This window comes from Triticum urartu, chromosome 1A (assembly GCF_056163025.1).
Source record: "Triticum urartu cultivar PI428250 chromosome 1A, HENAU_Tu73, whole genome shotgun sequence".
Classification (NCBI taxonomy): Eukaryota; Viridiplantae; Streptophyta; class Magnoliopsida; order Poales; family Poaceae; genus Triticum; species Triticum urartu.
The window spans coordinates 503,126,860-503,198,948 of NC_141873.1; the positions used below are offsets into that span (position 1 = coordinate 503,126,860).

Genomic DNA, 72,089 nt, shown 5'->3' on the forward strand with positions numbered 1-72,089 from the left:
GTACACATTCATATTTTTCCCCGGATAGTTGGGCCCTGGAATTATCAATGTCAGGAAAATGTTCTTTCTTTGCATAATCTGTCTGGGGGGAGATTGAGTGGAAAGACAAATACGGGCCAACAACTGTATTGGGCTGCCGTCATACCAAACACACCGAACCCATCTGTGCTGATGCCGACTCGAGGATGCCTCGGATCTGCCGCTTGGTCAGCATGTAATTCATCAAACTTTTTCCACGCAACACCATCCGATGTGTGTACCATCATCAGATTCCCATCTGCATCTAGTTCGGTTCTTTTGCCTGTTTTGTGCCATGTCATCTATCTGGTCGTCTCTTCGACCATGAAAAGATGTTGAAGTCTTGGTACGATTGGCATATACCGAAGAACACTAATGGGGATTTTGGTCTGTGTCTTCTCACCCATACCGTTGTCTACCACAATATACCTGGAAGACTTGCAAATGGGACAATAGTTCAAGTCCGCATAGTCTAGCCTAAATAAGGCACATCCTTTCTCACAGGCATGTATCTTCTCATAGGGCATCTTTAGTGCACGGAGGATTTTGTCCGACTGGTACAGGTTTGCAGGCATTACATGGCCTTTGGGTAGAAAGCGTCCAAATACTGTCATAATTGCGTCATAGCATTCTCTGCCCAAGTTGAACTGAGCCTTCAGAGCCATTACTGGTGAGATGGCATCCAACTGACAAAGCTCGGTGTGCTCGTGGAGCGGACGTTTTGAAGACTCCAACATTTCATTGAAGGCCTTTGCAGATTCATCCATCTCCTCGTCCGAATCCCGAGCATCATCATAGTCTTGCACCATGTTTTCCATCCCGGTACCATGCTCGTCGGTGCGACGACGATCCACCTCAGCTCGGTCACGCTGGGCAGACTCACCATGAAATGTCCACACCGTATAATCGGGCGTAAAACCACTCTTCTGCAGGTGTTTGCCCATTTCAGCCTCTGTCTTCTTTTCCCAATTGCCGCACCGGAAACAGGGGCACCAGGTTTTATTTTGGCCATTTGCAAATGCAGCTTGCAAAAACCCCTTGGTTTTTGTGAACCATTCAGTGCTCCATTTGTTCTGACCAGTGTGACCGGTATACATCCACGCACGGTCACTCATCTTGACTTTCAGAGCTACTGGACACACAACAATTATATATGTAATTCACCATGTATATATTCATCAGTTGATCTACTTTGTCAATTTTATTACGTCCATGCAACCTACACTCTAATAGGTAATGATAGGTCCTAATCCCACCCGTGTATGTGTAGATTGGGTTCATTTTCCCATGCTATGCTCCAGATCCGACGCAAAATTTCGGCAGCACCTCCCCGCTGTTCTCCTGATACACGTCTCTGCAATAAACAGAGAGGATGTGTACCCGGAGAACAACAGGGGAGGCACTGACGAAATTTATGCGTTGGATCCGGAGCAAGGCATATGGGAAAATGAACCCAATCTACACATACTCGGGCTGTCCATGGATAGCGTTGGACAATTCGAAAGAACCAAGGTTATAAATATGCAAATGCATGCATATTTATAACTATGACGCTTTCGAATGGGAGACACATATTGGTTACGCATACTGATGATTCAAGACACATATATAGCTAGCTATCAAGTTTCATCGGAATAGATCAAATAATTAATGGGGGAGGAGGACTTGTCATTTGTGCTCACCCACGAACGAAGGGGCAGAGCTCGTCAAACGCACGACGAGGTCGTCGAACACCAAACCTCGCAGCGATGAAACAACTCCACATTTAAAACTACACAATCAACATAATTATATATGATGTTTTTCATAACAAAATCGAAAAATATATGACCTAACTAATAATTCACAAATATATGACCTCGTCGGCCTCTGGAAGGCCAAAGAACACCTTTTCGGGAGGTGTCGGGGGTCGGGGTGTCGTGTCGGTGTCGGGGTGCCGTGTCGGGGTCGGGGTGCTGTTTCGGGGTCGGGGGGTTGGGGTGTCGTGTCGATGTCGGGGTAGTGTCGTGTCGTTGTCGGGGTGCTGTTTCGGGGTTGGGGTGTGGTGTCGGGGTCAGGGTGTCGGGTTAGGCTCGGGGTCGGGGTGTCGGGTCAGGCTCGGGGTCGGGGTGTCGGGGTCGGGGTGTCGGGTCAGGCTCGGGGTCGGGGTGTCGGGGTAGGGGTCGGGGTCGGGGTGTCGAGGTCAGGGTCTCGGGGTCGGGGTCGGGGTGTCGGGGTCGGGGTCTCGGGGTCGGGGTGTCGTGTCGGGGTGCCGGGTCGGGGTCTGGGTACCGTGTCGGGTCGGGTTTTTTTTCCTTTTTCCTTTTCTTCTTCTTCCTCTTCTTCCTTTTCTTCCTTTTTTTCCTTCTTCTTCTTCTTCTTCTTCCTCCTTTCCTTTTTCCTCTTCTTCTTCTGCTCCTCTCCTCTTTCTTCTTCTTCTTCCTCTTCTTCTTTTTTCTTCTCCTCCTCCTCCTCTTCTTCTTCTCCTCTCCTCTTTTTCTCTTCTTCTTCTTTCCTAAAACTAAACTAAACCTAAACCTAAAACTAAAAAAACAGAAAAAAAGGAAAAAACTAAATCTAAACCTAAAACTAAACTAAAACTAAACCTATAAACCTAAAACTAAACGTAAAACTAAAACTAAAACTAAATCTAAACTAAACATAAACCTAAATCTAAAAAAACAGAAAAAAGGAAAAAAGAGGAGGCAGCGAGCTCACCTGGGTGGAGGGGCGGGGCGGCCTGGGACGGCGGAGGAGGGGGGCGGGGCGGCCTGGGGCGGCGGCGTCGGGCGGCAGTGGCGACGGGGCCAGGCCCGGCCGGGGCGGCGGGGCGCGGGGGTGCCGGGGCGCCGGGGCGTGGCGGCGCCCAGGCGGCAGGGCGGCGGGGGGCGACGGGGCGGGGGCGCCGGGGCGGCGGCGGGGTGGTGGGGCGACGGGGCGGGGGGCGCTGGGGTGGCGCCGGGGTGGTGGGGCGGCGTCGAGTACTGGGGAGAGAAAGAGATAGAGAGGGGCGGGGTGGGGCGCGGCCGTTAACGTTAGTGGGGCCCTTCCTCTTTGACGTCCGCCCCCCTTTGCCGTCTGCTGTTTTGCTCTTTGTCGTCCGCTAGCGGACGGCAAAGAGGGGGGGCCGTTAGGTTTTTTTTAAGCAGCTCGTCAGTGGGGCCCCCTCCCTCTTTGCCGTCTGCTAGCCGACGACAAAGAACTGGCTGATGGCAAATTAGGTCTTTGCCATCAGCCAGTTCTTTGCCGTCTGCTTTTTGGTAGCTGATGGCAAAGAGCTTCTTTGCCGTCCGCTAGCTGACGGCAAAGAGCTGGCAGATGGCAAAGTAGCTGATTCTAGTAGTGTAAGTTATTTTATTTCATCCCTGTCGGGTTTTTGTCTCCGTGTGTTTTGTCTTTTTCATGCATCTCATATCATGTCATCATGTGCATTGCATTTCCATACGTGTTTGTCTCATGCATCCGAGCATTTTCCCCGTTGTCCGTTTTGCATTCCGGCGCTCCTATGTCCTCCGGTGGTCCTTTCTACCTCTTTTCGTGTGTGGGGGTTAAACGTTTTTGGATTGGACCGAGACTTGTCATGCGGCCTTGGTTTACTACCGGTAGACCGCCTGTCAAGTTTCGTGCCATTTGGACCTCGTTTGATACTCCAACGGTTAACCGAGGGACCGAAAAGGCCTCGTGTGTGTTGCAGCACGACACCCTTCCAAACTGGCCCAAAACCCACCTAAACCTCTCCCATCATCTAGAGCGTTCGATCACGATCGCGTGGCCGCAAACCGTGCTCAATTTGGAGCCTCCTAGCTCCTCCTACCTATAAAACTAGGTCTCCCCTAAATTTTCGGATCCCTTCCCCCGAAACCCTAGCCTCCTTCGTCCTCCGCGCGCCGGACAACGTCTGCCGGCGCCGAACGTGTCCGACTGCACCGCGCCGCCGCCCTGCTCCAGTGGCACCGTGCCACGTGTCGCGCCGGGAGCTTCCCCGCCGCTGCTACGTCTTGAGCTTGCGTTGGTTTTCCCCGAAGAGGAAGGGATGTTGCAGCAGAGTAGCGTAAGTATTTCCCTCAGTTTTTGAGAACCAAGGTATGAATCCAGTAGGAGCCCACGCTCAAGTCCCTCGTACCTGCACAAAGCGATAGCTACTCGCAACCAATGCAATTAGGGGTTGTCAATCCCTTCACAGTCACTTACGAGAGTGAGATCTGATACATATAATATTTTTGGTATTTTTGGTATAAAGATGCAAAGTAAAAAGTAAAAGCAAAGTAAAAAAGCAAAGCAAGATTAAAGTGATAGAGATTGATATGATGAGAATAGACCCGGGGGCCATAGGTTTCACTAGTGGCTTCTCTCAAGAGCATAAGTATTCTACGGTGGGTGAACAAATTACTGTTGAGCAATTGACAGAATTGAGCATAGTTATGAGAATATCTAGGCATGATCATGTATATAGGCATCACGTCCGTGACAAGTAGATCGAAACGATTCTGCATCTACTACTATTACTCCACTCATCGACCGCTATCCAGCATGCATCTAGAGTATTAAGTTAAAAATAGAGTAACGCCTTAAGCAAGATGACATGATGTAGAGAGATAAATTCATGCAATATGAAGTAAACCCCATCTTGTTATCCTCGATGGCAATGATACAATACATGCCTTGCTGCCCCTTCTGTCACTGGGTAAGGCCACCACAAGATCGAACCCAAAGCTAAGCACTTCTCCCATGGCAAGAACTACCAATCTAGTTGGCCAAACCAAACAGATAATTCGAAGAGACTTGCAAAGATAACCAATCATACATTGAAGAATTCAGAGAAGATTCAAATATTATTCATAGATAGACTTGATCATAAACCCACAATTCATCGGTCTCAACAAACACACCGCAAAAAGAAGATTACATTGAATAGATCTCCATGAGAGAGGGGGAGAACTTTGTATTGAGATTCAAAGAGAGAGAACAAGCCATCTAGCTACTAACTATGGACCTGAAGGTCTGAGGTAAACTACTCACACTTCATCGGAGAGGCTATGATGATGTAGAAGCCCTCCGTGATGATGGCCCTCTTCCGACGGAGCTCCGGAACAGGCCCCAAGATGGGATCTCGTGGATACAGAAAGTTACAGCGGTGGAATTAGGTTTTTGGCTCCTGTTCTGATTGTTTGGGGGTACGTGTGTATATATAGGAGGAAGAAGTACGCCATAGGAGCAACGAGGGGCCCACGAGGCAGGGGGCGCGCCCTAGGGGGGGCGCCCCCACCCTCGTGACCGCCTCTTTTGTTCCTTGGAGCAGGGTCCAAGTCTCCTGGATCACGTTCGGTGAGAAAATCACGTTCCCGAAGATTTTATTCCGTTTGGACTCCGTTTGATATTCCGTTTCTTTGAAACACTAAAATAGGCAAAAAAACATCAATTCTGGGCTGGGCCTCCGGTTAATAGGTTAGTCCCAAAAATAATATAAAAGTGGAAAATAAAGCCCAATATAGTCCAAAACAGTAGATAATATAGCATGGAGCAATCAAAAATTATAGATATGTTGGAGACGTATCAGGCATCCCCAAGCTTAATTCTTGCTCGTCCTCGAGTATGTAAATGATAAAAAGAGAATTTTTGATGCGGAGTGCTGCTTGGCATAATTTCAATGCAAATCTTCTTAACTGTGGTATGAATATTCAGATTAGAAAGATTCAAGACAAAAGTTTATATTGACATAAAAATAATAATACTTCAAGCATACTAACAAAGCAATTATGTCTTCTCAAAATAACATGGCCAAAGAAAGTTATCCCTACAAAATCATATAGTCTGGCTATGCTCCATCTTCACCACACAAAGTATTTAAATCATGCACAACCCTGATGACAAGCCAAGCAATTTTTTCACACTCTAACTTTTTCAAAACTTTTTCAATCTTCACGCAATACATGAGCGTGAGCCATGGATATAGCACTATAGATGGAGTAGAATGGTGGTTGTGGAGAAGATAAAAAGGAGAAGATGGTCTCACATCAACTAGGCGTATCAATGGGCTATGGAGATGCCCATCAATAGATATCAATGTGAGTGAGTAGGGATTGCCATGCAACGGATGCACTAGAGCTATAAGTATATGAAAGCTCAAAAAGAAACTAAGTGGGTGTGCATCCAACTTGCTTGCTCATGAAGACCTAGGGCAATTTGAGGAAGCCCATCATTGGAATATACAAGCCAAGTTCTATAATGTAAAATTCCCACTAGTATATGAAAGTGATAACATGAGAGACTCTCTACTATGAAGATCATGGTGCCACTTTGAAGCACAAGTGTGGTAAAAGGATAGTAACATTGTCCCTTCTCTCTTTTTCTCTCATTTTTTTATTGGGACTTTTCTTTTTTTTATGGCCTCCCTCTTTTTTTGGGCTTCTTTGGCCTCTTTTTTTATTTTATTTTATTTTTCGTCCGGAGTCCCATCCCGACTTATGGGGGAATCATAGTCTCCATCATTCTTTCCTCACTGGGACTATGCTCTAATAATGATGATCATCACACTTTTATTTTTCTTATAACTCAACAATTACAACTCGATACTTAGAACAAAATATGACTCTATGTGAATGCATCCGGCGGTGTACCGGGATATGCAATATGACAATGATGGAGTGTGTCATGATAAACGGAACGGTGGAAAGTTGCATGGCAATATATCTCGGAATGGCTATGGAAATGCCATAATAGGTAGGTATGGTGGCTGTTTTGAGGAAGGTATATGGTAGGTGTATGATACCAGCGAAAGGTGCGCGGTATTAGAGAGGCTAGCAAAGGTGGAAGGGTGAGAGTGCGTATAATCCATGGACTCAACATTAGTCATAAAGGACTCATATACTTATTGCAAAAATTTAGAAGTTATCAAAGCAAAGTATTACACGCATGCTCCTAGGGGGATAGATTGGTAGGAAAAGACCATCGCTCGTCCCCGACCGCCACTCATAAGGAAGACAATCAATAAATAAATCATGCTCCGACTTCATCACATAACGGTTCACCATACGTGCATGCTACGGGAATCACAAACCTTAACACAAGTATTCTTTAAATTCACAACTACTCAACTAGCATGACTTTAATATTATCACCTCCATATCTCAAAACAATTATCATGCTTCAATCTTTTCTTAGTATTCAACACACTCAAAAGAAAGTTTCACAAATCTTGAATACCAAGCATATTATTATTAAGCAAATTACCATGCTATTAAGAGACTCTCAAAATAATTTAAGTGAAGCATGGGAGATCAACAGTTTCTTTAAAAAAATCCACCACCGTGCTCTAAAAGATCTGAGTGAAGCACACAGAGCAAAATTATAACGCTCAAAAGATATAAGTGAAGCACATAGGGCAAAACTACTACGCTCAAAAGATATAAGTGAAGCACATAGAGTATTCTATCAAATTTTAATTCATGTATGGCTCTCTCAAAAGGTGTGTACATCAAGGATGATTGTGGCATACTAAGACACAAAGACACAAATAATACAAGACGCTCCAAGCAAAACACATATCATGTTGGTGAATAAAAATATAGCTCCAAGTAAATTACCGATGGAAGTGGACGAAAGAGGGGATGCCTTCCGGGGCATCCCCAAGATTTTACTTCTTGGTGTCCTTGGATTATCTTGGGTGTGCCATGGGCATCCCCAAGCTTAGGCTCTTGCCACTCCTTGTTCCATGATCCATCAAAAGAATTCACCCAAAACTTGAAAACTTCACAACACAAAACTCAAAATAGAAAACTTGTGAGCTCTGTTAGCGAAAGAAAACAAAAGACCACTTCAAGGTACTGTAATGAACTAATTCTTTATTTATATTGGTGTTAAACCTACTGTATTCCAACTTCTCTATGGATTATAAACTATTTTACTAGCCATAGATTCATCAAAATAAGCAAACAACACACGAAAAACAGAATCTTTCAAAAACAGAACAGTCTGTAATAATCTGTAGCTAGCGCAAGATATGGAACCCCAAAAATTCTAAAATAAATTGCTGGAAGTGAGGAATTTATCTATTAATCATCTGAAAAAAGAATTAACTGAATAGCACTCTTAAAATAAAAATGACATCAGTTCTCGTGAGCGCTAAAGTTTCTATTTTTTACAGCAAGTTCAACAAGACTTTCCCCAAGTCTTCCCAACGGTTCTACTTGGCGCAAACACTAATTAAACACAAAAAAACAACCAAAACAGAGGCTAAATAATTTATTTACTAAATAATAGCAAGGATAAATATTGGGTTGTCTCCCAACAAGCGCTTTTCTTTAAAGCCTTATAGCTAGGCATAATATTTCAATGATGCTCACATGAAAGACAAGAATTGAAACACAAAGAGAGCATCATAAAACACGTGACAAACACATCTAAGTCTAACATACTTCCTATGCACAGGAATCTTATAGGCAAACAAATTATCAAGGCAAGCAAAAACTAGCATATGCAAGGAAGCGGAAACAAACAATAGCAATCTCAACATAACGAGAGGTAATTTAGTAACATGAAAATTTCTACCATCATATTTTCCTCTATCATAATAATTACATGTAGGATCATAAGCAAATTCAACAAAATAGCTATCACATAGAATACTTTCAACATGATCCACATGCATGTAAAGTTGACACTCTTTCAAAATAGTGGGATTAACATTAACTAAAGTCATGACCTTTCCAAACGCACTTTCAATATTATTGCAAACATTATAATCAATCTCATATTCATCATGGGGCTTAAATAAATTTTCAAGATCATAAGAAGAATCACCCCAATCATGATCATTGCAACAAGTATAGGACATAGCAAAACTAGCATCCCCAAGCTTAGGGATTTGCAAATATTTAGCACAATTTATATTAATAGAATTTATACTATCATCATTGCAATCATGCTTTTTATTCAAAGATCTATCGTGAATCACTTCATGAAGTACTTCATCACACTTTTCAGATTCACGGATTTCAAGCAAAACCTCATAAATATAATCTAGTGCATAAAACTCACTAGCAATTGGTTCAACATAACTGGATCTCTTAAAAATATTAGCAAGTGGATGATGATCCATAGATCTTAGGTTCTCTGTTTAGTAATAAATAAACAACTATTCCAACCATACGAGCAAACAAGAAATGGGCAAAAGAGGCAAATAGAGAAAGAGAGGGAGGATAGAGAGAGAGAGGGCGAATAAAACGGCAAGGGTGAAGTGGGGGAGAGGAAAACGAGAGGCAAATGGCAAGTAATGTAATGCGAGAGATAGGGATTGTGATGGGTACTTGGTATGTTGACTTTTTGTGTAGACTCCCCGGCAACGGCGCCAGAAATCCTTCTTGCTACGTCTTGAGCTTGTGTTGGTTTTCCCGAAGAGGAAGGGATGATGCAGCAGAGTAGCGTAAGTATTTCCCTCAGTTTTTGAGAACCAATGTATCAATCCAGTAGGAGCCCACGCTCAAGTCCCTCGTACCTGCACAAAGCGATAGCTACTCGCAACCAACGCGATTAGGGGTTGTCAATCCCTTCATGGTCACTTACGAGAGTGAGATCTGATACATATAATATTTTTGGTATTTTTGGTATAAAGATGCAAAGTAAAAAGCAAAGCAAGATTAAAGTGATAGAGATTGATATGATGAGAATAGACCCGGGGGCCATAGGTTTCACTAGTGGCTTCTCTCAAGAGCATAAGTATTCTACGGTGAGTGAAAAAATTACTGTTGAGCAATTGACAGAATTGAGCATAGTTATGAGAATATCTAGGCATGATCATGTATATAGGCATCACATCCGTTACAAGTAGATCGAAACGATTCTGCATCTACTACTATTACTCCACTCATCGACCGCTATCCGGCATGCATCTAGAGTATTAAGTTAAAAACAGAGTAACGCCTTAAGCAAGATGACATGATGTAGAGAGATAAATTCATGCAATATGAAATAAACCCCATCTTGTTATCCTCGATGGCAATGATACAATACGTGCCTTGCTGCCCCTTCTGTCACTGGGTAAGGACACCGCAAGATCGAACCCAAAGCTAAGCACTTCTCCCATGGCAAGAACTACCAATCTAGTTGGCCAAACCAATCGGATAATTCGAAGAGACTTGCAAAGATAACCAATCATACATAAAAGAATTCAGAGAAGATTCAAATATTATTCATAGATAGACTTGATCATAAACCCACAATTCATCGGTCTCAACAAACACACCGCAAAAAGAAGATTACATCGAATAGATCTCCACGAGAGAGGGGGAGATCTTTGTATTGAGATTCAAAGAGAGAGAAGAAGCCATCTAGCTACTAACTATGGACCTGAAGGTCTGAGGTAAACTACTCACACTTCGTCGGAGAGGCTATGATGATGTAGAAGCCCTCCGTGATGACGGCACTCTTCCGACGGAGCTCCGGAACAGGCCCCAAGATGGGATCTCGTGGATACAGAAAGTTGCGGCGGTGGAATTAGGTTTTTGGCTCCTGTTCTGATCGTTTGGGGGTATGTTTGTATATATAGGAGGAAGAAGTACGCCAGAGGAGCAACGAGGGGCCCACGAGGCAGGGGGCGCGCCCTAGGGGGGGCGCCCCCACCCTCGTGACCACCTCTTTTGTTCCTTGGAGCAGGGTCCAAGTCTCCTGGATCACGTTTGGTGAGAAAATCACGTTCCCAAAGATTTTATTCCGTTTGGACTCCGTTTGATATTTTGTTTCTTCGAAACACTGAAATAGGCAAAAAACAGCAATTCTGGGCTGGGCCTCAGGTTAATAGGTTAGTCCCAAAAATAATATAAAAGTGGAAAATAAAGCCCAATATAGTCCAAAACAGTAGATAATATAGCATGGAGCAATCAAAAATTATAGATATGTTGGAGACGTATCAGCCGCCGGCCCGCTCGGCCCGCCGCGGGCCTTCGAGCCCGTTCCCCCGCGCCGCCGCCCTTCGCCTCGTCTTCTTCGCCTGCCGCCGCCACCGACTTCGCCGACCGCCGCCAGCCGCCACCGACCTCGCCGGTGCCGCGGCCTCGTCGCTCCTTTCCGGCGACCGCCGACCCCGCCCGACGCCCGCGCCTCCACGCCGACCTCGGCACCCTTGCCACTCCGTCCGGATCCGGCTAGCAGAGGACCGGATCCGGCGAGCCCCTCAACTCCGGCGACGCCCTGCCCCTTCTCCGGCGAGCCCGCCGTCGACCTCGGATTCGCGCATCGCTGCTACAGTACCGCCCGGCCAGATCTAGATCCAAAAACGCGAGGGTTGACTTTTTCCTCCCAAAACCCTAATATTTTGCATTCTTTGACATGCCATAACTTTGCATCTGTAGCTCCGATTCGTGCGTATAGCATATCAAAATGTTCGTCTCGACGAGTACATCATTTCATCTCATTGCATCATTTTCTTTTGAGCTCATCTTGATGCCCGAAATACTGTTGGAAGAGGGCTATGTGTGGGAAGTTTCAGATCTGTTTCAGCAAATGGCCTTTTGTCATTTTTGCCATGATTGATGTGTGCATGCTATGATCCTGAGCTCTACATGTGTTTTGTAGAATGCCATGTTATCTTTACAGAGGTGCTTGCCATGTATTTTTGTGATCTTTGTGGTGACTAGCACAAGCATGCAAAGTGGCGTAATCATTGATGTTGATTTCAGGGACTTAGAATCTCTCTAAGTCCTTGTCCTGTTTTGTTTTTATGCCATATGTTCATGTTGTTTCCTAGTGATCCGTGCCTCTTTTGAGGATGATCAGTAAGGATGTTTTGTTAATATTGTGGTTCTCTATCCATCCATGTCTTTGTTTGCATTTATGAAACACCCTAGCTTGAGTCAATCGATCTCTACTTTTGCTATAAAATGTTCCTGGCAGATTGTTGACATGATTAGCGATTTTGCCGAGGATGTTGCTATTGATCCGTGCACGCTATGTTGTTGTTCTTACCATGTCTAGCTTCTATGTCATGTCTTCTTCATGGGTGTATGCTTAGATTGTCATGTCATGCTCTGTAGTGAGTGTATCGAGCTCGTAAACATGCCTACTCGTTAACTGTTTTGCATGCTCCAGTTTTTCACTAAGTCTGAATCTGTTTATGTTTTTGCTATGTTCACATGCTTGCAATTGTATTTTTCGATCCCTTTTGGCTCAAGGTCACTAAGGGACTTTTGTTATATGCTTAGAGTAGCTTCATGCCATGCCTTTATTTGCCATGATATATTCCTGTAGCATGTAGTTTTTATGCTTTAAAGTGTGCTTCCTGATGATAAATTCCTGATTTGTTGTTATTTCACTAAGTCTGAAACCTGTTATCATTTGCACTTTTACCATGCTTGTTTGAACCTGTTAATGAGTGAACTAGCCATAGCTCAGTGTTCATATTTTGTCAAGCATTATGAGTGGATCCCTGCAATGTATTTTGTTGCTATGTTTGAGTGATGTAGCATATTTATCTTGTTGCATTTAGTTGGTCACTTGCTGATTACCGTAGACCGGTGCCACATTTGTTTTGCTTGCCATTTCCAAACCGTGCATCCAATTCCGGTGATCTTTATATCGATTTCAACCGAAATAAACTCACCTTTTCAGTGGCACTCTTGGATTTCCAAGTTGAGGCCAGGTTCAATCATTCCTTTGCAAATCTTGCATATGCATCACATACCGCATCCCGCATATCATACCATGTTTGCATCATGTTGCTTGAGTATTGCACGTGGTTGATTGTGCTCCTTTTGCTTGTTGTTCTTGTTTGGGTAGAGCCGGGAGACGATTTATTGAACAAGGAGCCCGAGCCCGTTGAGTTTGCTTACGAGGATCAAGGCAACTCTGAGTACTTTGTAGGCAAGATGACCATACCCTCAAAATCACTTCTATCTTTGCTTGCTAGTTGCTTACTCTTTTGCTATGCCTATGCTACGATATCTACCACTTACTTATCATGCCTCCCAAATTTCCATGTAAAACCTCTAACCAACCATGTCCTAGCAAACCGTTGTTTGGCTATATTACCGCTTTGCTCAGCCCCTCTTATAGCGTTGCTAGTTGTAGGTGAAGATTGGAGATCGTTCCTTGTTGGAACATGTTTATTGTGGGGATATCACCATATTATCTTGCTTATCTTAATGCACCTATATATTTGGTAAAGGGTGGAAGGCTCGGCCTTATGCCTAGTGTTCTGTTCCACTCTTGCCGCCCTAGTTTCTGTCATATTGGTGTTATGTTCCGGATTTTGCGTTCCTTACACGGTTGGGTTATAATGGGAACCCCTTGACAGTTCGCCTTCAATAAAACTCCTCCAGCAAGGCCCGACCTTGGTTTTACCATTCGCCACCTAGCCTTTTCCTTGGGTTTCGCGGACTCAAGGGTCATCTTTATTTTAAACCCCCGGGCCAGTGCTTCTCTAAGTGTTGGTCCAATCCAGAGCACCGTGCGGGGCCGTCCCTTGGCAACTTAGGTTACATTGGCTCCCGTATGCTTAGCTTATCCGGTGTGCCCTGAGAACGAGATATGTGCAGCTCCTATGGGGATTTGTCGGCACAGCGGGTGGTCTTGCTGGACTTGTTTTACCATTGTCGAGGATTTCTTTTAACCGGGATGCCGAGTATGATCGGAATGTCTTGGGAGAAGGAATATCCTTCGTTGACCATGAAAGCTTGTGATGGGCTAAGTTGGGACTCCCCTGCAGGGATTTGAACTTTCGAAAGCCGTGCCCGCGGTTATGGGCAGATGGGAATTTGTTAATGTCCGGTTGTAGATAACATGAAACTTAACTTAATTAAAATGCATCAACCGCGTGATTAACCGTGATGGTCTCTTCTCGGCGGAGTCCGGGAAGTGAACACGGTGTTGGAGTAATGCTTGACGTAGGTTGTTCTAGGATCACTTCTTGATCATAGTTGTTCGACCGTGCTTTTGCCTTCTCTTCTCGCTCTCTTTTGCGAATATGTTAGCCACCATTTATGCTAGTCACTTGCTCCACATCATACATTGCCTTACCTATAAGCTTAAATAGTCTTGAGCGCGAGGGTGTGAGATTGTTGAGTCCCCGTGACTCACAGATTCCTTCCAAACCAGATGCAGGGACTGATGATACCGTTCCAGATGATATGACCGAGCTCAAGTGGGAGTTCGATGAAGACTCTCATCGTTACTATGTGTCTTTCCCAGATGACCAGTAGTGGTGCCCAGTTGGGGCGATCGGGGACTTTGTCGCATTTGGGGGTTGATCTTTATTTTGGTACCGTAGTCGGACCATGAGTATATTGGATGAATGTAATGACTTATTTATGTATTTATGTGACGTGGCGAGTGTAAGCCAACTATGTACCTTTCCCCTTTATTTATGTACATGGGTTGTTTGCGAAGATTACCTCATTTGTGACATTGCTTTCAATGCGGTTATGCCTCTAAGTCGTGCTTCGACACGTAGGAGATATAGCCGCATCGAGGGCGTTACACAATATGAGCATCCAGGTTCCACTATTGGTTATTAACCGGAGACATGTCTCGGTCATGTCTACATAGTTCTCGAACCCGTAGGGTCCGCACGCTTAAAGTTCGGTGACGATCGTAATTAGGGTTTTTGTGTTTTGATGTACCGAAGATCGTTCGGAGTCCCGGATGTGATCACAGACATGACGAGGAGTCTCGAAATGGTCGAGACATAAAGATTGATATATTGGAAGCCTATATTTGGATACCGGAATCGTTCCAGGTGAAATCAGGATTTTACTGGAGTACCGGAGGGTTACCGGAACCCCCGGGGGTTAACGGGCCTACATGGGCCCTAAGGGAGAAGAGGAGGGCCGGCCAGGGCAGGCCGCGCGCCCCCTCCCCCCTAGTCCGAATAGGACAAGGAAGGGGGGGGGCGCCCCCCTTTCCTCTTTCCCCCTTCCCCTTTCCTTCTCCAACAAGGCAAGAGGGGGGAGTCCTACTCCCGGTGGGAGTAGGACTCCTCCAGGCGCACCCCTAGGGGACGGACGCACCTCCCCCCTCCCTCCTTTATATACGGGGCAGGGGGCACCCCATGACACACAAGTTGATCTTCGTGATCGTTCCTTAGCCGTGTGTGGTGCCCCCTTCCACCATATTCCACCTCGGTCATATCGTAGCGGTGCTTAGGCGAAGCCCTGCGTCGGTAGAACATCATCACCATCATCACGCCGTCGTGCTGATGAAACTATCCCTCAACACTCGGCTGGATCGGAGCTCGAGGGACGTTACCGAGTTGAATGTGTGCAGAACTCGGAGGTGCCATACATTCGGTACTTGGATCGGTCGGATCGAGAAAACGTACGACTACTTCCTTTATGTTGTGTCAACGCTTCCGTTGCCGGTCTACGAGGTACGTAGACAACACTCTCCCCTATCGTTGCTATGCATCACCATGATCTTGCGTGTGCGTAGGAATTTTTTTGAAATTACTACGTTACCCAACATCACTGCCTTGTATGGATTGCTACTTCAACCGGCACCATCTTGTGAGCTTTCGGCATTCTCTGATGCAGATTGGGCTGGCAGTCCTGATGACAGGCGATCCACGGGGGGCTATGCGGTATTCTTTGGGCCTAACTTGATCGCCTGGAATGCTCGCAAGCAAGCTACAGTATCTCGCAGCAGTACTAAAGCCGAGTACAAGGCAGTTGTCGATGCCATAGCTGAGCTCATATGGGTACAATCCTTGTTACGAGAGTTGAGAGTCTCTATGGCTCAGCCTCCACGTCCTTTGGTGTGATAACATAGGTGCCACATACCTTTCATCTAATCCGGTATTCCATGCTCGGACGAAACACATCAAAGTTGACTGTCACTTTGTTCGGGAACGTGTTGCACAGAAGCTACTTCGTATCAAGTTCATCCCTTCCAAGGATCAACTTGCTGACATCTTCATGAAGCCTCTTCCACAACCGCAGTTTGTAGGCTGTAGACACAATCTTAACTTGCTTTGTATTTCAGGCCATAGTTAAAATTAGGGAGGGTGTTAGACTGTATATACGTACCTCTGTACCTCTCTGTATATACCCTGTATTGTACCTCTTGGTACTTCTATATATATGAGATAGCTACACCCATTCAGGGTGTCGAGCAGTTTTCCAAACATATCGTCTTACATGAAGTGTCCCACTATTCAGTCTCTGATAGTAACGTTTGTATAGTTGAGCTGAAATCCTCGACCTTGAAAAAAAAATCCTTCCAAGCACTGCTCTCAATAGAAAAAGAAAACTAAACAAGCGCCAAAGACCACCCGAACTGCCCCCACAGACCTAGGATACATAGTTTTGAGGCATTTCCGGCCTCGGGTGAAAATTATTCCGTCATGCTGCCCACTTACATAAAGTGTCATGGTACCGTCTGCTCATCGCATATCTGCAACGAGCCGAGCATCATGTGCTACGATCAGCTTCATGACTTCATCTTTACTGGCTTGCCAAGAGGGATGACGCATTGGTTGATCTGGTGTATGGACTTGGTGTGAGAGCATTGCGAGCCCGTTGGCGTGGAAGTGATGAGTGTGAGCTCAGTGAATGGGAGAACATAGTTGTGATGTGTTTAGCACAGGAAGTGAAATACCCAAGACTCGTACGAGCAGCTTGTCTTATCCGGTTGTGTACGTGTTCTCATCTCGAACTCATCCTCCCAGTGCATCCCATACTCAACAGTGGTCATCATCCTAATAGGCCAAGCTAAGTGCTACCTCTGCATACACCCAGTGCAGCAATAGAAAAATGGGCAAGCATAAAGTTTCACCCTGTAGTTGCAAGTGTTTAGCTTTTATACTCGTTGGGACCGTGTAGCTAGGTGCAAAGGAATGATTCGACAAGTATTTATGGTCGGTTTTGTTGTTGATTTTACCATACCAACACCCCGATGCACGTCCTTAAATGAGATGCTAAGTACACGAAATGACTTAGCAACAAATGTACACGTGCTTAGCTTTTTGTAGCTAAGTTTTCTTCATTTAATTGTGTAGCAACTAAACTTCTTCAGGCAAAGGTGTCTTGCATTGTTTTTTTCCAATAAACTTCCAATTTATTCATTCTCAATCATGGTAGTATAAAGAACACCAGAAGTAATAAAATTTACTATCTGACCACCTAGCGATGACTGCAAGCAACGGAGCAAGCCGAAGCCGTCACCCCTCTCTCGGCAGAGCCGGCCAAACCTTATTGTAGTAGACAGTCGAGAAGTCGTTGTGCTAAGGCCTCATAGGACCAGCGCATGTACCAGAGCAGCAAACATCACCGGCGAAGAAAGTCGTAGATTGGATGGACCAAACATGTAAACACCCAAACGAAGACGAACGAAAACCAGATCAAAACAGATCCACCGAAGATCAGCTCTGACCAAATCCCGCGACATCCGACGGAGGCACACCTCTATACACCCTCCGATGAAGCTAGACACACCATCGGGGCGGGGATATAACGTGGAAGACATTATTCCTACTGAGAGACACCACTGCCACCACATAGTCCCAACCAAGACGTTGAACCTAACAAGAACGAGAATGGAACCCCCCACCCCCCACCCCCTGCTGGCGGGTGCCCGAGGTCCTCCGCATCTCCATGGCCCAAAGGCATGAGGCAGATCGGCGGCGGCGCCGACGGGAGAAGGAGGAAAGCCTGAGAAATTTTCCTGTGGGGGAGGAGAGAGAAGGCGTTGTGCGTCGGTTCTGATCCACCGGTTTGTTTACTCCAAGGTGTCTTGCATTGATCCACATGCCTGGCATTGTTTCTTTGTGAGATCATAAAAGTGATCTCTCTTCTTATTGATTACTTTGCCATGTCAGTTTCTCTTCTTCTTATGTGACATGCTTAACTCCTGTACATCATGAAACACTGAGAATGGTTTAAGGGTGTCAGAGCTAGCAATTTTAATGAAAGGAAATTCTTTATATAACTATACAGTGTCGCATGTAATCTAGGTGTAGTTATAAATATGATTAACAGTGGACATCATGTTCACGTGTAGATATACACAATTATTATGTTATGAAGGTCTATAGGTTATGATTTGGTAAACACAACTATGAAGATCTACCTGCATAAAATGATTATTATCAAGTATCTAATTAGCTGAAATTCTGATGTTGTGTTGAGTTAGATACACAAAGATTAACTTAGTGTGGTCTAAAATAAAAGGAGCGTCCACCAATTATTGTCCGGATGCTATAATCCTATCATGAACTTGTTTAGCTTCGCCATTGCTTTCCCTCGATATAAATTATCTTACCAAGGAGGTTGATTTAATTTGCATCATTACATATACTTGTCAAGCTCCAATCAAATAAGAAGAATTGATGAGAACAACTTTGGCACTTGATTCTATTGTGTATAGTGTAGTGCGGTGTTTTTGATCATATTACCACCTCAACAACCGCTTGTCCAACTACTTAACTCCTGAGGGTACAACTAGTATCAGGGTAACAATTTTAATGAAATATAATTCTTTATAAAATTATGATTTACAATGTACAAGATGTTTGACTGTAGATATATAAATTTGAATGTTATGAAGGTATATCAATTATGATATATTGACGTGATTATAAAGATCTATTGATTATGAAAGCTAATACATGCACGCCTAATAACACTGCAACTCCCTTCCGAAATAATAGGATATCGCTCCCGTGTCGCTTGTGGGCGACATAGGGGCGTCCCAAGGCGTAGACGCCGGTCACCCATAGTCCGCCACTCCTCTTGCTCGCTGCTGCCAGTGAGCGCAGTGGCGACAACACCTACTCCCCTAGATCATATAGAAATACATGCCAGTCGGGTGCACATTGACATCAGGAGTTGCGACAACGGCTTACCCACACCAAGCAGCCTTAGCGACGGCCACTGCGCGGCATAGGAGTGAGGGTTGTCTACGGCAGTCGGGCCGGGTTGGACTAGTGATTCCTTGCCTCATCTGGAGTCTTGTTGCCATGGCCATCACCGATCTGGAGTCTTCGATCTGTCTTGGCGGCAGTACCTCGTGCTTCCTCACTTGGTTGGATGACGGCCCTGCTCTCCCTAATGGCGGTGTGGAGGTGCACCTTCTCGGAGGGGTGGTTTTGCCTGGAGGCACTGCTGGTCCAGTGCATGGCCGTGCAACACTTAAGGAGTGTCTTCTTCCTGGCTTAGGCGCCCTCATAGCCAAGCTCTATCCTTGACGAAGCTCCATCAGGTGGTCACCAAAAGGTCTTCGTGAGGGTTTCTCCTTCCAGATCTGGTGATTGATTTCGGCGGGGAGATACAAACTATGGAAGATGACTTGACGCAGAGGAATGTTTGCACAACAGCGGCGATTAACACCACATGTAGCTACTGGGATCGCGGAAAAATGGTGGAGCCAAACATAAGTTATGTTGTTGGTGGTGCTACTCGAGGACCCAGTCTCAAGCTCCAGGGTGAAAGTCTAGGTCTAAACTACGTTGGTTATACCTGACAATACCGATGTTCTTGCGTCATTACCTTGTTGAAGGCATTTCTTGGATATGCTTGGACTGGTTCTTCAGGATGAAAACTGAGATTCTTGCCTTGGATGGTTGGATCCAATGACGGTGGTGATTGAGCGCCACTCTCTTCCTGAAGGTGTTGCTGTTGAAAAACCTCGTCGTCTGTGTGTTGTCATCAAATGATTGGTGTAGATATGATTATTATTGTAGTTTTCGATGGTGGATCTAATCACTTTAAGTTTTTTTTCTTTTTTTTGCATCACCTACGCATAGCTTTGGTAGTACATGCCTTTGCTATTTGCCGGTGTACTCATTGTGAAGCTCCCGTGCATAGCAGACGGCTAAAGCGTGCGGAGAATGTCAAGAGAGGTCTGGGTAGACCGAATTTGACATGGGAGGAATCCGTAAAAAGAGACATTATTAAAACCATTCAGCTGCGCATCAAGGACGCCTCCCTGTGATAGCCACGTCATCACAGCGTGGAAAACAAAACAGATCACCGGGACAAAAACAAAACAGATCGCTGGGCAAAAACAAAACAGAGTCCAATCCCGCAGGCAACCTCCTCCCCGTTCCTCTCTGCCCTGCGCCGTCCCCATCCTCTGTAGAAGGAGCACGGCTCTCGTCGCTGTGCCTGGTGGGGATCCGGTGCATCCCCTCTCCGCTCGCCTCCTCCTCTCCTGGGTCCCTGCGTTGCCGGCTCAGCCGCTTCTCCTGCGTCTTCTCCTCCCCGCTTCTCTCCTCCTAGTCGAGTCCTGGACCAGATCGGCGTCCGGCGCAGGAGGCTCGGGGTGGTCGCAGGTTCGGGCGCCATCTCCTTTCTTCCCGTACACTGGGATCAAACAGCCCGCGGCCTGGCGGTGCCGGCCTGGATCCGGAGGCAGATGGACCAGATCCTGGAGCTGGGCACGAAGGAGCTCGAGGTCGACGACTCCGGCTTCGTCCTCCTCCTCTGACGTCGCCACCTTGCCTCAGGTCCAACACGTCTATCCATCGCCCCAGTTTTTACCATTTCGTCGTGATTACCATCCCACACCATCCATAGGGTGTGCCTTCTGCCCTTCTCACCACTCTGAACTCGGAGCAAGTGGAAATTGGGTTGGGGAAGTTTTTCGAGCTCGAAATTAAACCCAGTTCTAGAATAGTAGAAGCTGGTGCTGAGATGGTCGGTAGGCAGTGGCACTCATAGGTCTCCATTGCTTCAAATCTATTTGGTTTTAGGTGATTTGGCACCCAAAACTCACAACACTGTTGCTACACATCAGTTCAGGAATCAAGGCAAATAGCGGTATTTCCCTTTGGGGTGAATGGACGAACTGATTATGGGAAGACCAACCAAGTAGTTTATACAATACTCACAATTTCTCATACTTCCAGCGAATTAAACTGACGATTAGATGTGCCTTCTCTCCTTCGTACATTGTTTAGGGGTTTGGTTTGAGAAGTGGGTTGCAGCACTCATGATTTTGCTTGTTTCAGGGATGGAATGAATTGGGGGTCAGCATCTAACACACACACACACAGAGGGAGAGAGAGAGAGAGAGGATAATTCTGTTTATTACGTCAACCATGTAGTAGAAACCAGATAGAACTAAACAGCTAGGGTTTTGAAGTTGACTCGGTAGCTGAATGTCCATGAATTTGTGTAAAACGACAAGTGCGCTACTGAATTAAAATTCTACCTGTTCATTCCATTGCCCAGTTACCATCTGAAAGGTTCTATTTTGCCACCGCAACTCTAATTAGATTGTTATAGTTCAGACTAAGGGGATCAAGATTAGTCATCTGTTAGCTATGTACTATGGACCTCAACACTAGCTGAGTAGCTACGTAGCTAATCATTGATCTTGTCTTGGGTGAAAGGCTGGCGTTTGTTAATTCAGATACTGAAAGGTAACCCACACTGACTTTATTTGTTTACTTTCCTTCTGAAATCTTATTTGCTTAGCTTCTATTGACGACATTTCTAATCTTTTATCTTCGTCGGTAAACTCAACTGCATCTCAGTTTTCTGTTCCCATTTCCTGGATTGCGGGTCCTGATGCGCAAGATTCTTCTGTTTGCTACGGGTCCTGGATGATGGCAAGCATTGACGTGCGTACGCCGTTGCAACAGCCACACCTCAACCCTCCTGACGCACGCAATAATCAGCGGTGCCAAAATGATTTAGTATTTGCAAAGGTCGCTTTTGTTGCATTTTCTACGTGAGAAACCATCTCAGGCTATAAGTTTGCACAGCCTCGACACTTCACTTGCATACCTTGTTAGTTACTGATTGGACTATACGTAATTATGTTCACTTATATATAACAAGAGTTACTTTACCCAACTCCCAAGGAAATTGATAAAAGAAAAACATGTCTGCATACTAAATGTTCTTGCAAATCTTGTTCTCAGATTGTCAATTGAAGGTGACCACGGGATATTCTCATGTTCTTTTATAATGTTTATTTGGGGATTAAAATCTTGATAATTAGATGTACTGCTTCGCTTCATATGTAATTTCCCTCATGCCTTCTAATCCGTTCAGATGACTAGCTATTATCCACATTAGGTTTTGCTCTATCTAATTGGTCGTTCAATTAGTCAAATAGCCGTTTCATTTTTATTATGCTGACACAAGATCTGTCTCTATTCTAAGATTTAGTTTCTGGTCACTTTTTGTGAGGTTTTTCATCAAAGATTCTCTTTAAACTCCTATTTTATACCTTTCTTTATGGTTCTTTGCATGGAAGTACTCTGTCTTCTTGCTTATATTATTCTTCTGCTATCATACAGATTTGGATGCACCTGCACAGTACTGATAGTACATGAAATTCATCAACCTGCATCCAAATGCATACAATATGCATGCTAAGCTTTCTTCAAATTTGCTCTAACAGAGTGATGAATACAATATGCATGCTAAGCTTTCTTCAAATTATGCTAATTGATCTTAAAAAGCTGGCTACTAGTGTTATTTGCTGCAATTTATTTCTGACAGCCAGGTAGTCTTGGAATGCTTTCGTAATGCAATTTATTTTTGACAGACAAGCTATGCTAATTGATCTTGAAAAGCTGGCTACTGGTGTTATCTGCTTTGTGGAAGGCTGTTAGCATTAAACTTTAGTGCTCGCCTGTTCATCATAGTCTCATTCCCTAGATAATTAATGAGGCATGAAAAATAGGTGAAATTGCAGGAAAATTGAAGATGGGAACACGATTCATTTTTTCAATGGGAACATCTACTGTCACAGATACACTTTCTGTATTCTACCTATCGATGGCGTAATGTTTGAATATTAAGTCATTTCTTTTTGTCATTAGCAGTTGCTTTTATTTATGTTCATATTCCAAGTATGCATGTGCTGCTCCGGTGGTGTTTTATTAGTTGATTGGCATATATGGATCTCTCCATGTTTATTAGTTGATCTCCAACCCCTACTCTGCTGTGGTTCTGTGGGAGCAAGAAGAGCATGCATGCTTTCTCTCTACATCTAGGGTCCATACGGCCAGATTGACGGGCCTAAACTCTGGGTGAGCTCCTCCATGATCCGATCGATTTCTTACCTTGTTGGTTGTGTCATATGGCTATTAGCATTTGATTGATAAATATTTCAGTTTTACTGAATGATCTTGCTTTACCCATCTGCACCTTGAGTTGATCTTTTCTTTCATGTTTACTTCTGCTACTATTCTTGTCCAGCTCAAAGGTTTCTTTCAAGAATCATGAGAGAACATTCAAGGAGTGGATTATTCGGAAATTATAACCTTCAGATTTCTTAGGGCATCTCTAGCCGTTGGCCCCCCCAGGATGCATAAAAATCACCCCCTGGGGGCGAGCCGGGGATACAATCGGCGCTGGGGGCGGTTTTGCGCCCAGTCGTCGCCCCCAGGCGCCGAAGTTGGCCCACTTTGCAGCCCAATTTCGGCGAATAAAGGGCCCATATGGGCGAGAATAGGCCCATATTCGGCGTGGTTTCGCCGTGTCTCGGCGTTCAATTATCAACACAATTATTTCTTATCACATATTTCATCACAGAAAAATCAAATACTTCAACAAAATAGTACAGCAACAAATAGTTCAATACAAATTATATAGTTCAACAAATAAAAACCCGTATTTCATCACACGGCGTCCCCCTTGAGCCTCCATAGGTGCTCAATCAGATCTTTCTACAGTTGATGATGCACTTGTGGGTCTCGGATCTCCTGACGCATACTGAGATAGGCAGTCCAAGTTGCCGGTAGCTGGTGATCAACTTCGGCTAGAGGACCCTGCCTGTAGTATGGTTCAGTGTCAAACACTGGGTCTTCTTGCTCGCTCTCGATGATCATGTTGTGCAAGATGACACAGCAAGTCATAATCTCCCACATTTGATCTTTGGACCAGGTCTGAGCGGGGTACCGAACAACAGTGAATCGAGATTGGAGCACACCAAATGCCCGCTCGACATCCTTCATGCAAGCCTCCTGAACTTTCGCAAACCAGGCGTTCTTGCCTCCTGCCGCAGGGTTTGAGATCGTCTTCACAAATGTCGACCATCTCGGATAGATGCCATCTGCTAGGTAGTACCCCTTGTTGTATTGGTGCCCATTGATCTCGAAGTTCACCGGAGGAGAATGGCCCTCAACGAGCTTGGCAAAAACAGGAGAGCACTGCAGCACGTTGATGTCATTGTGAGTTCCTGGCATACCAAAGGAGTGCAAAATCCAAAGGTCCTGTGTGGCTACCGCCTCAAGCACCACACTGCAACCGCCTTTGGCGCCTTTGTACATCCCCTGCCAACCAAATGGGCAATTCTTCCATTTCCAATGCATGCAGTCGATGCTTCCAAGCATCCCAGGAAATCCTCTTGCTGCATTCTGGGCTAGGATCCGAGCAGTGTCTTCCGCATTGGGTGTTCTCAAGTATTGTGGCCCAAACACTGCCACCACTGCCCGACAGAACTTGTAGAAACACTCTATGCTGGTGGACTCGGCCATGCGCCCATAGTCGTCGAGTGAATCACTAGGAGCTCCATATGCAAGCATCCTCGTCGCTGTCGTGCACTTCTGGATGGAGGTGAATCCAAGAGCGCCAGTGCAATCCATCTTGCACTTGAAGTAGTTGTCGAACTCCCGGATGGAATTCACAATCCTGAGGAAGAGCTTTCGGCTCATCCGATAACGGCGCCGAAATGTTCTCTCGCCATGAAGTGGAGCATCGGCGAAGTAGTCGGAGTAGAGCATGCAGTAGCCTTGGAGACGATGCCGGTTCTTTGCTTTCATCCGCCCCGGCGCCGAGCCACCTCGCCGCGGCTTTTCATTGCTCGCCAGCAGCTGGCCGAGGGCGGCTAGCACCATGAGATGCTCTTCTTCCTGGACGTCGGCCGCGGCTTCCTCCTCCAGCAGCGCGGCGAGCTCTTCCTCCTCGCCCGAGTCCATCGCCGAGGCAGGCAAAACGCCGAACACCTTGCGCTCGGTGGGCGTGTACCCATCGTTAAACCGCGCCTCCGCGGCCGGAAACGGCGGCCGGAAACGCCCAGCTGCTGTGGGAGGGGCTGTCGCGGCGAAGCGCTGCTATTTTCCGGCGGGGAATGGCTATCTAGCGGAGTAGGGCGGCGGCCGTCGCCGGGATATAGCTAGTGGTGGCCGAGGGCGCGGGGGGTGCGAGGCGAGTCGGGGGAAGAAAACCTTGACTTTTCTGCTGTCGGTGTGGGCCAGGCGTGCTTTTCCCTAGCGCCGGAGCCCCCAACTGCTCCCCAGCGCGCCGGGTTCGGCCTGTGACTGCCGGGCGGAAAAAAGGTCCGAACCGGCGATTTTCGGCGTCCCGGGGGCGCGACTGGGCCGTTTTTTCGGCGCCGGCGCCGAAAAAGTGGCCTGGGGGGCCCTGTTGGGGGCGCGGCTGGAGATGCCCTTAGAAGTGAGGTTACTTTCCAACTACTCCCTCCGTTCCGAATTACTTGTCTTAGATTTGTCTAGATATGGAGGTATCTAGCATTAAAATAAGTCTAGATACATCCGTATCTAGACAAATCCAAGACAAGTAATTCAGAACGGAGGGAGTAGAATTATAGGCAAGCATTGGTCTTTAATTTGGAAGTGATTATCATGTCTAAGAAGGGAGATCAACCCGGTTTGGTGTACATGATGTATGATCCTTTTTTTATTGATTTCTTATACTATATGTCTACATGACTTATTTCACTCAATTTTTTGTTTTTTTACACTATACTTCATGCGGTAGCCATACAAGATCATTTATTATACTATTGTACTATCATATTACAAAATCATTATGCTAGATATAGATGGATTAGCATGAAGATAATTCCTTTTGTTCTGTTTTTTCACTAGACATAGATGCTATTTATGCTTCTTTAGCAGTGACATCATAGTCAACTTGCATTTTCTGTCTTCTAGCTACACTGCCAAATCCAGCAACTTTGATTTGTTCGTACCATTAGGCTGTAAGGAAATATTACTATATGTAACATGTTTTTTTCTTAAGCTACTGTTGTTGCTTCTCATGTCTGAAATATATTTCTTGATGCAGCTTCACTCGGATTTATGTGAATATAAACGTAAGAGGTCTAGTGGCAATGCTACAAAATCACTGCAGGCGTGAGTATCCGGATTGCACTGCTGCTGGCCGTTTCTTGCGATTGCGTACAACAGGCTTCTGACAAAGTCAAGTCATGGCCTCATTGACAAAGTGCTTTCAGTTTGGCTGGACAAAGTGCTTTCTTGCGATTGCACTACAATGCATTGTACCCATCCATGCTCCAGGGCGAGTCGTACATATCCTCGTTAGATGTACCAATGCCTATGATGGTTCTGAACTCTAATGATATAGTATCGTATGTTTGATCGATGTTCTACTATTAGATCATAATGTTATAGCATATGCCCATATTGATGTAAATGAGTTAGACTAATGACGAAACATGGCAGCCGAATGTGCCGAGACAAGATAAATGCGCACATGCCTTCTCGTAAAAGTTTGATACACTTTTCAAGAAAACGAACTTTGGTTAATCATTAAGCTATAACTTTTCTCATATTTGAACAACAAGGTTATTTGAGTTCTTCTAAAAAAGTGGCAATGTTAAAAAAATGGTTATTTTGTGTAACTTTTGCAAACTTTGTGGAAAGAAGCTGCAAATAACTGATTTCGCTGTCAAGTCTACAGTCCAATGTTAATCTAGAGGGTGGAATCTTTAAACTTCGTTGATGCTTTCTTGTCCGTTTTGATCTAATATCTGTCTGATGTGATTTGTATAAAACTTATGGTGGTATAATTAGTTTTGCTTTTTCTTGCAGGATATAATAACGTTGTAGATAGACGGAGACTGAATCAGTTCACACTACTTTGATGTCTATCGAGCCAATGGGACAACAAAAGTAGTTCCTTTGCACAATTTGAAGAATGTTATTTCATATTGCATTATATGTCTGACTCATTTCAGTGGGCATTCAATTAATTTGAGGCATCCTTTCCTAGGATCTTACCTTGATATTCCTCTATTTTCTCCTATTTGTCCCATGCTTTTTTAAGAACTGGAATAAATATAACCAGTGTTACAAATGTTTGCTGAGGAAAAGTCCTTGCAGAAAAGAAGAACCGGAAGCAGGTTATCTATCTTCACGAGCAAGTTGGTGTCTTCACCGGAGCCATTCCAGCTCTTTCAGAGCCACAAGGTGAGCCGGAAGTCAGTGTATGTTTGAACGAGCACACTCGCTTCTATCAGAATTCATATAATCATTAGAAGCTCAGAACCAGTCATGCCAAAGATATGAAGTGGAACTCATTTGCAGGCAAGGAAGTTGAGGAACCAAGACCCCAACGGTGCGGAGCAGTTTCCCATCGAGAGGACTAGGGCTGCCATCAGGGACCTGTAGACCAAGCTCAACATCTCCCTCGTGCCTCCATCAACACCGTGTCCTGGAGGGTCGTCGCCGTCCGCGACGACGAGCTACTGCCGCAGCTTTGCCAGCCGCACGGTTAGAGGGAGGCATCAAGGTCCTGCCACCGCTCCTGGGGCCGATGTGCGTGTAATTTCTATTAATGTATCTTATGTTGCCAAACAACAACATGCTCCTGTCAATGCTATATCATTGTGGGCGTGGCATTTCAGTTTCTTCCTCAGGTGATATTCCAATATACAATAAGTTCCATCAAGAATTGCATGTACATGTGTTGCTATCCTGATCCAAAAAGGAAAGTAAAAAGGGCGTTCATCTACCTGGCACCGCCCAGATGCCCCTCAAGCGGTGCGCCACGGGCGCGCCCCAACTACTAGTGAAGGATTGAAGTATCACCAAAGAACTAGCTATGGACAGGGGTGCGTGGAAGCTTGCTATCCATGTGCCCGAACTAAAGGCTTTGTTACAAATCCATCCTTTGTCAAAAAAGGTACAATTATTATTGTCTACTCTCTATTATTTAAAATTCTGATGATTATCAACTTGGATACACAAACATTCACCGGGTGTGATCCAATATAAAAACAGAGCCCATCAATTAGTATTGTTTTTATAATCCAATCCCGAACTCATTTTGCAGTACATGCCAACAAATAAAACTTGAATGATATGTGGTAGCTTCCTGTATTCTCTTCTACTTCCACTGTAAGCAAATATAAGATGTTTTAGATCTCTGGAAATGGGGGACAACATCAAAGGCAAAGAGACTATACATGTTTGTCACCATCTCAACAATACAAAGTTTGTGTTACCGAGTTACTCTCTGGATGAGTTTTTGGTTTGGCATAGCTGCATGCTAAGTTCTATGTGTGTTTTGACTTGTAGGGTGTCTCTACAGTCGATGCAATTTATGAACTCCTGAGTTAAGGCAACATAAGTGACACACCCAGAAACCAAGAAGCATGTTACTCCTGTCGAGCTGTGTCCAATACTCAAAACACTTTACAAAACTTTAATCAAGAGGTTGGAATGCTCTTGGATCGCCATTTTTGCCTTTTGTAGTTACAGTTTTTCTTATGTTATAGTCTTGCTGCCTCTACAGGTGCCTGCATTTTGTGTACTACTTACGCACTTGCAGGGAACTTGGTACCAGTTCAATTCTTGAGGCGATACAAGATGAATCAATGTCCGATCCACGGGAAAGAATCGAGATGGCACAACGCCAGTCCCTCTACCGACCTTCTCTCCTCGACCTGCCTAATTGTGATATCAAGCTGTGGCTGTAGCCTTTATTTATGGAGAAATGTTGCGAGTTTGCAGGGTTTGCTGATCCTTCTGTCGGTGAACCCGCAAGTGCATATTTGTAGTGTATGCTTATATGTGTACTGCTGAGTATGAGATGAGTTTTTTTAATAGCAAGGTGAGATAAACTTCTTATCATCCGAGTTGATGTCCACCTGTATATACAACCCTTTAGTCAATTGTATTTTTTGTTTGCATGGCAAGAGAGATACCTGTAATTCTTTTGAACTTTGTAAGTAGCTCATTGTCACTGCTTTAGTTGAGCGGCTCAGTGTTGCTGTCTTTTACTTCTACTTAAGAAACAGAGGACGCCTGTACTTCTGTATATGTAATGCTTTTATGCATGTGACGACTTGTCGCAAGTTTTGCTATTTTGAAGAGCGTGCCAGTTTGAGATCCATTTGTGCATGGTCCCTCTTACCTCCTCTTTTCATATGAGAGGTAAGAGTATAAAATAGATCTGATCCGTTGATCTCGTTAATTAGTGGCTTGATTAACTCTTACCTTCTTACCTCACATGTAAAAAGAGGGGGTAAGAGGGACCATGTTAAAATTTCCAAAAAAAAAATTCTTCCAAGCCCTGCTCTCAAAAGAAAATGAAAACTGAACAAGTCCCCAAAGAACACCCGAACTGCTCGACAGGCCCACGATAGATGGCTTTGAGACATTTCTGACCTCGGGTGAAAATTAGTTTGAAACGCTGCCAGATGTCAAAAAGAAAAGTTTGAAACGCTGCCATTTTACAGTGTCATCTTCACATATCTCCAACGAGAGGAAGATCAGATGCTAGGGTCACCTTGTTCTTCTGTACTGGCTTGCAAAGAGTGATGACACCACTTGGTTGACCTGCAGCATGTATTTGGTGCCAGGGCAACACGCTGCATGATGTACTGCTTGACCGTCAGCTTCGAAACGACCAGTGTGATCTCGGCATATAGGAAGATTTGAACAAAAGTTGTAGCGCGTGTAACCGAGGAATTCCACTAGCCAACGCTGGCAGCAAAACCTTGTTGGATCCACTCGCGTGCGTGCTCTCACCTTGAACTCATGTTCCCGGTGCACCCCATGCCTAGCAATAGATGACCATCATCCTCTTAGGCCAATTCTATGTACACCCAATAGCAGCAAAGGACTGATTCGACGTGTATTTTATAGGCCAGGTGTGTGTGTGTGTTGTAAGTTGTAACTGTTTAGTTTCTATACTCGTTGGGAGAGTGTAGGTATGTGCAAAGGAGTGATTCGATGTGTATTTATCGGCCCGGTGTGTTGTTGATTTTACACCTCAACAACCACTTGTCCAATTGTTTAACTTCGAAGGTACAACTAGTAGCAATTCTAATAAAAGATAATTCTTTATATAACTACATGATCTTGCGTGCAATCTAGGTGTAGATGTGCAATCTAGGCCCAGGGCAACTCCTCCATCCGCCACTGGTCCCTGAATCTCCTCCCTCCCTCCTTGCCGCCACATGAGGCTGACGCTGGGAAAAGCTCACGGCGCAGCCAGGGACTATGGCAGCGGGGCTTGCGCGGCTCCTCCTGATTTGGGCCGGAGAGCTCGGATTTGGGGCAGCGGCCCTCTGGTGACGCCACCCTTCATGTGGCGAGGAGAGGCTGACAGGTTGCAGGTCGTTGGATCAGGGCGGCGTGTCGATCAGTCAAGGCCGGGCATTTTCCGTTAAAGTGTGTCCGATCAGAGTTAATCGAGCGTGTTGGGTAAATTGGTGCATCTTTGCAGGGAAGTCTATGCATTCGAATAGTCGTGTTCAAGGTAACGGATGCTCGAGTAAATTGCAAAAAACCACCACAATTGGGGACCTTAATTCAGAAAACCACCACCTTTCGTTTTTTTTTTCAAAAAACCGCCACGTTTGTGCTGACAGTTTTCAAATGACGCTGATTCGCTCGTTTGCCGCGTCTGAGTGCAAACCTGACCGGTTGGGCCCGCTGTCAGGGGCCACGTGGACAGGAGGCAACGGCGCGCGTGACGGCCGCCGTTAGACGGCGTCGCACAAGACCTAGCGTCCCGGTCCTGCCGCACCCAGTTCCCCCTCTCTCTCTCGCTTAGGTCTCTGCCTCCGACCCCTTCCGCCGCTCGTTTCTCGCCGCCGGCCGCTGCTCGCCGCAGCCATGGTCTCCTGGAAAGACGGCGAAACCAGCAGCGACGAATCTGTCTCCCCCCTTTTCCCCACAGAGGAAACCTACGTGAGTACCATTTTCTCGCAAATTAGGGTTAGGGTTTTCTTCGATTTGAGCATTGTTTTCACCTCTATGATTGGGGATTGAGCACCGTATCTGCTGTATTGCACTATTGTAGATCCCACAGACCATTGTTGACCCAGAGTGGTGCGGCATTGTGGCCGGAGGGCCGTTGTGCTGTCACAACGCTCATGTGCAGAGGGCTGTTGTCTTCCAAGGAATAAACACTGGCCGTAGGTTTTACGGATGCAGTAATGAGGTTAGTTCAGGTCCTATTTGCAATTTACATGGTACACTGAATATAGGTGTTATCTGAATATATGTGTTTTTCTCTGTTAACTGAAGAGATGAAGATTATGCAAATCTTGTAGTTGGTGCTCAGTTCTCTGAATATATGTTTTTTTCTCTGTTAACTGAATATAGCTGTTTACTTAGTTATCTGTATATGTTGTTTTATCTGCTGTTATGAGGAAAGAATCTATCATTTTTAATGAATGCTTATCTGAATATAGGTGTTAAATGAGCTCAGTTAACTGAATATATATAGATGTTCACTGAATATAGTCAGAATTATTTCTCTTGAATGTGTTATGAGCTCAGGTAATTGACTTATTTGAATGTGTTGTCCTGCTGCTCAGTATGGTGTAGTAAGAACTATTTCTCTTGAGTTTAATAAATGCTAAGTAATTATTGTTATCACAGGAAGGAGACAATTGTGGTCTGGTGCAGTGGATTGATCCACAATGGCCAGAACCCATGAAAAATGCACTTCGCAAACTTTGGGATATGTATGAGCAGAGTAGCAAAGAGAATGCAGCTAAAGAAAAGCTCATACTCAAACTGGCAGAAGAGAAGAAGCTAATCCAGGAGAAGCACCACAACCACATCAAGGAAACAAGCAATTTTTTTGCAACAATTCATAAAAATGTGATGAGGGAGAATTACCAGAAGATTGTGCAGGATGGTGATGTAGAGAATGCTGTACTTCAAGCCCAGGAAGAGATGGCTAAACTTGAGAAAGACAATAATGAGCTGAGGACAGCACTCCAAGTCATTAAGCAGAGCAATGATGAACTTGTTAGCAATTGGAAGAAACATGTAGCAGATGAAGGTCTTCAACAGATTGAACAGATGAAGAAAGAGAAGAAAAAGCTAGAATATATCATAGCTGATTTGCTGAAGGATGGGGAGGCAAACAAGGTTAAGTTGAGGAAAATCAAAGAACTCTGTGATGAGTGAGTAATTTGTTGGCATAATGTATGCGGCCAACAAGGTTGAACTAAGTTTGCTTGGTTGTATTGTCTTGAACTATGTTGTTTCTGTTGAACTAAGTACTTTCTGTTGAACTAAGTACTCTGTCTTGTGTAATGGAATTAATCAGGACCTTAGTAGTATGATCTTTAGTTGTAATGGATTATTATGTAAGATGTGAACACTAGTCGAGAGGCTAGGAATTATGATGTTAGCTCAATGTGATCATATGGTATTGTGTTGTTAATGTGATCATATGGTATTGTGTTGTCAATGTGATCCAAATTGATCATATACTTCATGTCATTTTGTCGAGTCTTTCGTCGACGGCCGTCGAGAGGCTTGGCTAACCCTAGTTGATGGATGCCTTTCGTCGACGGCCGTCGAGAGGCTTGGCTAACCCTAAGTGATGGATGCCTTTCGTTGACGGCCGTCGAGAGGCTTGGCTAACCCTAGTTGATGGATGCCTTTCATCGATGACCGTCGAGAGGCTTGGCTAACCCTAGTTGATGGATGCCTTTCGTCGACGACCGTCGAGAGGCTTGGCTAACCCTAAGTAATGGATGCCTTTCGTCGACGGCCGTCGAGAGGCTTGGCTAACCCTAAGTGATGCTTGGGTAACCGTAGCCTCTCGACAACCGTCAACGAAAGGGCATCTACACTTTGTGATAACCATTCAACATATTTAACAACAACATCATATACTGTTTAGCAACATCACAGGAAGTTCACATTAAACAAACAGGACCTTATGCTTGCCAATATCACAACAAGTTCCACAAATCTTGCCAACATGATAGCAAGTTCACATAAAACGACAAGTTCCACTAATCTTGCCAATATCACAACAAGTTCACATAAAACTTTGCCAACACCACAGCAAGCAGAGTACTCTAGCAAGTCCTGGGAAACAAAATGCAAGTTGCCAATACCACAGCAACTACAATAGCCAGCCTAATTGCCACTAGCATAGAAGTAATCCCTAAGTCTGCTTGGCTTCTTCCTCACCCTTGAAGAACCAGATGCTGCAGTAGTAGCAGGCCTTGGAGGAGCAAATGTAGACCTAGCCCTTGATGAAGCTCTTGCAGCAGTTGATGCAGCTCTTCCACCAGTTGATGCAGTAGGTCTTGAACCAGATGATGCAGCTCTTCCACCAGTTGATGCAGCACTTCCACCAGTTGATGCAGCAGGTCTTGAACCAGTAGTTGCAGCCCTTGCAGCAGTTGATGTAGCTCTTCCACCAGTTGTTGGAGCAGTTGTTGGATCAGGTACAACAGCAGCTCTAGATGCAGCTCTTCCACCAGAAGATGCTGCTGGAGCTCTTGCAGGTATAGGTGCAGATCTTGTTTCCTAAAACAGAGCAAAGATGTGCATTAGTTTTTCAGTCAAATGTGAAACAGACCAAAGATGTGCATTAATTTGAGTACCTTATGCTTGTTCTTCCTAGCCACAAGGGCTGGCTTCAAAGGAACACCACAGTTTGTGTACCTATGCCCTTGCTTCCCACAGTTGCTGCAAGTTATTGTTCCAATTCTAGAAGTGTCCTTGGGTTTTGGTACTTCAAACTGCCCCTTCCTCCTCTGAGTCTGCTTCCTGCCCTTCTTCCTATGGAACACAGGGGGGTCTATGTCTCTTGTATCTGTTCTTGTCCACAGGTCAGGTCCAGGAACAGGGTAGATCATTGGCTTGTAAGCTTCTAAGTACATAGGCTTCTTGAAGAACTGATGTACAAAATCTTCAGGCTGCTGTTTTGATTTGTAGATGGCAGATACAGCATGATTACATGGTACACCTCTCATGTCCCATTTTCTGCAGCCACATGTCCAGTTCTTCAAGTTTACTGCATAAGATTTCTCACCACTGTTGACTTGATATAAATCTGGCCCAGCCATCATAGCCTTGCAATTCCTAGCCCATTCCTTTGACTCCTCTAACATTTCTGTATATGTTGGGGTAATTGTCCATCTAGCACTCTCCCCCCCCCAATTCTTTTTTCATTGAACTTCACCATCAATTTGGCCCTAGCACCTTCAACCATTGTTTTAATGGGTTTGCCCCTAATATCCAATATCATCCTATTGAACACCTCACTAATGTTGTTCACTACTAGGTCAGTTTTACAGTTGGTGTCCATAGCATATCTAGCCCATGTTTCTATAGGAATTCCCTTTAGCCAGGCCCAAGCCTCCTCACTTTCCTTTCTAATTTCTGCCATTGCTTCATCAAACCCATTCTTAGTGTAAGAATAAGCTGCTGCATCCATATATTGCTTAAGTTCATCTCCTCTAAAGCCAGCACTTTGGAAATTTGCATAAATATGCCTTAAACAATATCTTTGAGGGCAATTTGGAAATACTTGGTCAATAGCATTAAGCAGGCCCTAGTGACACAAATCAAAAGCCTAATTAAGTTTTCTAGAACTATTTGTGCTACAACTAGTAAGTAAAGCATCTAAATTACCTTGTGCCTGTCTGAAATTATTGTGTAATTTCCAAAGTGTCCTGATTCTCCCCCAAGAACTATCTTCAGTTGAGTTAAAAACCAGCACCAAGTAGGGGTGTCCTCCTTCTCAACTACTCCAAAGGCCAAAGGAAATATATTATTGTTTCCATCTCTGCCAGTAGCAGCTAAGATTTGTTGACCTGTGTTTAACTTCACAAAACACCCATCAAGACCTGAAAAAGTGAAACAAAAAAGATGAAACAAAGAAGTGAAACATACCAATGAAACATAACATTTTGGTGCACAAAAAACCTACCAATGAAAGGTCTACATCCTTTAAGAAAACCCTCTCTTTGTGCTGCTAGACAAATGAAAAGCCTATGAAATCTTGGATTTTTGCTTGGATGTTCTTTCACCACTTTAGTTGTCACAATGCATCTGCTCCCAGGATTTGTGTCCAAAACAGCCTGAAGATAGTCTCTAATCCTAGTGTATTGTGCTTCCTGGTCACCCTGCACAACACTGAGAGCTTGCTGCCTTGCCCTATAAGCCTTCATCTTTCCAACCTCCACACCATACTTCTCCTTTGCCTTGTCTATGACAGTCTCAATACCTGCTCTAGGATCTGTCCTCAAGCTGTCTTCAACTGCTTTGGCCACAAACCTAGCAGGAACCTTGCAATTCTCACCACTTGGAGCACATGTATGCTGTAGTTGTAGCTTCCTAATACAGAATGTTTTTTCATTTGCAATAACAGATGCAACCATGTGAAAGGGGCAGCCTTCCTCAAGACAATCAACTATGATCCTATCTTTGTTGTTCCTGTGGTAATGGTAGTTCCTTCTTTGTGTGACATGCAAATTTACCAAAGCTCTTCTGAATTGGTAAACATCAAGGAAACACATGTGCCAACATATTTGCTGTTGTGGCTCAAGTCTTTTCTCATCATACCATATCCTGGCCTTCCTCTTCTTTGCCCTGGCCTTTCTACCAGATGTGGGACAATACACTACTACTTCCTCATCTGAATCAACATAAAGTTCATCATTCATATCTTCATCACTTACTGGAATATGGTCTGACTCAAGTTCAGCTTGTGAACTGCAATGTGATCTACTTGTTGGACCTCTTCTAATAGGCGATTTCTGCAGATGTGGTGTTTCAACAAACCCCTCTCTAGACTCCTCCTCCTCCTCAATCTCACAGAACAAGTCTTCTGGCTCACAATCACCCTCAAAAACAATCTTCCTCTTCAAATCTTTTATTTTCTGGTTTAAGTCTGCATCTTCTTCCTCATCTTCCTCTTCCTCTTCCTCATCTTCCTCTTGTTCCTTTTCCTCTTGCTCCTCTTCCACTTGCTCCTCTTCCTCCTGTTCCTCTTCCATGTTATCTTCTTCTTGCACTACTGGCATGTCATCAGCAAACTCTGTAAGAAAATCATCTAACTTTGTGACACCTGATATGTCTTTCCAATTTCTAACATTGCAACTCTCCTGTGTGTAAAGATATTCTCCATATGAATCTTCTGTGTGTGCACTGACAAGAGGAGCAGACATGTCTGGCTGTGGTTCACTGCTCTGAGTTTGATAAAGCACACCTGCATCATCTATACTATAGACCTTAGGAGAACCAATCTTAGAAATTGGTATCTGCTTCTCACATCCATCTCCAATGTTGATATGCATGTCAGGCTCACTTGATAGTGACACACCTCTTGTCCTCATACAATATCAGCATCTCTTCTACATCTTCCTCAGATTTTATTAGCTGCATGCCTGCCATCCCCACACCATGTTGCTTCACATAATACATGGAGTCCTTTTGACCATACCCCTCTATCCCAATAATAGCTAGCATATTGATATATGTGATATCTGATTCACATATGGTCCTTTCCAGATTGTCACAACCTTGGAAATGGAACCTAAGATCCCAAGGTTCATCTTCACCCAAACTGCAAGTTCAGTTAACAGCAAGTTCAGTTGTCAGTAAATTCAGTTAACACTAACCACTAAGTTCAGTTATCAGTTTTCAGTAAATGCAGTTAACAACAGTTGCAATCATATGGAATTAACTATTAATTAAGTCAGGAGATATATTAAGTAAACAGTACATTGAAACTAACTTTAGTTCAGTGAATTGAGCTCATATTCAGTTAGCGTAAAGTTCAGTTAACCTAAATTTTCAATGAATAGAACTTCTAAATTGAAGAGCAATTCTAGAATTACAAACACTAGTTCCTAAAATGTATTACAAACCAGGTCAACATAATTCAGTTAATGAGTAAAGCTACAAACCCTAATTTAGTTGACATAAACCCTAAATCCTAAATTGAACTACAAACAGAGAAAAAACACTACCAAAATCACACCAAGTGTACAATTACAGTACCAGAATCACAAGAAAATTCATTGAAAAGGGAAGAAAAATACTCACTCAATGCCACCGAGGCCGGAAGTGAAGTGGTGGCTCTGCCCTGGATTTGCTTTCCAGACCTGGGCCAACTTAGCGGCGGCTCGTGACTCAATGTCATCGACGCTGGCGTTGAAGATGCTGCCATCCTTGCCGCGCTCATCACCGCCGGCAACGGCAGATCGAACGGCTCCAATCGAACCAGGGGGCCCCGTGGGAGAGCGAGGAAGGGCGGAGCGGCCCGTAGAATCGACGATGGAGATGTGGCGGCCGTCCGTGACGTCACCGGCTGAGCCGGCGCAGCCGCCGCCGCCGCCGGTGGCCATGAGGGGAGCGAGCTAGGGCGGAGTCGTGGGAAGGAGGAGATGCGATTTGGGGGGAACTGGGTGCGGCTGGACCGGGTCGCTAGGTCTTGTGCGACGCCGTCTAACGGCGGCCGTCACGCGCGCCGTCGCCTCCTGTCCACGTGGCCCCTGACAGCGGGCCCAACCGGTCAGGTTTGCACTCAGACGCGACAAACGAGCGAATCAGCGTCATTTGAAAACTGTCAGCACAAACGTGGTGGTTTTTTGAAAAAAAACGAAAGGTGGTGGTTTTCTGAATTAAGGTCCCCAATTGTGGTGGTTTTTTGCAATTTACTCCGGATGCTCGGAGTTGTATTCCGATCTATTACAACTAGAACTGGATACTTGTGATACTAAACCGTTATGATGGCTCCAGGGTCACTTTCTCGCGGGATAGTCGAGGAAGGATCTCTGGGCGTTATTGTTACATACTTGTTATTATTTGATATGTTACTCTACTCTCTTCTGTTGCTGCGAGATGCTGCAAGATGCTAGTCTTCGATAGGCTAGGCATTTCTCTTTAATCTAGCATTCTGCAGTATAGTCCACAGATACACCCCTTCCCCTTGATACTGATGCATACATAGCATATATATGATGTAAATCTTGTGAGTACTTTGAATGAGTACTCACGGTTGCTTTGCTACCTTTCCCCCTCTACCCGGTTGCTACGATCAGATGACGGAGCCCAGGAGACAGTTGATCCCGTCGATGACTACTACTACACCGACGGAGCCTACTACTACGTAAAGACCGACGATCAGGAGTAGTTAGGAGGCTCCCAGGCAGGAGGCTTGCGCCTTTTCGATCCAGATGTCGTTGTTTTGCTCAGCCTTCTTAAGGCAAACTTGTTTACTTATGTCAGTACTCATATATTGTTGCTTTCGCTGACTTATGTATTCGAGCCTTCTTGGCCCAACCTGTAATCTAAAGCTGCATGATTTTAATTTGTGTCTTAGAATTGTGTTGTGATATCTTTCCGTGAGTCTTCGATCTTGATCGTACGCAATTGCGTGTATGATTAGTGCAGGATTGAGTCGGGGCATCACAGATACACAAACATTCACTGGGTGTGATCCAATATAAGAACAGAGCCCATCAATTATTGTTTTTATAATCCAATCCTGAACTTGTTTTGCGGTACATGCCAACAAATAAAACTTGAAGAATATGTGGTAGCTTCCTGTATTCTCTTCTACATCCACTGTAAGCAAATATAAGATGTTTAAGATCTCTGGGAATGGGGGACAACATCAAAGGCAAAGAGACTATACATGTTTATCACCATCTTAACAATACAAAGTTTGTGTTACTGAGTTACTTTCTGGATGAGTTTTTGGTTTGGCATAGCTGCAAGCTAAGTTCTATGTGTGTTTTCACTTGTAGGGTGCAATTTATGAACTCATGAGTTAAGGCAACATAAGTGACACACCCGGAAACCAAGAAGCATGTTACTCCTGTCGAGCTGTGTCCAATACTCAAAATACTTTAAAAAACTTTAATCAAGAGGTTGGAATGCTCTTGGATCGCCATTGTTGCCTCTTGTTTTTTTAGAAAAGGAGGATGACCCCCGGCCTCTGCATCTAGACGATGCATGCGACCACTTTATTAATTATTCTCACAAGACCTTACAACGTCATACAACAGCAACACTAAAGCCACCGTCTAAGCAACAACTGTCGCTACACCTATCGAATTGATGAAGGGGCGCTGATAGCCTGGGCCTAATACCAAACAGACATCGCAGCCAAACCTAAAAATCTAAGACCTGAGGTCCCAACCAGGACGCCTGTCTGGTATGGGGCACCTACCAGTCCGGCGCACTCCTCAACCAGGACGCCTGCCGAGTACAAGGCCGCTGCATCGACCTGCCACGAGTCCATCTTCAGAGCTGTACTGTTGCATCTACCGTGCCAGTTCTCTTTGCCATCGACGCCACCGCGACGCCAGACAGCGTCGTCCTCCTGCGCGAGTCCATCCTCCCACATCGAACTCCGAATCTGCACTGCACCACGCCGTCAAGATCCGTCGCCATCAATGTGTAGGATGAAGCACCGCTCCACCAAAGAAGCCGTCCACTGGTCCCGCTAAGCCGAGTGCACCTCGAAGAATGCCGCCCCAAAGGGGGTTACGACACATGAATGCCGCCAACATGAGATCAGCTGATCTAGGGTTTCCCCTGAAGGTATTGAGTGGAGTTGGGAGCTTCACCTCGATGATGCCTTCATGAAGGAAACGATGATACGGGCATCGTCATCACCGGCTCCGGCCATCAACCGAAGACCAGGTTTTCACCCGGATCCGTCCCAAGAAACCCGCCCAATAACCTGTGCACCGTCTCGACCGCCTTCAAAGCCCCAGATCCAGCCGCCTAGATCCGGCGACCAACCGCAACAACAGTGCCACCATGGGATCTCGTGGTTCTTTCCTCTGTTTCCAGCGTACCGGTTCGATGAGAGTCACTTGGCGGTCGTAAAAATTGTCAACTCTAGCTCCTTCGTTTTCTGAGAGTAGCGAATACCCAGCTCCACGACTCCGGCAAATTTGCACGTAGCTAATAGCCAGCTTCCCACTCTTGTAGCCACGATTTGAAACGTTCGTCTTAGCTCCCGTCTTGGAGTCGAGGAGTTGAGAAGCCAGAGGGCTTCCGAACATGCCCGAAGTGTCATGGTACCGCTTGCTCATCGCATATCTGCAACGAGCCGAGCATCATGTGCTACGAAAGCTTCATGGCTTCATCTTCACTGGCTTGCCAAGAGGGATGACGCATTGGTTGATCTGGTGTATGGACTTGGTGTGAGAGCATTGCGAGCCCGTTGGCGTGGAAGTGATCAGTGTGATCTCAGTGAATGGGAGAACATAGTTGTGATGTGTTTAGCACAAGCAGTGAAATACCCAAGACTCGTACGAGCTGCTTGTTGGATCCGCTTGTGTACGTGCTCTCATCTCGAACTCATCTTCCCAGTGCATCCCATGCCCAACAGTGATCATCATCCTAATAGGCCAAGCTATAAGTGCTACCTCTGCATACACCCAGTGCAGCAATAGAAAAAAATGGGGAAGCTAAAATCTCATCATGTAGTTGCAAGTCTTTAGCTTTTATACTCGTTGGGACCGTGTAGCTAGGTGCAAAGGAGTGATTCGGCAAGTATTTATGGGTCGGGTGTCTTGTTGCTTTTACCATACCAACAACCACGTGTCCTCTGACGCCTCTCCCGATGCACGTGCTTAAATGAGATGCTAAGTACACAAAATGACTTAGCAACTAAGCTCTCCAATGTATACATGCTTAGCTTTTTGTAGCTAAGTTTTGTTCATTTAATTGTGTAGCAACTAAACTTCTTCAGGCAAAGGTGTCTTCATTGTTTTTCCCGATAAACTTCCAATTTATTCATTCTCAATCATGATATTACAAAAGAATACCATAAATAAAAAAAATTACTATCTGGTCAGACCACCTAGTGATGATTATAAGCACCGGAGCGAGCCGAAGGCATCACCCCTCCCTCGCCAGAGCCTGGCAAATCTTATTGTAGTAGACAATCGACAAGTCATCATGCTAAGGCCCCATAGGACCAGTGCACCAGAGCAGCAAACATGACCGATGAAGAAAGTCGTAGATTGGACGGATTAAACATGTAGACACCGAAAGAAGACCGGATCAAAACAGATCCACCAAGATCAGCACTGACCGAATCTCACGAGATCCAACGGAGGCACACCTCTATACATCCTCCGATGAAGTTAGACGTACCATCGGGACGGGGATAGAACGCGGGAGACATTATTCCTACTAAGAGACACCACTGCCACCACATAGCCCCAACCAAGATGTTGAACCTAACAATAACGAGAACGGGATCCCTCCCGCTGACGGGGGGGGGGGGGGGGGGGGGGGCGACGTCCTCCGCATCTCCATGGCCCAAAGTATGAGGCAGATTGGCGGCGGCGCCGACGGGAGGAGGAGGAAAGCCTGAGATCTTTTCTTGTGGGGGAGGGAAGAGAAGGCGTTGTGCGTCGGTTCTCATTCGCTGGTTTGTTTATTCCAAGGTGTCTTTCATTGGTCCACGTGCCTGACATTGTTTCTTCATGAGGTCATAAAAGTTCTCTCTTCTTATTAGTTACTTTGTCATGTCAGTTTCTCTTCTTCTTATGTGACATGCTTAGCTCTGTATACCATGAAACACTGAGAATGGTTTGAGGGTCTCAGAGCTAGCAATTTTAATGGAAGGAAATTCTTTGTATGACTATATGATGTCGCATGTAATCTAGGTGTAGTTATAAATATGATTAACAGTGGACATGATGTTCACATGTAGATATACACAATTATAATGTTATGAAGGTCTATAGGTTATGGTTTGTTAAACACAACTATGAAGATCTACCTGTTATCATCTTACTGCATAAAATGATTATTATCAAGTATCTAATTAGCTGAAATTCTGATATTTTGTTGAGTTAGATACACAAAGATTAACTTAGTGTGGTGTAAAATAAAACGAGGGTTCACCAATTATTGTCCGGATGCTATAATCCTATCATGAACTCGTTTAGCTTCGCCATTGCTTTCCCTCGGTATAAATTATCTTACCAAGGAGGTCGATTTAATTTGCATCATTACACATACTTGTGAAGCTCCAATCAAATAAGAAGAATTGATGGGAACAACTTTGGCACTTGATTCTATTGTGTATAGTGCAGTGTGGTGTTTTTGATGATATTACCACCTCAAGAACCGCTTGTCCAGTTACTTAACTCTTGAGGGTACAACTAGTATCAGGGTAACAATTTTAATGAAATATAATTCTTTATAAAATTATGATTTACAATGTATATGATGTTTGAGTATAGATATATAAATTTGAACGTTATGAAGGTATATCAATTATGATATATCAAACGTGACTATAAAGATCTATTGATTATGGAAGCTAATGCATGCACGCCTAATAACACTGCAATTCCCTTCCAAAATAATAGGATCACGCTCCTGTGTCGCTCGTCAGCGACACATGGGCGTCCCAAGGCGTAGCTGCCAGTCACCCATAGTCCACCACTCCTCCACGTCGCTGCTGCCAGTGAGCACAGTGGCTGCAGCCCCTACTCCCCTCGTTCATATAGAAACACATGCCACTCGGGTGCACATGACATCAGGAGTTGTAACAACGGCTTACCCACACCAAGGCCTTAGCGACGGCCACTGTGCGACATAGGAGTGACCGAGTGAGGGTTGTCTGTGGCAGTCGGGCCGGGTTGGATTAGCGATTCCTTGCCTCGTCTTGAGTCTTGCTGCCATGGCCGGCACCAATCTGGAGTCTTCGATCTGGCATGGCGGCATCACCTCGTGCTTCCTCAGGTGGTTGGCTGACGACCTTGCTCTCCCCAATGGTGGTGTGGAGGCGGACCTTCCTGGAGGGTTGGTTTTTCCTAGAGGCGCTACTGGTCCAGCGCATGGCCGTGCAACATTTAAGGAGTGTCTTCTTCCCGGCTTTAGGCGCCCTCATAGCCAAGCTTTACCGTTGACGAAGCTCCATCAGGTAGTCACCAAAACTTGAATGTGTGGTAGCTTCCTGTATTCTCTTCTACTTCCACTGTAAGCAAATATAAGATGTTTTAGATCTCTGGAAATGGGGGACAACATCAAAGGCAAAGAGACTATACATGTTTGTCACCATGACACCATCTCAACAATACAAAGTTTGTGTTGCCGAGTTACTCTCTGTATGAGTTTTTGGTTTGGCATAGCTGCATGCTAAGTTCTATGTGTGGTTTCACTTGTAGGGTGTCTCTACAGTCGATGCAATTTATGAACTCCTGAGTTAAGGCAACATAAGTGGCACACCCAGAAACCAAAGAAGCATATTACTCCTGTCGAGCTGTGTCCAATACTCAAAACACTTTACAAAACTTTAATCAAGAGGTTGGAATGCTCTTGGATCGCCATTGTTGCCTCTTGTAGTTAGTCTTGCTGCCTCTATAGGTGCCTGCATTTTGTCTACTACTTACGCATTTGTAGGGAACTTGGTACCAGTTCAATTCTTGAGGCGATACGAGATGAATCAATGTCCGATCCACGGGAAAGAATCGAGATGGCACAATGCCAGTCCCTCTACCGACCTCCTCTCCTCGGCCTGCCTAAATGGGATATCAAGCTGTATGCTTATATGTGTACTGCTGAGCAAGAGATGAATTTTTTTAATAGCAAGGTGAGATAAACTTCTTATCATCCGAGTTGATGCCCACCAGTATATACAACCCTTGAGTCAATTGTATTTGTTGTTTGCATGGCAAGAGAGATACCTGTAAATCTGTAATTCTTTTGAACTTTGTAAAGTAGCTCATTGTCACTGCTTTAGTTGAGCGGCTCGGTGTTCCTGTCTTTTACTTCTACTTAAGAGCATCTCCAACAGCCGCGTAACACGCCGCACGCTAAAAGTCCCGATACAGCGCCGGGTTAGTCAACTTTTGCGTGCGGCCGCCGCAAATTAAAGCGCGCCCACGCCGCTCCAGTAGGTGCGCTATATTTCAGTTTTTTCTACTATGATTCGATACATATTTGGTTTCATAGGTAATTCTCCTACTACTACTACTTGTCCTACTCGAACTCTGTCTCAGTGATGTCCTTCTCCGACTTCGGAGCGTAGGTGTCAAGGAACCGCTCGTCGCCGGAGTTTCAGGAGGACGCATCTCCTAGCGCTTGGTTGTATTTAGCGACCGCCTTCCGCGTTTGCTTGTCCTCGCGATAGTCGGCTCGCTCCTCCCTCCTCTTCGCCCTCCTTTGGGCGAAGAACTGTTCCTCGTTGGTGTCTTCCGAGAAGCGATGGCTCCACAGCGCCATGGCTTGCTCGTCCATCTCGGCCAGCCTGAGACGATGCTCCCGCCTCCGCTGCTTGCGACGATCCTCGTCGGTGAGAAGCCGCGGGAAAGGCGCCAACTCCTGTGCGCGCTCCCGCGTCGCCACGTCGACGAAGTTCATGTCCTGACGGGACCGCAGGAGGCGCCACGCCGCAGCGTCATACGCGCGGGCGCCCTCCTGGGAGGTGTCGAAGGTTTCGAGACGGAGCCGCATGCCGCCGGCTGATCGAATCTCGACGGAGTAGGTGTCGGACGGACGCGCGCAGACACCGCGGTAGCCCGTACCTCCCCGGCGGCGAGGCGGCATGGTAGCGCGGTGGTGGCGTGCCGGCGGCAGAGCGCGGCAGAGGGCGATGGAGAGATGGAGGGAGCGGCAGAGGGCGATGGAGAGATGGAGAGAGCGGCAGAGGGCGCTGCAATTTATAGGCACGCCGGACGCGGCGCGCCAAATATAGCGCGCGAGCGGCCGCCTTTTCCCGCCCGCGCTAGTTTTCCGCCACCACTGGAGCGCGCGAAAACGTCCCGCGCGCGCTAAAAAACCAATTTACCGCGCGCGTCTTTTGGCACAGCCGTTGGAGATGCTCTAAAAAACAGAGGACGTATATGTAAAGATTTTATGCATGTGATGACTTGTCGCAAGTTTTGCTATTTTGAAGAGCGTGCCAGTTTGAGATCCATTTGTAAGAAAAAATTCTTCCAAGCCCTGCTCTTAAATGAAAATGAAAACTGAATAAGTCCCCAAGGACTACTCGAACTGCTTGACAGGCCCACGATAGATGGCTTTGAGACATTTCTGACCTCCGGTGAAAATTAGTTTGAAACGCTGCCAGATGTCAAAAAAGAAAAGAAAAGTTTGAAACACTGCCATTTTACAGTGTCATCTTCACATATCTCCAACGAGAGGAAGATCAGATGCTAGGATCACCTTGTTCTTCTGTACTAGCTTGCAAAGAGTGATGGCACCACTTGGTTGACCTGTAGCATGTATTTGATGCCAGGGCAACACGTGCATGATGTACTTCTCGACCGTCAGTGTCGAAACGATCAGTTTGATCTCGGCATATAGGAAGATTTGAAAAGAAAGTTGTAGTGCGTGTAACCGAGGAATCCCGTTAGCCAACGCTGGCAGCAAAACCTTGTTGGATCCGCTCGCGTGCGTGCTCTCAGCTTGGACGCATGTTCTCGATGCATCCCATGCCTAGCAATAGATGACCATCATCCTCTTAGGCCACTTCTATATATACACCCAATAGCAGCAAAGGACTGATTAGACGTGTATTTTACAGGCCAGGTGTGTGTTGTAAGTCGTAAGTGTTTAGCTTCTATACTCGTTGGGACCGGTAGCTATGTGCAAAGGAGTGATTCGATGCGTATTTATTGGCCTGGTGTGTTGTTGATTTTACACCTCAACAACTGCTTGTCCAATTATTTAACTCCGAGAGTACAACTAGTAGAAATTCTAATACAGTAAAAGATACTGTAATTCTTTATATGACTACATGGTCTTGCGTGCAATCTAGGTGTAGACATGCAATCTAGGCCCAGGGCGACTCCTTCATCCGCCACGGGTCCCTTGATCTCCTCCCTCCCTCCTCACCGTCATATGAGGCCGACGCCGAGAAAGCCAACGACACAGCTAGGGACTGTGGCGGTGGGGCTTGCCCTACTCCTCCCGATCTGGGGCGGAGAGCTCAGATTTGGGGCAGCGGTCCTCTGCGAGGCCACCCTTTCCTGTGGCAAGGAGGGGCTGGTGGGTTGCATGTCACTGGATCGGGCGGCTGACGGCTAACTTTCAGGTTGGGGCCAGAGGTTTGTTGCCCTGGCAACCGTCGACACTAGATCTGGCAGCTGCATCTCGTCCCGACTTGGTGCGTTTCACCCCCGGCTGGATCTGGGCCGTGCTAGTCTAGCCGGTCACAGGGTTGTGGGCGGAGCGGGTGGTGAGGGTCTAGACCGGGATAACTCCATGGTTGGCTACGATCGGCTGCGACAGCGATGACGCCTGAGGGCGCTGGTTTTCTTTTTGGAGACATCTATCGGTCGAGTTTGACCTACCACACTGCTACTCGGGTGAAAACCCTAACTGCAGTGGGCGACGACGGCGCTCTGGGTGTCGTGTCCTTCTTGAAGGCGTCCCCGTGAGAGCATTGTAGTGGTGGGAATCATGTGGGATCGTTATCAGTGGCAGATGGTGTGCCCGTCTCTCTCCAGTGGCATCTGCTTCGGGGAAAACCTTAGATCTGGGTCTATCGGATCATATGATGATGGGGACTTCGATGTCGTTCTCCCTATTAGTGGCATTGTTTTGGAGCAGGCACTGACTGAAGGGACCACTAGGTAGAGCGGTGTTATATCTACCGCATCAAAGACGGTGGGTCTTGATGGTGTGGCGTAGTGGATTCTTGGTGTTGGACGCGGGTTGATGGACATGCGTAGGTTGGTGGCGCTCTCTGGCGTCATGGTGGCGCCAACGGCAATTGGGTCTGACAAGGTCAGTGTGTTGATCACTTCTGGAGATGGGACAGTGGAAGATGGCGGTGTCGGATCCAAAGCGTGCGCCTGCGGTGTGCGTTGCGGGTCGGCCAGACCGGGTGGTGCTCCGGGCCTGATGCGGAGCAACTACTTGAGGCCATCGGATTAGATAGTGTGTGTTCATGCGGTACACGCACATTATCAAGATTGTAGGTATTGCGACTTTGTTCCTTGGATAGGTGGCTTCGGGTTGATCCATATATTCTTGTTGACAGGCTGTTGAATAGAATTAAAGATGGTTACATGCGTTGACTGATGCCGAGACCAGGGGTTATCATCCTTTTCAAAAAAAATTGTAGACTTGTTATGTATATAATTAATGATGGGCATGATGATGTTTATGTGTAGATATAGAAAATTGTTACTTATAATGGTCTATCGGTTATGATATATTGAATACAACTCAGAAAACCAGGCTTTCACCCCACTTTATTATATAAAGCAAGCACAGAACAAAGTACACGACCGAATGGTACAAGGCGATCGGATAATCCTCATACAACGTTGATCCCAGAATAATCAGATCACGCAAGACGCACGCGACTACATTACAATAACTGAGCATAGGAAAACCGAATACAATGCGGCACTACACCTAAAACACATACGCTCCACGATAATGCCCCCAAACAGCACCACCGCCCTGCACTCGTCCATTAAGAAGCATCCATCACCGAGACTTCGCTGCACCATGCCGCCAAGATCCACCGGCATCGACACGCTAGATACGACGCCGCTTCACCTCTGGACCCCTCCAGCCACCACTTGCTCAAAGAACGATGCCCCCAAAAGGGATTGTGATGCCAGACGCCACTATCATCCGATCCAGAAGACCCAGATCTAAGGGTTTCCTCTGGAGCAAACGACCCTTCCGGGCGAGTCTACACAATGATCCAATGCAGCTACCTCTTCACAATCTCTTTGGCGGATATGAGCTTGAAAAAAAGTGCCTCCAATAAGGTAGACCACACCACATGCCGCCACTGTCCAGTCCTATGCTATGTTCCATGTGTTTTTTTTCACTTGTAGGGTATCTCTACAGTGAATGCATTTTACGAACTCCTGAGTCAAGGCAGCATAAGCGTGACGCACCCAGAAACCAAGAAGCATGTTGCTCCCGTTGAGCTGTGTCCGATACTCAAAACACTTTACAAGATTTTAATCAAGAGGTTTGAATGTTGTTGGATCACCATTGTTGCCTCCTGTAGTTACAGTTTTTCTTTTGTTACAGTCATGTCGCCCCTACAGCTGTCTGAATTTTCTGTACTACTTACGCCCTTGCAAGGAGCTTGGTACCAGTTCCATTATTGAGGCGATACGAGATAAATAAAATGGTATAGCGCCAGTCCCTCTACGGGCCGTCTCTCCTCGGCCTGCCTAAAGGCAATATCAAGTCGTAGTAGTTGCAACCTTTATTTATGCAGAAATGTTGCGAGTTTCCATGGTTTGCCGATTCTTCCGTCGCTATGCCCCGCAAGTGAATATTTGTAATATATATGCTTGTATGTCGCACGAGGTGAGTTTATTTTAATAGCAAGGCGAGATAAACTTCTTATTGTCCGACTTGACGCCCACCTGTATATACAACCCTTGATTCAACTCTATTTGTTGCTTAGATGGCAAGAGATATACTACTACCTGTAATTCTTTTGAACTTTGTAAGTAGCTCGTTGTCACTGCATTAGTTGAGCGGCAGTGCTCCTGTCTCTTATACTCCTACTTAAGAAACAGAGGACGCCTTCTGTTAGCGGATCCAGGACCCAGGCCGGGGGGCCTGGGCCCGGGGCATGAAGGTTAAGCACTTCATTCACTGTAGCATATTAGGCACTGTTTCAACACTGTAGCAGGACTGTAGCAGCTTGGGCCCTTGGCTTAGCCTAATCCTGACTCCGCCCCTGCTTCTGTATATGTAATGCTTTTACGCCTGTGACGGCTTGTCGCAAGTTTTGCTATTTTGAAGAGCGTGCCGGTTTGAGATCCATTTGTAAAAAAAAAACTTCCAAGCCCCGCTCCCAAAAGAAAATGAAAACTGAACAAGTCCCCAAAGATCACCGGAATTGCTTGACAGGCCCACAATAGACGGTTTGAGACATTTCTGAACACCGGTGAAAATTAGTTTGAAACGCTGCTAAATGTCAAAAAAAAAGTTTGAGACGCTGCTATTTTACAGAGTGTCATCATCACATATCTCCAACGGGAGGAACATCATGTGCTACTATCAGCTTCTTCCCCCTGTAGTGGCTTGCTAAGAGTGATGGCACGACCATGATGCCAGGGCAACACGTGCAGGGCAGCACGTTGACCTGCAGCATGTATTTGGTGCTACCATCACCTTCTTCCCCCATTGACCTGCAGCATGTATTTGGTGCCAGGGCAACACGTGCATGATGTACTGCTCGACCGTCAGCGTGGAAATGACCAGTGTGATCTCGGCATATAGGAAGATTTGAACAAAAAGTTGTAGTGCGTGTAACCGATGAATTCCACTAGCCAACGCTGGCACCAAAACCTTGTTGGATCCGCTCGCGTGCCTGCTCTCAGCTTGGACTCATGTTCCCGGTGCATCCCATGCCTAGCAACAGATGACCATCATCCTCTTGGGCCACTTCTATATACACCCAATAGCAGCAAAGGACTGATTCGACGTGTATTTTATAGGCCAGGTGTGTGTTGTAAGTTGTAGGTGTTTTTTGTTTCTATACTCGTTGGGAGCGTGGTATGTGCAAAGGAGTGATTCGATGCGTATTTATCGGCCGGGTATGTTGTTCATTTTACACCTCAACAACCACTTGTCCAATTATTTAACTCCGAGGGTACAACTAGAGAAATTCTAATAAACGATAATTCTTTATATAATTACATGGTCTTGCGTGCAATCTAGGTGTAGACGTGCAATCTAGGCCCAGGGCGACTCCTCCATCTGCCGCCGGTCCCTTGATCTCCTCCCTCCCAGGCCGATGCTGGGAAAGCCAACGGCGCAGCCAAGGACTGGCGGCGAGGCTTGCGCTGCTCCTCCCAATCTAGGGCGGAGAGCTCAGATTTGGGGCAGCGGCCCTCCATCGGTGGGTTGCAGGTCATTGGATCGGGCGGCCGATGGCTAACCTGCAGGTTGGAGCCGGAGCTTTGTTGCCCCGGCGGTCGACGACGCCGGATCTGGTAGCTGCATCTCGTCCTAACTTCGTGTGTTTCACCCCGGCCGGATCTTGGCCATGCTTGTCTAGCCGGTCAAAGGGCTATGGGTGGAGTGGGTGGTGGGGGTCTAGACCGGGATAACTCCATGGTCGGCTACGGTCGTCTATGACGACGACGATAGAGGGTGCCGGTTTTCTTTTTAGAGCGTTGGTCTGTCGGGTCTGCCCTACCACTTCCTACCACACTGCTATTCGGGTGAAAACTTATAACTACAGTCGGCCGCAACGGCGCTTTGGGTGTCGTGTCCTTGAAGGCCTCGCCATGAGAGCACTGTAGTGGTGGGCATCATGTGCACTACTAAGAAAAGGGCTATAGATGGAATTGACACTAATGACGCATCAGACATGTGGTGCGCCATTACTATATACTAATGGCGCACCATGTGTTGGTGCGCCATTAGTGTGCAAATACTAATGGCGCACCACATTCACGGTGCATCATTAGTAAAAAAAATTTAATTTTTTTCAAAACTACTAATGGGGCACCGTGGGAGTGGTGCGCCATTACTAGTTGAACTAGTAATGGCGCACCACATCCACGGTGCGCCATTAGTAATTTTTTTTAATTTTTTCAAAACTACTAATGGCGCACCGTGGGAGTGGTGCGCCATTAGTAACTTGGCCCAAACATTCGCCCGAATGCACCGCCCCATCTGGACCGCCTTTTCAGTTTCAAAAAAAAAGAAAATGATAGAAATGTCAAAAAAATAAAAGAAAATAAGATTCCCATATGATATGTGGTCTAATTGTTAGCAAAATTTACAAACATGAATTTTTGACTTTTTTACAAAATCTCTCGAGAATTTGTAAAAATGGGCATAACTTTTGCGTATGAATTCGGATGAAAAAGTTTTTTATATGAAAAATCATCTACTCGAAAAGTTACATCCAAATTTAACCGGGAACCTCGTTAAACATTTTCAAAATCCTCAAAAACCTAACAGAAAAAAAGATACAGGGCTTTTAAGATCTGGAGAGGCAAAAAAATTCAAAAAAAAATAAATTCAAACTTACTAATGGCGCACCTGCCCATGGTGCGCCATTAGTATCTTCCCGCCTTCAAAATTCAAAATAAGTCAAAAAAAAGTTACTAATGACGCACCTGCCCATGGTGCGCCATTAGTATCTTCCCGCCTTCAAAATTCAAAATAAGTCAAAAAAAATTACTAATGGCGCACCTGCCCACGGTGCGCCATTACTATGCCGTATATATGGCTGGGCGTGGTCCTCTCCTCCTTACCTCTTCATTCTTCTCCTCCACTCCACCTCTCCTCCACTCCACCTCTCCTCCACTCCATCTCCTCCTCTCCTCCACTCCATCTTCCCTTCTCTCCTCCACCATACTACCCTCCTCCTCTCCGGCGACCTCCTCCTCCTCCTCTCCGACGACCTCCTCCTCCTCCTCCTCTCCGGCGACCTCCTCCTCCCTCCCTCCTCTCCTTCCCTCCCCTCCCCTCACGGTTTCTCCTCCCTCCTCTCCGGTGAGCCCCTCCTCCCTCCTCTCCTCCCATTCCCTTATGGTTTCTCCTTCCTCCTCTCCGATGCTTCGGTGAACTCCTCTCCGGCGACCTCCTCCTCCTCTCCGGCGATGTAGGCGAGCACCTCTCCGGTGACCTCCTCCTCCTCCTCTCCGGCGAACTCCTCTTCGGCGAACTCCTCTCCGGCAAAAGAACACGGCAAAAGAACGTACAAGATCCAAAAATAGGAACAAAATTTGAAATAATATCGTGCCAAAAAACGAGCAAAAAAAGAAGCAAAAAATGGGCAAAAAAATCACGATCCAGATCCAAATTCAAAATTCAAAAATAGCAATGGCGCACGGTGGGGGTTAGACGGTGCGCCACTACTATTTTCCCGCCTTCAAAATTCAAAAATATTAATGGCGCACCGTGGCCTATACTAATGGCGCACCAGTGGCCTATACTAATGGCGCACCGTGGCCTATACTAATGGCGTACCAGTGGTGCGCCATTAGTATACCAGATACCAATGGCGCACCAGTGATGCGCCATTAGTAGAAAATACTAGTGGCGTGATACTAATGGCGCACCAGTGATGCGCCATTAGTAGGCAAAACTGGTGCGCCATTAGTAGCCCTTTTCCTAGTAGTGGTGGGCTCGTTAGCAGCAACAGATGGCGTGCCCATCTCCCTCTAGTGGCATCTACTTCGGGGGAAACCCTAGATCTGGGTCTCTCGAATCAGATGATGACAGAGACTTCGGTGCCGTTCTCCCTCTTGGGGTCATTGTTTTGGAGCAGGTAACTAAAGGGGCCACTAGGTGGAGCGGTGTTGTATCTACCACATTGAAGACGACGGGTCTCGACGGCATGGCATAGTGGAGTCTCGATGTTGGACGTGGGTTGATGGACACACGTAGGATGGTGGTGCTCTCTGGCGTCGTGGTGGCACCGACGGCAGTTGGGTCTGACAAGGTCAATGTGTTGATCACTCCTGAAGATGGTATGGTGGAAGATGGCGGCGGCGGATACAGAGCGTGCGCATGCGGTGCGCGCTGGGGTCAGCTAGACCGGGTGGTGCTCTTGGCCCGATGGGGGCAACTACGTGAGGCCACGGGATTAGATAGTGCGCCTTCATGTGTTGCGCACACATTTTCAAGATTGTAGCTATTGCGACTTTGTTCATGAGATGGGTGGCTTCGGGTTAATTCATATATTCATGTTGTCAGACTCTTTGAATTGTATTGAAGATGGTTGCATGCATCGATTGATGCAGAGGCCAAGGGTTATCCTCCTTTTTAAAAGAAGTTATAGACATGTTATGTATATGATTAATGATGGACATGATGATGTTTGTGTAGATATAGAAAACTGTTACTCATAATGGTCTATCAGTTATGATATATTGAATACAACTCAGAAACCCGGCTTTCGTCCTGCTTTATTATATAAAGCAAGCACAAAACAATGTGCACGGCCGAATGGAACACGGCGATGGGATAATCCTCATAAAGCGCTGATCCCAGGATAACCGGATCACGCAAGGCGCACGAGACTACGCTACACAAATTGAGCATAGGAAGAATCAAGCACAATGCGGCGCTACATCCTAAAACACATACGCTGCACGACAACGCCCCCAAACAGCACCACCACCCTGCACTCGTGCATCAAGACGCATCCGCCACCGAGACTCAACTGCACCATATGCCGCTGAGACCCCACCGGCGTCGACGCGATAGATACGATGCCGCTCCACCTACGGACCCCTCCAGCCAACACTTGCTCCAAGAACGATGCCCCCAAGAGGGGATGTTATGCTAGACACCACCACCATCCGATCTGGGAGACCCAGATCCATGGGTTTCCTCCGGAGCAAATGACCCTTCGCAACGAGTCTACGTGGTGATCCAATGCCGCTAGGCCATCACAATCTCTTCGGCAGATATAAGCTCCAAAACAGTGTCTCTAATACGGTAGACGACACCACATGCCACCACTATCTGGTCCTATGCTATGTTCTATGTGTTTTTTCACTTGTAGGGTATCTCTCCAGCCAATGCATTTTACGAACTCGTAAGTCAAGGTAGCATAAGCGTGACGCACCCAAAAACCAAGAAGCATGTCGCTCATGTAGAGTTGCGTCCGGTACTCCAAACACTTTACAAAATTCTAATCAAGAGGTTGGAATGATCTTGGATCACCATTGTTGCATCTTTTTGTTACAACTAGTGGTTGGGGCGTCATTCTATGACGGCGCTTGAAAGAAAGTTATGCGTACGTTTTTATTTTAGAAAATAGACGAAGTCCTCGCCTTCATCTAGAAAAATATAAGAAAATACTCACCTCCTTCTATAAAAAGAAGTAAAAAAAAATCATTAGCGCAGCCTACCAGCGAGCCCCACTTTGCGTAGCCCTTCATTTAAAAAAATGTGTGGAGCTATCATCTCCATCTAAAAAAGAAAAAAAACATTTAAGAAAATTCCTCACCTCCATCTAAAAATAATATCCCAAAAGTTTTTTCACCACTGCCAACCAGCTTACGCCACGTGGCATAGCTGGTTGGTCGCCCTTCTGTTGCCTCTTATAGCTATCTGAATTTTCTTTACTACTTACGCACTTGCCCGGAGCTTGGTATCAGTTCGATCCTTGAGGTGATAGGAGACGAATCAATGTCCGATCCACGGGAAATAATGGAGATGGCACATCGCCAGTCCCTCTACCGACCTTCTCTCCTCGGCCTGCCTAAAGGGGTTATCAAGCCATAGATGATGTCTTTATTTATGCAGAAACATTGTTTGCAGGGTTTGCTGATCTTCTGCTGGTGTGCCCGCAAGTGTATATTTGTAGTATATGCTCATACCTATAGTGCAGAGCACGAGATGAGTTTTTTTAATAGCATAGCGAGATAAACTTCTTGTCGTCTGAGTTGACGCCCACCTGTGCATACAACCCTTGATTCAATTGTATTTGTTGCTTAGATGGGAAACGAGTTACCTGTGATTCTTTTGAACTTAACTCGGTGCGGCATTTCTAACCGATCCCCTATAACCAACCAGTTAGTGAAGTATATTTAGCTTTTTACTCTACTAACCGGCACCTGGCGAATCCTCAATCCGGCCTAATGAAGTGAAATTTTACTTCTTTTTCTGAAAATTTTCCTATATTTACTCCATCTTTGCTCCACCGAGTAAAATAACGCGGCTCTCCTCTGCTGCCTCTCTCTCCCCTCTCGCGCCGCATCTTCGCCCCCACCGCCCCTCCTACCCCTCCCCCTCCCCGTCGACACTGGCCGGCCGCCGGGGAAGCCTTGTAGGCCTCCACCGCTGTCCTCCACTACCTTCTTGTCCCACCACCGGCCAAAAATCGAGGGGATCTGCGGCTGCTGTCGCTGCCGCCGGATTTGGCGTTTCCGGCCACCGGCGGCTGCGCCTTGCCATGGATTGGCCGGGAAGCGGCCCACACAGCCCCGACAAAGCCTCTGCGCTGCATGCAGGTACCGGCTCTTTCTCTAGCCACTCTAATCGCTCCTGTCATCGGTTCTCCGGCAACTACACGGCCGACCATCACCCGGGCTTGGCGCTCGTGCAGCGGCTCGCCGGCTTGCAGCTGCCGGTCATACAATGCGATGAATGCACATGGCAAGTGGTGCGCTAAGTTTCTACCACGTCGAAACATCCCGGATGGGTGTTCTTCAAATGCACAAACGATGGGGTATGCGCTTGTTTTGATTCGGTTTTTCACCGGATTCGGTACAATTTTAGTAGCTCATTGATGCTCATCTATGTGTGTAGGATGATGGATGCTCGTTTTCGTATTTGGAAGAAGAATACATCGATCTATTAATAGCACAAAAATTAGTAGATGTTCGTGCACTCGTTGCTAGAATTGAGGCTAAACATGAGACTAGATATGAGATTGGAGAAGAAATTAGAGGGGAAGCAACATCTACTTCTTTAGAATCAAAAAAGAAGAATGAAGTATGTAAGATCAACAATCCGCGGATAAACAATGAAGGCATCGAGAAGATTTTAATCCATCTAGTGGGAGCAATTATGGAAGTTGGATGTCTTCTAAAATGTCTAATTGTGGTTCTTGTTTTCTTTGGTCTTACTCTTCTAGCAAAGAATTGGTGAATTATTATGTAATCCAATGTCGTTGAATGAAATAAAAAAAACAAATAATTGTGTTTCAGTGGCCGAAATTGAAATGCAAATAATTTTTTTACTCCGCTAAGTTTTAGGGATTGGTTAGGTCTGGCCAAAACTTAGTGGAGTATTTATACTCCACTAAGCCTTTTACTCTACTAACTTGTAGAGGATCGGTTAGAAATGCCCTTAGTTGAGTGGCAGTGTTTACTTCAGAAATAGAGGACGCTTGTAGTTCTGTATATATAATGCTTGTATGCCTGTGATTGAAGGAAGTCTCCAGGCCAACGCTGGTACGAAGATCTTGTTGGATCCGCTCGTGTGCGTGCTCTCAGCTCGAACTCGTGATCCCGGTGCATCCCATGGCTAGCAATGATCATCATCCTCTTAGGCCAAGCTAGTGCCTCTTCTATATACACACCCAGCGGCGGCAATTGGGAAAATGGAAAGCTTGCAGTTTCAACGTGTAATTTCTAAGTGTCTAGCTTTATACTCGTTGGGGCCTTGTAGGTAGTTGCAAGGAGTGATTTGACATGATGTATTTATGGGCTGTGTGCGCTGTTGATTTCGCCACCTCAACAACCGCTGGTCCAATTACTTACATAGCATGGTACATTTGGTATAAGGCCTTGCAATTTTAATGAAATAGTATTCCTTATATGACTACTAAGACGGTAAGGTGCCCTCGGCTGCGCCTAGCTATATAGCTAGGTCTGGTGGATGCGATTTTCTTTTGTCGAGATGGAGGCAAAAAATTTGTCTCATCCATTAATTAAGCAGAAGAGTGAAGCGGTTTATCTATGGTCGCCCGTATAGCCTTGCATGTAGTTAACACTTGTACCTTCTCAGGCGCTCCAAAATTCTTTGTGATTCTAAAATCCTCTTTTTTGCATTTAACATATTCATTTTAGCTAGAACCTCACGCAGGTCTTGATCTAGTAACGCCAAACATATACTCCCTCCGTTCTGAATTACTTGACTCAGATTTATATAGATACGAATGTATCTAGATAGTTTTAGTGTTAGACAAATCTAACTCAACTAATTTGGGACGGACGGAGTATTGGCTAAATCAAAGCATGATCCAAAGAATCCCCCGATGTTCACCACATCAGCCATCATTGGCGCTACACCATCATTCACCTTTTGCAAATTTAAGCCAAGAGTTCAACAATTTAAGTTATACATCTATTGCATCGTGATAGATGACAATGTAGCACAGAAGATATTATATAACTTTATTAAGCCACTTGGTTCCTAGCTACTCGCGCAGTTGCAAGGAGAGCTTGGCACTCTAGAAAGTTGTGAAGCGTCTCAACCCTCTAGAAGGAGGGCCATATTGTATATATTGATAGACTAGGGCATATCCCACGTCCGCATATAGAGAGGTTGTTATAGATCGCCCGAAGGCTGTCAACGTGATTCCCACATTGATATACTATAGATATAATCAACACAAATATAAACAACCTAACTAACTATGGCGCATAGGACTTTGGAAGATATTTCAACACCCTCTCTTAATCATAGCTTCATCAAGTTGAGATTACACTTAAATCTTCTATACTTCGTATGGGTAATGCCTCTGTGAATCCAACTGCAATCTGATCTTTAGAAGAAATAAAACGAATGTCCAGTTCTTTGTGTGCAACACTTTCTCTGACGAAATGAAAGTCTATCTCAACGTGTTAAGTTCTGGCACGAAACGTAAGATTTTCACACCATAAGCAAGGAGTTTGCACTTGGGCAAGCCCAAGTTCTTTGAGTAGAGACTGCACCCAGATAATTCCCACTGTAGCATTTTCTTGGGCTGTGTACTCTGCTTCAGCACTGGGCCAAGCAATTGTAGCTTGTTTCTTTGCACATCATGATATTAAGTTTGGCCCAAAGAAAATTGCAAACCCACCAGTGGTCCTTCTGTCATCCGAACAACTAGCCCAATTAGCATCGGAGAAATTACTAACAAGAGTTGAAGCTGACTTGTTGAATGTTAAACCAGTGGTCAAGGTGTTCTTGACATGCCTCGATATGCACTTTGCTACTGACCAATGAGTAGTGGTTGGTGCATGGAGAAACCAAAAAAATTTATTAGCTGCAAAATTGATGTCAGGTCTAGTAAAGGTCAAGTACTGAAGAGCACCAACTATATTTCTGTAGTTAGTAAGTTGCAGAGATGTTGCGAGTTTGGACGGTTTGTTGATTGTTCTGTCTATGGACCCGCAAGTGCGTGGTGTTTGCCTATATGTATGTATGCATGCTGCTGAGTACGATGGTGTGTTCTTTTAGCAAAAGGAGAGTTGATGTGAAAGGGCGTTATATCGACTAGAGGGGGGGTGAATAGGTGATTTTTATGAAATTTTTCACTGAGGAATTTGCCGGTGAGGAAATTCCTTAGCGAAAAACTACTAGCAACGGAATAAGTACTCAAAAGTAAACATAACAGAATACAAGCATAGTCATCATGATGAAATGAAGACAGGCAAGAGTACAGGAAGCGTAATCACATGATAACACAGGATGAAGACAAACAGACTGAAGAAATTGAACTGAGGAAATTGAAAAAGTCTTCAGTCAGAGTCTTCAAACACAGATATGAACAAACACACAACACAATTATGAGGAAATGAAAGAGTTGAAGGAATAGAACCAGTAAGCTTGGTGAAGACAATGATTTGGTACACCAGTTCCAACTGCTGTCTCAGTTGTACGTCTGGTTGGAGCGGCTGCGTATTTAAACTCGAGGACACACAGTCCCGGACACCCAGTCCTGAACACGTAGCTCAGGACCCCCAGTCCTCACCGTATTCTCCTTGAACTAAGGTCAAATAGACCTCGTCCAATCACTCGTGGTAAGTCTTCAGGCAACTTCCAAAACTTCACAAACTCGGTCACCCGGCGATCCACAATTCCTCTTGGATGCTCTAGACTATGACGCCTAACCGTCTGGAAGAAGCACAGTCTTCAAAGGTAACAAGCATCGGATCCACGCAGGATCCACGTTAGGTGGATAGATATTTTTGGGACAGCTGGCGCATAGCACAGCAATGGTCGGAATTTTGAGTAGCAAAATCCTTAGGGCTATCATGTTCCTCACTGTGTAGGCAATCCGCACCGGCGAATTCCTAACTCCTCAGTCAGGACAAATTCCTCAGAGACCAGAAGAACTTCGTCTCTGTCACTGAAGAAATTGACTGAACTGTATGAGATTTCCAATGGCTTCTCTCGAAGGGATTGGTAGGTGTAGGATTTTGAGTTGAGCATCACATGGAAATTTTTCCTTAGTATTTCCTCGACCCCCTTTAACAGTACGGTGTTTCCTATGACTCAAGAAAGAGAAAATGAAACTACGAAAACAAAAGTCTTCACGCTTCATATTCCTCGAATGAATACCAAGTCTTCACGGTCACACCATTTTCTTCACTTTCAAAGTCTTCATGAAAGTCTTCAGAAATACCAAAATCTTCAATCGAAGATATTCATTTTTAGGGGTCGACTTTTCCTGTAAATATCAAACTCCTCATAGACTTATAGACCTGTGTACACTCACAAACGCATTAGTCCCTTAACCTATAAGTCTTCAATACACCAAAATCACTAAGGGGCACTAGATGCACTTACATGATGCCCACCTGTACATACAACCCTTGATTCAATTTGCTTAGCTGGGAAGAGAGGCACCTGTAATTCTTTTGAACTTCGTAAAAAAAGAATTGAGTTGGTTGAACTTTGTAAGTAGATCCTTCTTAGTTTGTCATGGTTTTAGTTGTGCGGGAGCGTTCTTGTCTTCTGCTTCAGAAATAGAAGATGCCTGTGATTCTGTATACGTAATGCTTTTAAGCCTGTGACAGCTCGTCACAAGTATTGCTCTTTTGGAGAGCCTGCTAGTTTGAGATCTTGTTGTAATCGAATGCTTGCATGAAGTGTGGAATTAATCAACCTTTGATCATAATTTTATATAGGGTGTGGGCCATCAAAATCAAAGGCCATGCGCGAAGCTCTAAAATTGGCCCTATCTCGCTAAAAATATACATAAATATATAACTATTATAATGTAAAGATCATAATAACTTACATAGCAATGGGAAATATCAAGAACCGTTCCTATTCTCGGTTGTAAAGTCTTGACTTAATAAGATCATTCTTTCAGGGTTTCTTGAAATAAAACCTTTAATAATATCCTCATACTCAATCTTCTCCAACTTCACTCTCAAGTGCTATTCTGGCCAAACGAAGATATGACTCATATCTTTCAATGCGAGACACCCAATTGATTGCACCCCCTAGGACAGGGCCTTATTTTATACTCCCAGTCCCTCCAATACGAATTAATTGACACATCCTCTATACAATCTCTATACAATCTTTTATAGAGGTTGCATCAATTAATTTGGAGATCACACATGTTTGAACTTTTTTTGTATCCCTCGTGTACGTGCTCCTAGCTCGACCTCATGTTCCCAGTGCGTCCCATGCCCAATGGTTATCATCATCCTGGTAGGCCAAGCTAAGTGCCACCTCTATATAGATCTAGTGCAATAATAGAAAAATGGGCAATCATAAAGTTTTACCATGTTGTTGTAAGTGTTTAGTTTTTATACTCGTTGGGACCGTGTAGCTAGGTGCAAAGGAGTGATTCGATAAGTATTTATGCAACGGGTGTGTTGTTGATTTTACCACACCAATAACCACTTTTCCTTTGAAGCCTCCCCGATTCACGTGCTTAAATGAGATGCTAAGTACAAGAAATGACTTAGCAACTAAACTCTTCAATGTACATGTGCTTAGCATTTTGTAGCTAATTTTTTATTTAATTGTGTAACCACTAAACTTCTTCATGCAAAGGTATTTTGTATTGGGCCACATGCTTGGCATTGTTTCTTCATGAGGTCATCAAAGTGATCTCTCTCCTTTTTAATTGCTTTATCATGTTAGTTTTTCATCTTCTTAGGCCTTGTACAATGCAAGGTGATTAGGAGAGGTGTTTGGAGAAACAAATCAGGCTTTCCTTAAGCACCAGTGCTTATGTGTCTCTCAGAAGAGGTAAATTGTGTTTTTTCATGAGAGGCACATATTTGATTCTCGTGCAGGCACATATTTGCTTCCGCAAGAAGCATAGTTGTGCCTCTCGAAAAGAAAAAGAAAAGTAAACGTGTTTCCATGGTTCTTTTTCTATCTTTTTTGTTTTTTATGAAAAAAGGTTCGTCGAAACCTATTAACATGATATTTAGTTTAAAAGATCTCAATGCAAAGAATCCAACAATGAAAACGGATTAGGATATGGACGCGAGATTTATGGGATAAAACATTTAAAAAATGTATCTACAAAAAAAACTTAACAACTCACATCATCCTAAACCACTTGTCATCCCCGGAGAAGGTGATTTGGACCTTTGCAAGGTATACTCCTTATGTAGTGATTGTAATTTTTCTCAGGTGCTGCTAATTTATACATAACGTGTGGGAAGACGATCTGTCAGCCCTCCTCGGCTCAGGGGCGTAGTGAGCCAGTCAAATTGGAAGATTCATTCACTTTGGTGCCTGCTACTCACACATAATGTTCGGGAACACAGTAATTTCACAATTTTCCTACGCACACGCAAGATCATGGTGATACATAGCAATGAGAGGGGAGAGTGTTGTCCACGTACCCTCGTAGACCGTAAGCAGAAGCGTTATGACAACACGGTTGATGTAGTCGTACGTCTTCACGATCGACCGATCCTAGTACCGAAAGTATGGCACCTCCGCGATCTGCACATGTTCGGCTCAGTGACGTCCCACGAACTCAGGATCCAGCAGAGTGTCGAGGGAGAGCTTCGTCAGCACGATGGTGTGATGACGGTGATGATGATGCTACCGGAACAGGGCTTTGCCTAAGCACCGCTATGATATGACCGAGGTGAATTATGGTGGAGGGGGGCACGACACACGGCTAAGGGATCAATGATCAACTTATGTGTCTATGGGGTGCCCCCTCTCCTGTATATAAAGGAGTGGAGGAGGGGGAGGGCCGGCCCTCTACTATGGCGTGCCCTGGGGAGTCCTACTCCCACCGGGAGTAGGATTCCCCCCTCCATGTAGTAGGAGTAGGAGCGAAGGAAAGGGAATAGAAGAGAAGGAAGGAGGGGCCGCCGCACCTTGCCCTAGTCCAATTCGGACTAGGCTTTGGGGGGCGTGCGGCCTGCCCTAGGCAGCCCCTCCCTCTCTCCCCTAAAGCCCATTAGGGCCCATATACTCCTCGGGGGGTTCCGATAACCCCCCGGTACTCTGGTTAATGCCCAAACTCACCCGGAACCATTCCGATGTCCAAACATAGTCATCGAATATATCGATCTCCATGTCTCGGCCATTTTGAGACTCCTTGTCATGTCCGTGATCATATTCGGGACTCCGAACAACCTTCGGTACATCAAAACATATAAACTCATAATACCAATCGTCACCGAACGTTAAGCGTGCGGACCCTACGGGTTCGAGAACTATGTAGACATGACCGAGACATGTCTCTGGTCAATAACCAATAGCGGAACTTGGATGTTCATATTGGCTCCCACATATTTTATGGAGATCTTTATCGGTCAAACCGCATAATGATATACGTTGTTCCCTTTGTCATCGGTATGTTACTTGCCCGAGATTCAATCGTCGGTATCTCAATACCTAGTTCAATCTCGTTACCGGCAAGTCTCTTTACTCATTCGTAATGCATCATCCTGCAACTAACTCATTAGTCACTTTGCTTGCAAGGCTTATATTGATGTGCATTACCAAGAGGGCCCAGAGACACCTCTCCGACAATCGGAGTGACAAATCCTAATCTCGATCTATGCCAACTCAAAAAACACCACTGGAGACACCTGTAGAGCACCTTTATAATCACCCAGTTACGTTGTGACGTTTGGTAGCACACAAAGTGTTCCTCCGGTATTTGGGAGTTGCATGATCTCATAGTCATAGGAACATGTACACGTTATGGAGAAAGCAATAGCAACAAACTAAATGATCATCGTGCTAAGCTAACGGATGGGTCAAGTCAATCACATCATTCTCTAATGATGTGATCCCGTTAATCAAATGGCAACTCATGTCTATGGTTAGGAAGCATAACCATCATTGATTCAATGAGCTAGTTAAGTAGAGGCATACTAGTGACATTCTGTTTGTCTATGTATTCACACATGTACTAAGTTTACGGTTAATACAATTCTAGCATGAATAATAAACATTTATCATGATATAAGGAAATATAGATAACAACTTTATTATTGCCTCTAGGGCATATTTCCTTCAGTCGCCCACTTGCACTAGAGTCAATAATCTAGATTACATTGTAATGATTCTAACACCCATGGAGTCTTGGTGCTGCTCATGTTTTGCTCGTGAGAGAGGCTTAGTTAACGGGTCTGCAACATTCAGATCTGTATGTATCCTGCAAATCTCTATGTCTCCCTCCTTGACTTGATCGCGGATGGAATTGAAGCGTCTATTGATGTGCTTGGTTCTCTTGTGAAATCTGGATTCCTTTGCCAAGGCAATTGCACCAGTATTATCACAAAAGATTTTCATTGGACCCAATGCACTAGGTATGACACCTAGATCAGATATGAACTCCTTCATCCAGACTCCTTCATTTGCTGCTTCCGAAGCAGCTATGTACTCCGCTTCACACGTAGATCCCGCCACGATGCACTGTTTGGAACTGCACCAACTGACAGCTTCACCGAGGTCTTTCATTGAAAAATTCTTATTCAAGTATCCTTTTATGCTATTCAGAAATTCAGTATCATTTCCGATCAACAATATGTCATCTACATATAATATCAGAAATGCTACGGAGCTCCCACTCACTTTCTTGTAAATACAGGCTTCTCCAAAAGTCTGTATAAAACCATATGCTTTGATTTGTAAATACAGGCTTCTCCAAAAGTCTGTATAAAACCATATGCTTTGATCACACTATCAAAGCGTATATTCCAACTCCGAGAGGCTTACACCAGTCCATAAAGGGATTGCTGGAGCTTGCACACTTTGTTAGCACCTTTTGGATCGACAAAACCTTCTAGTTGCATCATATACAAATCTTCTTTAAGATATCCATTAAGGAATGCAGTTTTGACATCCATTTGACAAATTTCATAATCATAAAAAGCGGCAATTGCTAACATGATTTGGATGGACTTACGGATCGCTATGGGTGAGAAGATCTCATCATAGTCAACTCCTTGAACTTGTCGAAAACCTTTTGCAACAAGTCGAGCTTTGTAGACAGTAATATTACCGTCAACGTCAGTCTTCTTCTTGAAGATCCATTTATTCTCTATGGCCTGCCGATCATCGGGCAAGTCAACCAAAGTCCATACTTTGTTCTCATACATGGATCCCATCTCAGATTTCATGGCTTCAAGCCATTTTGCGGAATCTGGGCTCATCATCGCTTCCTCATAGTTCGTAGGTTCGTCATGGTCAAGTAACATGACTTCCAGAATAGGATTACCGTACCACTCTGGTGCAGATCTTACTCTGGTTGACCTACGAGGTTCGGTAGTAACTTGATCAGAAGTTTCATGATCATCATCATTAGCTTCCTCACTTACTGGTGTAGGAATCACTGGAACTGATTTCAGTGATGAACTACTTTCCAATAAGGGCGCATGTACAATTACCTCATCAAGTTCTACCTTCCTCCCACTCACTTCTTTCGAGAGAAACTCCTTCTCTTGAAAGGATCCATTCTTAGCAACGAATATCTTGTCTTCGGATCTATGATAGAAGGTGTACCCAACAGTCTCCTTTGGGTATCCTATGAAGACACATTTCTCCTATTTGGGTTCGAGCTTATCAGGTTGAAGCCTTTTCACATAAGCATCGCAGCCCCAAACTTTAAGAAACGACAACTTGGGTTTCTTGCCAAACCACAGTTCATAAGGTGTCGTCTCAACAGATTTAGATGGCGCCCTATTTAATGTGAATGCAGCCGTCTCTAAAGCATAACCCCAAAACGATAGCGGTAAATCAGTGAGAGACATCATAGATCGCAGCATATCTAATAAAGTGCGGTTATGACGTTCAGACACACCATTACGTTGTGGTGTTCTAGGTGGCGTGCGTTGCGAAACTATTGCGCATTGTTTCAAATGAAGTCCAAACTCATAACTCAAATATTCACCTCCACGATCAGATCGCAGAAACTTGATTTCTTGTTACGATGATTTTCCACTTCACTCTGAAATTCTTTAAACTTGTCAAATGTTTCAGACTTATGTTTCATTAAGTAGATATACCCATATCTGCTCAAATCATCTGTGAAGGTGAGAAAATAACGATATTCGCCGCGAGTTTCAATGTTCATTGGACCACATACATCAGTATGTATGATTTCCAATAACTCTGTTGCTCGCTCCATTGTTCCGGAGAACGGATTTTTAGTCATCTTGCCCATGAGGCATGGTTCGCAAGTACGAAGTGATTCATAATCAAGTGATTCCAGAAGTCCATCAGAATGGAGTTTCTTCATGCGCTTTACACCGATATGACCTAAACGGCAGTGCCACAAATAAGTTGCACTATCATTATCAACTCTGCATCTTTTGGCTTCAATACTATGAACATGTGTATCACTACTATCAAGATTTAGTAAAAATAGACCACTCATCAAGGGTGCATGACCATAAAAGATATTACTCATATAAATAGAACAACCATTATTCTCTGATTTAAATGAATAACCGTCTCGCACCAAACAAGATCCAGATATAATGTTCATGCTCAACGCTGGCACCAAATAACAATTATTTAGGTCTAAAACTAATCCCGAAGGTAGATGTAGAGGTAGTCTGCCGACGGCGATCACATCGACTTTGGAACCATTTCCCATGCGCATCGTCACGTCGTCCTTAGCCAATCTTAGCTTAATCCGTATCCCCTGTTTCGAGTTGCAAATGTTAGCAACTGAACCAGTATCAAATACTCAGGCACTACTGCGAGCATTAGTAAGGTACACATCAATAACATGTATATCAAATATACCTTTCACTTTGCCATCCTTCTTCTCCGCCAAATACTTGGGGCAGTGCCGCTTCCAGTGACCAGTCCCTTTGCAGTAGAAGCACCCAGTCTCAGGCTTAGGTCCAGACTTGGGTTTCTTTACTTGAGCAGCAACTGGCTTGTTCTTCTTCTTGAAGTTCCCTTTCTTCCCTTTACCCTTTTTCTTGAAACTGGTGGTCTTGTTGACCATCAACACTTGATACTCCTTCTTGATTTCTACCTCCACAGCTTTTAGCATTGCGAAGAGCTCAGGAATCATCTTATCCATCCCTTGCATATTATAGTTCATCACGAAGCTATTGTAGCTTGGTGGCAGTGATTGAAGAACTCTGTCAATGACACTATCATCAGGAAGATTAACTCCCAGCTGATTCAAGTGGTTGTGGTACCCAGACATTCTGAGTATATGTTCACTGACAGAACTACTCTCCTCCATTTTGCAGCTGTAGAACTTATTGGAGACTTCATATCTCTCAATCCGGGCATTTGCTTAAAATATTAACTTCAACTCCTGGAACATCTCATATGCTCCATGACATTCAGAATGTCGTTGAAGTCCCGGTTCTAAGCCGTAAAGCATGGAAGACCGAACTATTGAGTAGTCATCAGCTTTGCTCTGCCAGGTATTCACAACATATGGCGTTGCTCCTGCAGCGGATTTGTCACCTAGCGGTGCTTTCAGGACATAATTCTTCTGTGCAACAATGAGGACAATCCTCAAGTTATGGACCCAGTCCATGTAGTTGCTACCATCATCTTTCAACTTAGCTTTCTCTAGGAACACATTAAAATTCAACGGAACAACAGCACGGGCCATCTATCTACAACAACAGACATGCAAAATACTATCAGGTACTAAGTTCATGATAAATTAAAGTTCAATTAATCAAATTACTTAAGAACTCCCACTTAGATAGATATCTCTCTAATCATCTAAGTGATCATGTGATCCATATCAACTAAACCATGTCCGATCATCGAATAGTTTTCAATGGTGAACATCACTATGTTGATCATATCTACTATATGATTCATGCTTAACCTTTTGGTCTCAGTGTTCCGAGGCCATATCTACATATGCTAGGCTTGTCAAGTTTAACCCGATTATTCTACATGTGCAAAACTGGCTTGCACCCGTTGTATGTGAACATAGATCTTATCACACCCGATCATCACGTGGTGTCTTAGTACGACGAACTGTAGCAACGGTGCATACTCAGGGAGAACACTTATACCTTGAAATTTAGTGAGAGATCATCTTATAATGCTACCGCCGAACTAAGAAAAATAAGATGCATAAAGGATAAACATCACATGCAATCAATATAAGTGATATGATATGGCCATCATCATCTTGTGGCTTTGATCTCCATCTCCAAAGCACCGTCATGATCACCATCGTCACCGGCTTGACACCTTGATCTCCATCGAAGCATCATTGTCGTCTCGCCAACTATTGCTTCTACGACTATCGCTACCGCTTAGTGATAAAGTAAAGTAATTACATGGCGATTGCATTTCATACAATAAAGCGACAACCATATGGCTCCTGCCATTTGTCGATAACTGTGTTACAAAACATGATCATCTCATACAATAAAATTTAGCATCATGTCTTGACCATATCACATCACAACATGCCCTGCAAAAACAAGTTAGACGTCCTCTACTTTGTTGTTGCAAGTTTTACGTGGCTGCTACGGGCTGAGCAAGAACCGTTCTTACCTACGCATCAAAAACCACAACGCAGTATAGTGATTGCTTTTTGATCTTCAGAAAGAACCCTGTTCATGGAATCCGATTCAACTAAAGTTGGACAAACTGACACCCACCAGCCACCTGTGTGCGAAGCACGTTGGTAGAACCAGTCTCGCGTAAGCGTACGCGTAATATCGGTCTGGGCCACTTCATCCAACAATAACGCTGAATCAAGAATCAACTAGTGACGGCAAGCAATATGTATATACCCACGCCCACAACTCCTTTGTGTTCTACTCATGCATATACCATCTACGCATAGACCTGGCTCGGATGCCACTGTTGGGGAACGCAGTAATTTCAAAATTTTCCTACGCACATGCAAGATCATGGTGATGCATAGCAACAAGAGGGGAGAGTGTTGTCCACGTACCCTTGTAGACCGTAAGCGGAAGCATTATGACAACGTGGTTGATGTAGTCGTAAGTCTTCACGATCGACCGATCCTAGTACCGAAAGTACGACACCTCCGCGATCTGCACATGTTCGGCTCGGTGACGTCCCACCAACTCATGATCCAGCAGAGTGTCGAGGGAGAGCTTCGTCAGCACAACGGCGTGATGACGGTGATGATGATTCTACCGTAACATGGCTTCATCTAAGCACCGCTACGATATGACCGAGGTGGATTATGGTGGAGGGGGGCAGCACATACGGCTAAGGGATCAATGATTAACTTGTGTGTCTATGGGTTGCCCCTCTACCCCGTATATAAAGGAGTGGAGGAGGGTGAGGGCCGGCCCTCTACTATGGCGCGCCCTGGGGAGTCCTACTCCCACGAGTAGGATTCCCCCCTTCCATGTAGTAGGAGTAGGAGAGAAGGAAAGGGAAGAGAGAAGAGAAGGAAGGAGGGGCCGCCGCCCCTCCCCCTAGTCCAATTTGGACTAGGCCTTGGGGGGCGTGCGGCCTGCCCTAGGCAGCCCCTCCCTATCTCCCCTAAAGCCCATTAGGGCCCATATACTCCCCAGGGGGTTCCGATAACCCCCCGGTACTCTAGTTAATACCCGATCTCACCCGGAACCATTCCGATGTCCAAACATAGTCATCCAATATATCGATCTTTATGTCTTGACCATTTCGAGACTCCTCGTCATGTCCGTGATCATATCCGAGACTCCAAACATCCTTCGGTACATCAAAACATATAAACTCATAATACCGATCGTCACTGAACGTTAAGCGTGCGGACCCTACGGGTTCGAGAACTATGTAGACATGACCGAGACACGTCTCTGGTCAATAACCAATAGCGTAACCTAGATGTTCATATTGGCTCCCACATATTATACGAAGATCTTTATCTGTCAAACCGCATAATGATATACGTTGTTCCCTTTGTCATCGGTATGTTAGTTGCCCGAGATTCGATCATCGGTATCTCAATACCTAGTTCAATCTCGTTACCAGCAAGTCTCTTTACTCATTCCGTAATGCATCATCCCGTGACTAAGTCATTAGTCTCTTTGCTTGCAAGGCTTATATTGATGTGCATTGCCGAGAGGGCCGAGAGATACCTCTCTGACAATCGGAGTGACAAATCCTAATCTCGATCTATGCCAACTCAACAAACACCATCGGAGACACATGTAGAGTACCTTTATAATCACCCAGTTACGTTGTGACGTTTGGTAGCACACAAAGTGTTCCTCCGGTATTCTGGAGTTGCATGATCTCATAGTCATAGGAACATGTACAAGTTATGGAGAAAGCAATAGCAACAAACTAAACGATCATCGTGCTAAGCTAACGGATGGGTCAAGTCAATCACATCATTCTGTAATGATGTGATCCCGTTAATCAAATAACAACTCATGTCTATGGTTAGGAAACATAACCATCATTGATCAATGAGCTAGTTAAGTAGAGGCATACTAGTGACATTTTGTTTTTCTATGTATTCACACATGTACTAAGTTTACGGTTAATACAATTCTAGCATGTTTAATAAACATTTATCATTGAAAGGATCGATATAGTTGACTAGAGGGGGTGAATAGGCAACTAACAATTTTTAGCTTTTCTTTACAAATTTAAACTTTGCATCAAAGTAGGTTGTCTAGATATGCAACTAGGTGGGCTACCTATATGATGCAACAACAATAAGTAAACAAGCATGCAAGGGATGCAACACAAGATAAGCTTGCACGAGTAAAGGGATGATATAACCAAGAGTGGAGTCAGTAAAGACGAGGATGTGTTACCGAAGTTCCTTCCCTTTGAGGGGAAGTACGTCTCTGTTGGAGCGGTGTGGAGGCACAATGCTCCCCAAGAAGCCACTAGGGCCACCGTATTCTCCTCACGCCCTCACACAATGCGAGATGCCGTGATTCCACTATTGGTGCCCTTGAAGGCGGCGACCGAACCTTTACAAACAAGGTTGGGGCAATCTCCACAACTTAATTGGAGGCTCCCAACAACACCATGAAGCTTCACCACAATGGAGTATGGCTCCATGATGACCTCAACCATCTAGGGTGCTCAAACACCCAAGAGTAACAAGATCCGCGAGGGACTAGTGGGGGGAATCAAATATCTCTTGGTGGATGTGTAGATCTAGGCCTTCTCAACCAATCCCTAGGAAATCAACAAGTTTGATTGGCTAGGGAGAGAGATCTGGCGAAAATGGAGCTTAGAGCAACAATGGAGCTTGGGGTGGAAGAGGTAGTCAACTCGTAGAAGAAGACTCCCCTTTTATAGTGAAAGAGCAAATCCAACCGTTATCCACTTACTCAGCCCGCGACGAGCGTACTACCGCACTCAACAAGCGGTACTACCGCACGAGCCCACGGTACTAGCGCAAGGCCCTGTGGTATGATAACCCACAAGTATAGGGATGAATTGTAGCCTCTTTTGATAAGTAAGAGTGTCGAACCCAACGAGGAGCTAAAGGTAGAACAAATATTCCCTCAAGTTCTATCGACCACCGATACAACTCTACGCATGCTTGACGTTCGCTTTACCTAGAACAAGTATGAAACTAGAAGTACTTTGTAGGTGTTGTTGGATAGGTTTGCAAGAATATAAAGAGCACGTAAATAAAAACTAGGGGCTGTTTAGGTAAAGAAGCAATAAAGTTAGTATAGCGAGTGTGGAAAAGTGGTGGTAGGAGTTGCGAAATTGTCCCTAAGCAGTTGACTATGTTACTAGACCGATAGCAAGTTTTATGTGGGAGAGGCCAATGCTAGCATGTCATCCCTGACTTGGAATTCCATGCACTTATGATTGGAACTATTAGCAAGCATCCGCAACCACTAACATTCATTAAGATAAAACCCAACCATAGAATTAAGATATATTGGTCCCCCTTCAATCCCGTATGCATCAATTTCTATGCTAGGTTGAAGCTTCTGTCACTCTTGCCTCCAATACATAGTCCTATCAACATACAACTAACCCTATGGTGTGATCCACGCGCGCACTCATATGTGGGGCACCAAAGGACAGAAACATAACCACAAGCAAATTAAACTAATCATAGCAGTTCACCAATTACCGATAGGACAACGAAAATCTACTCAGACATCATAGGATGGCAACACATCATTGGATAATAATATGAAGTATAAAGCACCATGTTCAAGTAGAGGGTACGGTGGGTTGCGGGAGAGTGGACCTCTGTAGATAGATGGGCGAAGGTGATGAAGATGTTGGTGAAGATGATGGAGGTGTTGGTGTAGATTGCGGTGACGATGATGGCCCCGGCGGCGTTCTGTTGGGGAACATAGTAATTTCAAAAAAATTCCGATGCACACGCAAGATCATGATGATACATAGCAACGAGAGGGGAGAGTGTTGTCTACGTACCCTCGTAGACTGAAAGCGGAAGCATTAGCACAACGCGGTTGATGTAGTCATACGTCTTCACGATCCGACCGATCCAAGTACCGAACGCACGCCACCTCCGAGTTCAGCACATGTTCAGCTTGATGTCGTCCCGCGAACTCCAATCCAGTAGAGCTTCACGGGAGAGTTCCATCAGCACGACGGCATGGTGACGATGATGATGTTCTACCGTCGCAGGGCTTCGCCTAAGCACCGCGACGATATGATCGAGGTGGATTATGGTGGAAGGGGGCACCGCACACAGCTAAGAGATCAAGAGATCAATTGTTGTGTCTATGGGGTGCCCCCTGGCCACGTATATAAAGTAGTGGAGGAGGAGGGGGCCGGCCAAGAGGAGGAGGCGAGCCCAAGGGGGGGCAATCCTACTCCAAGTAGGTTTTGCCCCCCTTTCCTATTCCAACTAGGAGAAGGGTGAAGGAGGAGGTGGAGAGAAGGAAGGAGAAGGGGGCCGCGCCCCCTTCCCTTTCCCAATTCCGATTGGGGCAAGGGGGCTGCACGCCACCTCCTGCTGCCTCTCCTCTTCCACTACTTTGGGTCCATGAGGCCCAATAACCCCCGGGGGAGTTCCGGTAACCCCCGGTACTCCGGTATATATCCGATAACCCCCGGAACCATTCCGGTGTCCGAATATAGTCATCCAATATATCAATCTTCATGTCTCGACCATTTTGAGACTCCTCATCATGTCTGTGATCATATCCGGGACTCCGAACAACCTTCGGTACATCAAAACTCATAAACTCATAATATAACTGACATCGAAACGTTAAGCTTGTGGACCCTATGGGTTTGAGAACTATGTAGACATGACCGAAACATGTCTCCGGTCAATAACCAATAGTGGAACCTGGATGCTCATATTGGCTCCCACATATTCTACGAAGATCTTTATTGGTCAGACCGCATAACAACATACGTTGTTCCCTTTGTCATGGTATGTTACTTGCCCGAGATTCGATCGTCGGTATCT

General features: G+C 45.2%; 1 protein-coding gene, 1 long non-coding RNA gene and 1 pseudogene across 10 annotated transcripts; 1 reads left to right on the plus strand and 2 right to left on the minus strand.

The window, feature by feature from the left end:
• Nucleotides 1-19,967: 19,967 nt before the first annotated feature.
• Nucleotides 19,968-29,010, plus strand: LOC125531942 (uncharacterized). Of its 9 annotated transcripts, none has more exons than XR_015607526.1 (8): nucleotides 19,971-22,966; nucleotides 25,968-26,201; nucleotides 26,735-26,815; nucleotides 27,026-27,112; nucleotides 27,230-27,460; nucleotides 27,550-27,827; nucleotides 28,223-28,360; nucleotides 28,440-29,010. It is a non-coding gene; the product is annotated as an uncharacterized LOC125531942 (long non-coding RNA). The 9 variants fall into 9 exon arrangements; XR_015607528.1 differs by having other exon boundaries at nucleotides 19,972-22,966; nucleotides 25,968-26,035; XR_015607521.1 differs by having other exon boundaries at nucleotides 19,968-21,343; nucleotides 21,458-22,966; nucleotides 25,968-27,112.
• Nucleotides 29,011-33,043: 4,033 nt separating this feature from the next.
• LOC147991977 (uncharacterized) lies at nucleotides 33,044-34,352 on the minus strand (annotated as a pseudogene).
• A 9,611-nt stretch (nucleotides 34,353-43,963) lies between these two features.
• On the minus strand, nucleotides 43,964-44,452 carry LOC147991978 (uncharacterized). The gene has a single exon (XM_087538891.1). The coding sequence runs from the start codon at nucleotides 44,450-44,452 to the stop codon at nucleotides 43,964-43,966; it is 489 nt and encodes a 162-aa protein (XP_087395017.1).
• Nucleotides 44,453-72,089: the final 27,637 nt, after the last annotated feature.

What these genes read in the sequence shown, in the direction of transcription:
- LOC147991978 (XM_087538891.1), bottom strand. Translation starts at nt 44,452, where the DNA reads ATGCCGCCTCGCCGCCGGGGAGGTACGGGCTACCGCGGTGTCTGCGCG.